Genomic DNA, 72,089 nt, shown 5'->3' on the forward strand with positions numbered 1-72,089 from the left:
AGTCTGTTCCCTGCCATCGCATCTCTCCTGTTCTTGTTCCTGCCCTTGCTGTGTCTCAGTCTGTCCCTAGTTGTTACTCTCCTGGCCTGTTTGGTCCTGTTTGCTCTAAAGCTTTCAGTTCTCTACCCGTGTCTCATTTTTTTTTTAGAGTAGTACCCTAGTTTCCCTTTTATCGTTTTCCGTTACGGTCCTGAGGAGAGGAGTTGGGTTCTTTCTCGGGACGTGCTGGACCGTTTGTGATCTATGATTTCCTCCGTTGCCGCCAGTGTTCCTCCTCGAGAGCGCCAGGAGGCGCTCGGTGAGTGGGGGGTACTGTCATGTTTTGTCTTATATTGTCTTGTCATTATGCTTTCCCTTCTGTTCGTTTCCCCTGCTGGTCTTATTAGGTTCGTTCCTTTTTCTATCCCTCTCTCTCCCTCCCTCTCTCTCCTCTCTCTATCGTTCCGTTCCTGCTCCCAGCTGTTCCTATTCCCCTAATCAATCATTTAGTCTTTCCACACCTGTTCCCTATCTTTTCCCCTGATTAGAGTCCCTATTTCTCCCCTTGTTTTCCGTTTCTGTCCTGTCGGATCCTTGTATATTGTTCACCGTACTGTGTCTTTGTCTCGCCCTGTCGTGTCGTGTTTCCCTCAGATGCTGCGTGGTGAGCAGGTGTCTGAGTCTGCTACGGTCAGTGCCTTCCCGAGGCAACCTACAGTTTATGGTCGAGTCTCCAGTCTGTCCTCGTCATTACGAGTGGAATTGTTTTTTATGCTTTGTTTACCGCTCCGATTTGTCTAGGAGTATTGCATATTTCCTTTACTGGATTAAAGACTCTGTTTTCGCCAAGTCGCTTTTGGGTCCTCATTCACCTGCATAACAGTGAGATCCTATTGGCTTGTTATAGCATGTATTTGCATATATCCTTTAGGGAAAGTCGACTCTGAAGTGCGAATGTTAAATAACTCAATTCACCCTTGCACTCCTAAACAGCTCAATTTAAAAAAAAACTTTGGCAAAGGATCAAGTCTACAGAACTTAGATCATTCCGTCCGTAACAGACTATACACTACATTAGAAGTCGACCGATTATGATTTTTCAAAGCAGATACCGATACCGATTAATCGGACGATATATATATATATATACAGTCTTGGCCAAATGTGTCACGTTCTGACTTTAGTTCCTTTGTTTTGTCTTTGTTTTAGTATGGTCAGGGCGTGAGTTGGGGTGGGCAGTCTATGTTTGTTTTTCTATGTTGGTTTTGAGTTTGGCTTGGTATGGTTCTCAATCAGAGGCAGGTGTCGTTAGTTGTCTCTGATTGAGAATCATACTTAGGTAGCCTTTTTCCATCTGTGTTTCGTGGGTGTTTATTTTCTGTTTTGTGTGTCATCTCTAGACAGGACTGTTTCGTTTGTTCGTTCTTCCTAGTCGTTCTTTTGTTTAGTGTTCCATTTTGATTATATTAATAATCATGAACACTTACCACGCTGCACCTTGGTCCTCACCTTCTTCCACCGATGACGGCCATTACAAAATATTTTGAGAATGACACAAATATTAATTTTCACAAAGTCTGCTGCCTCAGTTTGTGTGATGGCAATTTGCATATACTCCAGAATGTTATGAAGGAACAATCACCCACAAACACACAGTGAAACCCAGGCTACCTAAGTATGATTCTCAATCAGAGACAACTAATGACACCTGCCTCTGATTGAGAACCATACTAGGCCGAAACATAGAAATTCCCAAAACCTAGAAAAACAAACATAGACTGCCCACCCAACTCACGCCCTGACCATACTAACTAAATACAAAACACAGGAAATAAAGGTCAGAATGTGACAGTTTGCATGATGGCAATTTGCATATACTCCAGAATGTTATGAAGAGTGATCATATGAATTGCAAAGTCCCTCTTTGCCATGCAAATGAACTGAATCCATCAAAAACATTTACATTGCATTTCAGCCCTTCCACAAAAGGACAAGCTGACATCATATCAGTGATTCTCTCGTTAACACAGGTGTGAGTGTTGATGAGGACAAGGCTGGAGATCACTCTGTCATGCTGATTGAGTTCGAATAACAGACTGGAAGCTTCAAAAGGAGGGTGGTGCTTGGAATCATTGTTCTTCCTCTGTCAACCATGGTTACATGCAAGGAAACACGTGCCGTCATCATTGCTTTGCACAAAAAGGGCTTCACAGACAAGGATATTGCTGCCAGTAAGATTGCACCTAAATCAACCATTTATCGGATCATCAAGAACTTCAAGGAGAGCGGTTCAATTGTTGTGAAGAAGGCTTCAGGGCGCCCAAGAAAGTCCATTAAGTGCAGGACCGTCTTCTAAAGTTGATTCAGGGATCAGGGCACCACCAGTACAGAGCCTGCTCAGGAATGGCAGCAGGCAGGTGTGAATGCATAGCTCTTGTAATGTAGATCCAGGACGGTTGCCAGCACCAGGCACTTTGTCTCCTCAGCCTTGGAGAACCTCCTTGTCAGACTGTCCAACATGGTCTCCGTAAGGTTTTGATGCCTTGAGTAGAAGAACCCTCCTGCTGCAGCATCAGCTTCAGCACCGACACACTGGGGATGATGCATGCAGCAGTAGAGTTGGAGTGGCTCATCTTCAGTGTCACCTCCTCCATAGGTGAAACTATAAGGTTAGAGACAATAAGGTTAGAGACAATGCCCCACTGTGCAACAGACTAACTGCGGATGTGTCCGTATTCACCTGCATACACTTTCAGTGCACGCCTCTGTTCAAACATCCTCTGCGACATGTTTAGTGTTGAGATCCAGAGAGTTTGAACTGCTTACATGATGCTGTGTTTGGGAAGGCCAAGCTCTTCCTGAATGGCCCTCAGCCTCTGTTTGGCCCGTACAGAGTAGTCAAAATGAGTTGCACAACTCTTCAACAGGGCAATAATGTCTAGCACAGCTCTCTGACTGGATAGGCCATCATTGATTACAAGCTGTAGGGTGTGTGCACTACAGCTGAAGTCTGGAAGCTCTGCCAGGCTCATATCTTTCACCGTGTTTGCCCCACTGTCCCTGAGGACCAGCACTACACGTTCTGTGTGGATTTCCCAGTATTCCAACATAGTCAAAAACATATCTCTTATGTAGTTTCCTGTGTGTGATCCAATCATAGTCTTGACATTCAGCACAACCTGCTTTCTTGGCCAGATATTGTCAATGAAATGTCCAGTAAGGCTCATTAGAGACTCTGTAGTGCCTGACCAGCAGTCAGTTGTGAATGCCATGTGTGGAGTGTTCACTGGTGCCACAAGATTCTTCACTTTCATCACAACTCTTTCATGTGGTTTATCTTGTCATGCAGGTGAACGAGGACCCAAACGCGACTTAACAGAAACAGAGTTTATTAATGTTCAAAACGGAATAACAGAAATCCTCTAGATTGTAGAGGGGAAAACAACTGGAGAAGCGGCCACAGACTGCAGGTCGCTTCGGGTAGGCGCAGGCCGTAGTCGACTGAGACACCTGCTCACACGCAGCGTCTGATGAAGGCACAAAACACGACAGGACAGGGTAATACACAATCACGGCAAAAAACACGACAGGACAGGGCGAAACGCAATCACAGCATGGTGAATACAATGCAAGGAACTGACGGCACAGGAACGGAACACAAAGGAATAAATAGGGACTCTAATCAGGGGAAAGGATCGGGAACAGGTGTGGGAAGACTAAATGATGATTAGGGGAATAGGAACAGCTGGGAGCAGGAACGGAACGATAGAGAGAAGAGAGAGCGAGAGAGTGAGAGAGGGAGGGGGAGAGAGAGGGCTAGAAGGAGGGAAAGAACCAAATAAGACCAGCAGAGGGAAACGAATAGAATGGGAAGCACAGGGACAAGACAAGATAATAAATGACAAACATGACAGTACCCCCCCCACTCACCGAGCGCCTCCTGGCGCTCTCGAGGAGGAACACTGGCGGCAACGGAGGAAATCATAGATCAAACGGTCCAGCACGTCCCGAGAAAGAACCCAACTCCTCTCCTCAGGACCGTAACGAAAAACGATAAAAAGGGAAACTAGGGTACTACTCTAAAAAAAAAAATGAGAACTAGGGACAGACTGAGACACAGCAAGGGCAGGGACAATAACAGGAGAGATGCGATGGCAGGGAACAGACTGAGACCCAGCAAGACCAGGAGCAGAAGCAGAAAAAAAAATTACCAGACTTCTTCTGCGCGCAGTCTGAACACGCAGCCACGAAACGGCGCGTGTCACGCTCCTGAGTCGGCCACCAAAAGCGCTGGCGAATAGACGCAAGAGTGCCTCGAACACCGGGATGACCAGCTAACTTGGCAGAGTGAGCCCACTGAAGAACAGCCAGACGAGTGGAAACAGGAACGAAAAGGAGGTTACTAGGACAAGCGCGCGGCGACGCAGTGTGCGTGAGTGCTTGCTTAACCTGTCTTTCAATTCCCCAGACTGTCAACCCGACAACACGCCCATAAGGAAGAATCCCCTCGGGATCAGTAGAAGCCACAGAAGAACTAAACAGACGGGATAAGGCATCAGGCTTGGTGTTCTTGCTACCCGGACGGTAAGAAATCACAAACTCGAAACGAGCGAAAAACAACGCCCAACGAGCTTGACGGGCATTAAGTCGTTTGGCAGAACGGATGTACTCAAGGTTCTTATGGTCTGTCCAAACGACAAAAGGAACGGTCGCCCCTCCAACCACTGTCGCCATTCGCCTAGGGCTAAGCGGATGGCGAGCAGTTCACGGTTACCCACATCATAGTTGCGCTCAGATGGCGACAGGCGATGAGAAAAATAAGCGCACGGATGAACCTTATCGTCAGACTGGAAGCGCTGGGACAGAATGGCTCCCACGCCTACCTCTGAAGCGTCAACCTCGACAATGAATTGTCTAGTGACGTCAGGAGTAACGAGGATAGGAGCGGACGTAAAACGTTCTTTTAGAAGATCAAAAGCTCCCTGGGCGGAACCGGACCACTTAAAACACGTCTTGACAGAAGTAAGAGCTGTGAGAGGGGCAGCAACTTGACCGAAATTACGAATGAAACGCCGATAGAAATTAGCGAAACCTAAAAAGCGCTGCAACTCGACACGTGACCTTGGAACGGGCCAATCACTGACAGCTTGGACCTTAGCGGAATCCATCTGAATGCCTTCAGCGGAAATAACGGAACCGAGAAAAGTAACGGAGGAGACATGAAAAGAGCACTTCTCAGCCTTTACGTAGAGACAATTCTCTAAAAGGCGCTGTAGAACACGTCGAACGTGCTGAACATGAATCTCGAGTGACGGAGAAAAAATCAGGATATCGTCAAGATAGACAAAAACAAAAATGTTCAGCATGTCTCTCAGAACATCATTAACTAATGCCTGAAAAACAGCTGGCGCATTGGCGAGACCGAACGGCAGAACCCGGTACTCAAAATGCCCTAACGGAGTGTTAAACGCCGTTTTCCACTCGTCCCCCTCTCTGATGCGCACGAGATGGTAAGCGTTACGAAGGTCCAACTTAGTAAAGCACCTGGCTCCCTGCAGAATCTCGAAGGCTGATGACATAAGGGGAAGCGGATAACGATTCTTAACCGTTATGTCATTCAGCCCTCGATAATCCACGCAGGGGCGCAGAGTACCGTCCTTCTTCTTAACAAAAAAGAACCCCGCCCCGGCCGGAGAAGAAGAAGGCACTATGGTACCGGCGTCAAGAGACACAGACAAATAATCCTCGAGAGCCTTACGTTCGGGAGCCGACAGAGAGTATAGTCTACCTCGAGGAGGCGTGGTCCCTGGAAGGAGATCAATACTACAATCATACGACCGGTGAGGAGGAAGGGAGTTGGCTCGGGACCGACTGAAGACCGTGCGCAGATCATGATATTCCTCCGGCACTCCTGTCAAATCGCCAGGTTCCTCCTGAGAAGTAGGGAGAGAAGAAACGGGAGGGATGGCAGACATTAAACACTTCACATGACAAGAAACGTTCCAGGATAGGATAGAATTACTAGACCAATTAATAGAAGGATTATGACATACTAGCCAGGGATGACCCAAAACAACAGGTGTAAACGGTGAACGGAAAATCAAAAAGAAATAGTCTCACTGTGGTTACCAGATACTGTGAGAGTTAAAGGTAGTGTCTCAAATTTGATGCTGGGAAGATGACTACCATCTAAGGCAAACATGGGCGTAGGCTTGTCTAACGGTCTGAAAGGAATGTTATGTTTCCGAACCCATGCTTCGTCCATGAAACAACCCTCAGCCCCAGAGTCAATCAAGGCACTGCATGTAGCACCCGAACCGGTCCAGCGTAGATGGACCGACATAGTAGTACAAGATCTAGATGAAGGGACCTGAGTAGTAGCGCTCACCAGTAGCCCTCCGCTTACTGATGGGCTCTGGCCTCTTACTGGACATGAATTAACAAAATGTCCAGCAACTCCGCAATAGAGGCACAGGCGGTTGGTGATCCTCCGTTCCCTCTCCTTAGTCGAGATGCGAATCCCTCCCAGCTGCATGGGCTCAGTCTCAAAGCCAGAGGAGGGAGATGGTTGCGATGCGGAGCAGGGAAACACCGTTGATGCGAGCTCTCTTCCACGAGCCCGGTGACGAAGATCTACCCGTCGTTCTATGCGGATGGCGAGAGCAATCAAAGAGTCCACATCTGAAGGAACCTCCCGGGAGAGAATCTCATCCTTAACCACTGCGTGGAGTCCCTCCAGAAAACGAGCGAGCAGCGCCGGCTCGTTCCACTCACTAGAGGCAGCAAGAGTGCGAAACTCAATGGAATAATCCGTTATGGACCGTTCACCTTGGCATAAGGAAGCCAGGGCCCTAGAAGCCTCCCCACCAAAAACTGAACGGTCAAAAACCCGAATCATCTCCTCTTTAAAGTTCTGGAATCTGTTAGAGCAATCAGCCCTTGCCTCCCAGATAGCTGTGCCCCATTCTCGAGCCCGGCCAGTAAGGAGTGAAATGACGTAAGCAACCCGAGCTCTCTCTCTAGAGTATGTGTGGGGTTGGAGAGAGAACACAATCTCACACTGCGTGAGAAAGGAGCGGCACTCAGTGGGCTGCCCGGAGTAGCAAGGTGGGTTATTAACCCTGGGTTCTGGAGGCTCGGCAGGCCAGGAAGTAACAGGTGGCACGAGACGTAGACTCTGGAACTGTCCAGAGAGGTCGGAAACCTGAGCGGCCAGGTTCTCCACGGCATGGCGAGCAGCAGACAATTCCTGCTCGTGTCTGCCGAGCATGGCTCCTTGGATCTTGACGGCAGTGTAAACAGCGTCTGAAGTCGCTGGGTCCATTCCTTGGTCAGTTCCTTCTGTCATGCAGGTGAACGAGGACCCAAACGCGACTTAACAGAAACAGAGTTTATTAATGTTCAAAACGGAATAACAGAAATCCTCTAGATTGTAGAGGGGAAAACAACTGGAGAAGCGGCCACAGACTGCAGGTCGCTTCGGGTAGGCGCAGGCCGTAGTCGACTGAGACACCTGCTCACACGCAGCGTCTGATGAAGGCACAAAACACGACAGGACAGGGTAATACACAATCACGGCAAAAAACACGACAGGACAGGGCGAAACGCAATCACAGCATGGTGAATACAATGCAAGGAACTGACGGCACAGGAACGGAACACAAAGGAATAAATAGGGACTCTAATCAGGGGAAAGGATCGGGAACAGGTGTGGGAAGACTAAATGATGATTAGGGGAATAGGAACAGCTGGGAGCAGGAACGGAACGATAGAGAGAAGAGAGAGCGAGAGAGTGAGAGAGGGAGGGGGGAGAGAGAGGGCTAGAAGGAGGGAAAGAACCAAATAAGACCAGCAGAGGGAAACGAATAGAATGGGAAGCACAGGGACAAGACAAGATAATAAATGACAAACATGACATATCTAGCATTTCTGATCAAAATCATTTTTCATCTTTGATCCTGGGTTCAGCAAGAGTAATCAGCCGCTGAAAACCAACATCAGACACCACTGTGAATGGCTGGTTGTCAGTGGCAATCATCTCAATAATTGTTTTATCCATCTTCTTGTCCCTTGGGTCTTTGTCCTGCCATTTTGCTTGTTTAATAAAAAGTTGTATGATTGTAGCCTGCGATGTCTGTGAACTGTCTGTATCACATTTTCCTTGTGAAGAATTTGCGTTTGCTTTTTTCTTCATTGGGCTTTTGGATGGGTGTTCTTATGGTGATTCCACAGTTTAGTGATATTTTTTGATTTAGCCGTTCCCGGCACCGACAGAGATGGCCGCCTCACTTCGCGTTCCTAGGAAACTATGCAGTATTTTGTTTTTTTACGTGTTATTTCTTACATTGGTACCCCAGGTAATCTTTGGTTTCATTACATACATTCGGGAAGAACTACTGAACATAAGAGCAACGTCAACTCACCATCAGTACGACCAGGAATATGACTTTCCCGAAGCGGATCCTGTGTTCTGCCTTCCACCCAGGACAACGGAATGGATCCCAGCCTGCGACCCAAAACAACGACGTCGTAAATGAGGCAAAGGAAGCGGTCTTCTGGTCAGGCTCTGGAGACGGGCACATCGCGCGACACTCCCTAGCATACTACTCGCCAATGTCCAGTCTCTTGACAACAAGGTTGATGAAATCCGAGCAAGGGTAGCATTCCAGAGAGATATCAGAGACTGTAACATTCTTTGCTTCACGGAAACATGGCATACTTGAAAGACGCTAACGGAATCGGTGCAGCCAGCTGGTTTCTTCACGCATCGCGCCGACAGAAACAAACATCTTTCTGGTAAGAAGAAGGGCGGGGGTGTATGCCTTATGATTAACGAGACGTGGTGTGATCACAACAACATACAGGAACTCAAGTCCTTCTGTTCACCTGACTTAGAATTCCTCACAATCAAATGTCGACCGCATTATCTACCAAGGGAATTCTCTTCGATTATAATCACAGCCGTATATATTCCCCCTCAAGCAGACACATCGATGGCCCTGAACAAACTTTATTTGACTCTTTGCAAACTGGAAACCACATATCCTGAGCCTGCATTCATTGTAGCTTGGGATTTTAACAAGGCTAATCTGAAAACAAGACTCCCTAAATTGTATCAGCAAATCGATTGCGCAACCAGAGCTGGTAAAACCTTGGATCATTGCTATTCTAACTTCCGCGACGCATATAAGCCCCTCCCCTGACCTCCTTTCGGAAAAGCTGACCACGACTCCATTTTGTTGCTCCCTGCCTACAGACAGAAACTAAAACAAGAAACTCCCGCGCTCAGGTCTGTTCAACGCTGGTCCGACCTCTCTGATTCCACGCTTCAAGACTGCTTCGGTCACGTGGACTGGGATATGTTCCGCATTGCTTCCAACAACAACATTGACGAATACGCTGATTCGGTGAGCGAGTTCATTAGAAAGTGCATTGACGATGTCGTTCCCATAGCAACAATTAAAACATTCCCAAAATCACAAACCGTGGATTGATGGCAGCATTTGTGAAAAACTGAAATCGTGAACAACTGCTTTTAACCAGGAAAAGATGACCGGAAACATGACCGAATACAAACAGTGTAGCTATTCCCTCCGCAAGGCAATCAAACAAGCTAAGTGTCAGTTTAGAGACAAAGTATAGTCACAATTCAACGGCTCAGACACAAGAGGTATGTGGCAGGGTCTACAGTTAATCACGGATTACAAAAAGAAAACCAGCCCCGTCACAGACCAGGATGTCTTGCTCCCAGACAGACTAAATAACTTTTTTGCCCGCTTTGAGGACAATACAGTGCCACTGACAAGGCCTGCAACCAAAACCTGCGGACTATCCTTCACTGCAGCCGAAAGTAAAACATTTAAACGTGTTAACCCTCGCAAGGCTGCAGGCCCAGACGGCATCCCCAGCCGCGTCCTCAGAGCATGCGCAGACCAGCTCGCTGGTGTGTTTACGGACATATTCAATCAATCCTTATCCCAGTCTGCTGTTCCCACATGCTTCAAGAGGGCCACCATTGTCCATGTTCCCAAGAAAGCTAAGGTAACTGAGCTAAACGACTACCGCCCCGTAGCACTCACTTCCGTCATCATGAAGTGCTTTGAGAGACTTGTCAAGGACCACATCACTTCCACCCTACCTGACACCCTAGACCCACTCCAATTTGCTTAACGCCCAAATAGGTCCAGAGACGATGCAATCTCAACCACACTGCACACTGCCTTAACCCATCTGGACAAGAGGAATACCTATGTGAGAATGTTGTTCATCGACTACAGTTCAGCATTTAACACCATAGTAACCTCAACTAGTCATCAAGCTCGAGACCCCGCCTTGTGCAACTGGGTACTGGACTTCCTGACGGGCCGCTCCCAGGTGGTGAGGGTAGGTATAACAACATCTCCACCCTGCTGATCCTCAACACTGGGGCCCCACAAGGGTGCGTTCTGAGCCCTCTCCTGTACTCCCTGTTCACCCATGACTGCGTAGCCATGCACGCCTCCAACTCAATCATCAAGTTTGCGGACGACACTACAGTGGTAGGCTTGATTACCAACAATGACGAGACGGCCTACAGGAAGGAGGTGAGGGCCATCGGAGTGTGGTGTCAGGAAAATAACCTCACACTCAACGTCAACAAAACAAAGGAGATGATTGTGGACTTCAGGAAGCAACAGAGGGAGCACCCTGCTATCCACAATGATGGGACAGTAGTGGAGAGGGTAGTAAGTTTTAAGTTCCTCGGCGCAGGCATCACGGACAAACTGAATTGGTCCACCCACACAGACAGCGTCGTGAAGAAGGCACAGCAACACCTCTTCAACCTCAGGAGGCTGAAGAAATTAGGCTTGTCACCAAAAGCACTCACAAACCATTCATTCGGGCAGGTAGCATTCTCCTGACATCCGCCAAACCCAGATTCGTCTGTCGGACTGCCAGATGGTGATGCTTAATTTATCACTCCAGGGAACGCGTTTCCACTGCGCCGGAGTCCAATGGCGGCAAGCTTTATATCACTCCAGTCAACACTTGGCATTGCGCATGGTGATCTCAGGCTTGTGTGCGGCTGCTCGGCCACGGAAACCCATTTCATGAAGCTTCTGATGAACAGTTATTGTGCTGACGTTGCTTCCAGCGGCAGTTTGGAACTCAGTAGTGAATGTTGCAACCGAGGATAGACCATTTTAACAAGCTACGTGCTTCAGCACTCACCGGTCCCGTTTTGTGGGCTTGAGCGGCTTATAATTTCGCCGCTGAGCCTTTGTTGCTCCTATATATTTCATCTTCACAATAACAGCACTTGCAGTTGACCAGGGCAGCTCTAGCCGGGCAGAGATTTGTCACACTTCCTTGTTGGAAAGGTGGCATCCTATGACGGTGACACATTGAAAGTCACTGATCTATTCAGTAAGGCCATTCCACTGCCATTCTTTGTCTGTGGAGATTGCATAGATTGCATAGCTGTGTGCTCGATTTTTATACACCTGTCAGTCACGGGTGTGGCAGAAAGAGCAGAATCCACTCATTTGAAGGGGTGTCCACATACTTATATATATATATTGTACTTTATTATTATATTTTATGCTGAACAGTTTGTATGACATATTATAATTAAAATATGCCAATAAACTGAAATAGTTTGATTATATTTTGCATTAATTTATGAGATAAATGAGATCAAATATAAAAATCAAGAAAATCTATGACAATGAAAAAAAAGTATCACTTATTCAATTTCATATGAGACATTAAAGCACATATTACAAATATAAGCATTTCTTAACTAAGCTAACATAAGAAATTGTTTTAAATTGTTATAACATAGATCTTTTGGGTATTAGATTTGGAATTTTATGACCCCTTTAAGTAAAAAAAAAATGTTAAAAAATGATTTGATAAAATATTGAATTTGCCCTTTACTATTGTAGCCCATAGAAACGCATTGAATAACATACTCATAAATGACTAAAAAGACAATCCAACAAAAATCATAAGGAATAAGTTTTTGAAGTGTCTGTCATATATGTAGAAGATCTAAGAAAGCTCAGGAAATGTTTGGACACATATTTAACCCCTTATTTTTGCTGGGGTTAAAGTGTTCTCCGTACTTCCAGTCATTTCTATGGGTTACCTTCAGACGAGTCCCATGAAACTTGTGGGGATCGTAGAGTAAAACGGAGAACACCATCATGTTAGGGAAAGTCTTCCCTTTCCATGGAGTGGAACCGGTAGATGAGATGAGTCCGAGTGTCTTTCCAAAGAGGGGTCATAATAGTTTGTAGGCCAAACAGTTCAGACTCTACGGACGTTTTCGTGAGAAGATTTTCAGGATATCTCATGGTATGACAAACACTGCTGTAGCTCGGTCACCTTCCACTGCAGATGCGCAAGGCCGACATAACAGGTTGCAAACCTGGTCTTAGAGCGCTTCGTATTATTCTGTACTTAAATCCGAGACACTCCAATATGGTATGTTAGGTTTCTCATGATTACATAAGACAGATGGGTAGGTGTATAACACAAATGTCTAACAACCCAAAGGTTGCAAGTTGAAATCTCATCATGGACAATGTTAGCTAGTTAGCAACTTTTCAACTGCTTACTACCTTTTAGCTACTTTGTAACTACTTAGAATGTTAGCTAACCCTTCCCCTAACCCTGACCTTAACCCTTTAAACTAACTCCTAAACTTAACCTTAACCCCTAGCCTAGCTAATGGTATCCACCTAGCCACCTAGCTAGATTTCATAACATATATTATGTTTTGCAAATTTGTAACATATTGTACATATTGTGACTCGTGGGCAGTATTTTCATTTTTGAAGAAAAAAAACCTTCCCGTAGTAAACTGGATATTTTGTCAGGACAAGATGCTAGAATATGCATATAATTGACAGATTGGGATAGAAAACACTCTAAAGTTTCCAAAACTGTAAAAATATTGTCTGTGAGTATAATAGAACTGATGTTGCAGGCGAAAGCCTGAGAAAAATCCAATCCGAAAGTGCCTCATGTTTTGAAAGCGCTGCGTTCCTATCTGTCCCTCATGAGTAGTGAATGGGCTATCAACCAGATTACTCTTTCTCCATATTCCCGAAGGTATCTACAGCATTGTGACGTAGTTTTACACATTGATGTTGAAGAATACCCGTAAGTGGCTACATTGCGCAAGTGGTCACCTGATGCTCCCAGAGAGATTCCCTCGTAAAATACAGAGGTAGCCATTACTCCAATCGGTCCTACTGAAAAACGAATTGTCCTGATGGATATATTATCAAATAGATATTTGAAAAACACCTTGAGGATTGATTATAAAAAACGTTTGCCATGTTTCTGTCGATATTATGGAGCTAATTTGGAATATTTTTCCCCGTTTTCGTGACTGCAATTTCCGGGCGATTTCTCAGCCAAATGTGAAGAACAAACGGAGCTATTTCACCTACAAAAATAATATTTTTGGAAAAAAGGAACATTTGCTATCGAACTGGGAGTCTCGTGAGTGAAAACATCCGAAGCTCATCAAATGTAAACGATTTAATTTGAATGCTTTTCTGATTTCCGTGACCAAGTTACCTGCTGCTAGCTGGACAAAATGCTATGCTAGGCTATCGATAAACTTACAAAAAAAATTGCCTAGCTTTGGCTGTAAAGCATATTTTGAAAATCTGAGATGACAGGGTGATTAACAAAAGGCTAAGCTGTATCTCAATATATTTCATTTGTGATTATCATGAATAGGAATATTTTCTAGGAATATTTATGTCCATTGCGTTATGCTAATTAGTGTCAGGCGATGATTACGCTCCCTCATGCGGGATGGGGAGTCATTAGAGGTTAATACCTTAATATATACCATACAAAACATAACATATCATACTTAATGTGGTCTTTCAGATAAATTTACAGAACAATACGAAATGCTCTGAGACCAGGATTTTTTTATTATGTTACTTAGATTGATGCATTGGTGCGTCAGTACTATTAACGATTTCTTAAAGATGCACTCCAGGATGCAGGGCACAGCAAAATCATAACATACTATTATGATTAATTAGATTCATAACATATCATATCATACAAATGAGTTTAAAACACTTTAGATGACGTGATACACAGGAAACGAGGACCACTTCTGGCTCGTGAGCACCACTTTCAAAACTACTGGCTGAAATTAGACAAAAGTTTGAGAGTGCATCTTCAATATTCTCATGTAAATATACAGAAAAGGTTCAGAGTGTGATGGTTGTTTCAAATCAAGGTTTCACTATCACAGAGCCTCCACCCCAGAGAGGATGGGATTTTCCCCAGCAGAGCCATCCTTGCTCTCTAAAGCCAACCGTAGTTGCTGCCAGAAGACCCCGGTTTGCTCCCCAGCTCTGGGCCAGCTCAGGTATGTGCGTTTCTTCACTAGCTTCCTCATCCGATGGTAGGGTGACAGCTGGTGGGTAGGGATCTCCTCCAGGAACACCAGAATCAGGACGTCCTTCTGCTCATCAAAGAGCCGGAAGCTGGCCATCTGGATCTCCCGGGAGCACCACTCACTCTCCAGGTAGCGGTGGCTGATGACACAGATGGTCTTGCGGCTCCCGTAGATGCCGTCCATAATGTTCTCTATGATGGGTTTGCCTGGCTGGAAGTCCCGGTGGTGGAGACACAGCTTCCAACCCTGCTCTCCCTCCAGCTCTGGCAGAAGCTCCCTCAGGACCCAGGGCTCATCGTGGGCGTTGTAGGAAATGAAGGCATCGTACTGACAGCCATGAGACATGCGTTTATTCCTTTGCTTGGTGTCATAGAGGAAAGCCAGGAAGAGGTAATAGCCGTAAATGACCTGCCATTTCAGGAAGTGGTAGGCAAAAGATGCTACCAGGGTGAGGAGGACCAGACAAGTGGTAGAGATGTAGCAGTAAAGTCCTAAGTCCACTGTACAGAACTGAAGCTCAACATCCAACAGCTTGGTGTCCTTTAGATCGGCAGGATAGTTGCAGGTCAATTCTCCTGCACCAACAACTTGTGTTTGGTTGTCCCTCTCCATCCACTGGACAAACCAAGCATCGCTGCAGCCACAGGTGAAAGGATTATCTTGCATGTCCAGGTATGTCAAGGCAGGGAGAGATTGCAACACTGTCTCATTGACTACTGTTATGTCGTTCTTGCTCACCTGCAAGAAAGTGACTCTACTGAGGTTTGCTCCTACGAGGAAATCTAAGGACTGATGTCGGGCTTTGGACAGGTACAGGCTGTTGAGCCTTGGGATTGGGCGAAACAGCTTTGGAGTGAGGGCTGTGAACTCATTCTTACTGATATCAAGGAACCACAACCGGGGTGTGTGAATAAATGTGTTTGGGTGCAGGTCCTTAATATTAAGACTCCCTGCCTGGAATGACAATAAAGATTTCAGTCCTTCAAGAAAGTTGATAGGTAAATGAGACAGTCCCTTGTGACGCTGACTAAATATCCTGAGGTTCTCCAGAGATGTCAGATGAGAGAGGGGTGGAGGGTCTAATTTATCATCATTTACATATGTGATGTAATTACAGGATATATCAAGAGATCTTAAGAGTGGAAGTCCCGTGAGCACAGTGTTTCTTATACCTATTTGAGTGATCTTATTTGAGTCCAGTTGAAGTTCTGTAAGGTTGACCAATCCCTCAAAGGCTCCATCTTCCATACTGGCAATCTGATTGTCAAATAAAAGTACATTATTGAGTGATGTTAAACTTTTAAACTCACCTTTTCTGATAGAGCTCAGTTTATTGCCTGCCAAATTCAAAGTCTCAAGTTTGTGCAAACCATTCATGAAGGCATCATTCAAGGTCAGGATTTTGTTTGATCCCAGTTTAAGGATCCATAATTCTTTCAAATCCTGGAAAACACATCCTGGAAGGTTGGGGATTTGATTATGGAAAAGAAAGAGTTGTGTGAGTCCTGTAAGATTGGAGAAATCTGAGCAGCCTAGTTTATTGATGATATTGAAGCTGAGATCCAGGATCTTCAGTGTAGGTAGATTTCTTGTGGCCTTTGGCATGGAAGAAAGCCTGTTGTGGCCCAGTTTCAAAGCACTTAATTGCTCTATTGATCAGAATGAAAATTCAGACATCTGAGTAAGACCAGTATTTGATATGTCCACTTCTGTCATGTGTTTACATGACTGGAGAAATTCCTCAGAGAGATTACCTATGTTGTTATATTCTAGTCGGAGCACGCTGAGTGTAGGTATATGTCAGGCAATATCAGTGAGAGCCTTGACCTTTAGCCTTGAGCCGTTGACGAGGTCATGCAATCTCAGATGGAATAATGAGAAGTTGACAGTCTGCAGTACCATACCCATCCTCTCGAAAGACATCTCAATGCCGCTCAGGTTCAGACGTTTGACGTTGCTCAGAAAAGACCTGTTCAGCACATCCCATTCCATGCATCCAAGTTGGCCACAGTAGGCGATGTCTAACACCTCAAGGTAAGGAAGAACATCTGCCGTGATCCTGAAGACTCCCAATGGATTCCGGGATTTCCTGTGACTGGAAAGAGGTGAACCTGTTGCTCCCAATGTACAACTCCTGTAAGTGTGGTAATTGTACGATGGGCTGAACTTCCTTCATATTATAAAGGTTGTTATTGGTTAAATTCACTGTCTTCAAACTGGAGAGAGTCTGAAAGGATGAGGAGCTGATGGCTACAATGAGGTTGTTGTCCAGATGTAGCAGGGAGAGGTTGGCCAGGCCCTGAAACAAATAGTCTGACAGCGTTGTGAGTCTGTTATGAGCCAAACCCAGTTCCTGAAGAGCCTCTAGGTATCCAAGAGCCCCATTGTCCACTTGAGAGATCTGGGTTCTGGGCATATTTAGAATTTTGAGGTTTGATAGGCCTTTAAAATCCAACTTTTCGATCTTGGAAACCTTATTCATGGCCAAGTCTAAATTGCTTACTTTCCGCGGAATAGCTGTAGGTATGACTTCAAGAATCCTGTTATAACAGAGTACTTTCATGTTAAAGTTATCACTGAAATTACACCGGATTGTGCAGTTTTTCAGGAAGTACCCACATGCTGGATCAGCTAGACCCCAGCAATACATCAGGAAACAAAGAAAGAGTCTCAGCTGAGAGAATGTAGAACCACTTTGTTTTCCTGGCATGGTTATCTTGAGTGTCATTGTGTCAGAGGCTTCCCACTGGGTACACACTGGTTGAATCAACGTTATTTCCACCTAATTTCAATGAAATGATGTTGAACCAACGTGGAATGGACTTTGAATTGACGTCTGTGCCCAGTGGATTGACGTCTTCTTCAGTTCTACAGTAAATAACAAAGAAAAATATAGTGACTAACTGTTACATGATTTTGGTGCTGGAAATATTACATAATTAGACAATCTAATTAAATTGCAATAACATTGACAGCTGTTGGTATTCTGGTCCTCAAAATAACTGACAGATTATTATTGATAGGTATTCCAATATATCAACATAGCTCACAAAAGTTTGCTTTACTGATAAAGACAAAGTATAATAGAGGATAAAAGGAGAAGACCACTATCAAATTAGAAATTAGTAGAAAAGGGTAAAAACATTGTCTGAATAAGATAAATCACAAAACATATTGAATCATGTTTTTTAGTAGCTAGACAAGCAAAAGACAATGAAAAACAGGCAAAATACGTGGTAATCAGTTTTACTCATAATTGTCAGAGGACAGTCACAGTGAACGCTAGTGCAGCAGGACTGTGATCACCTGAGCCCTGGTTCTACCACCCTGCTCCAAAGAGCACTTCCCTGCCTTTAAACTTCACTATATTAACCCTTTGTTTAAAAAAGAGTCTTAGTCTTCGATAACTTTTTGACTTGTAAGCACAGATACAGCACAAAGTGACTGGGTAGACGAGATTAAGTTAAAGGGACTTAAACAACCACCCGAGCCACTGCCTGTTCATCCCGCTATCATCCAGAAGGCGAGGTCAGTACAGGTGCATCAAAGCTGGGACCGAGAGACTGAAAAACAGCTTCTATCTCAAGGCCATCAGACTGTTAAACAGCCACCACTAACATTGAGTGGCTGCTGCCAACACACTGACTCAACTCCAGCCACTTTAATAATGGGAATTGATGGAAATTGATGTAAAATATATCACTAGCCACTTTAAACAATGCTACTTAATATAATGTTTACATACCCTACATTACTCATCTCATATGTATATGTATATACTGTACCCTATATCATCTACTGCATCTTTATGTAATACATGTATCACTAGCCACTTTAAACTATGCCACTTTGTCTACATACCATACATTACTCATCTCATATGTATATACTGTACTCGATACCATCTACTGCATCTTGCCTATGCCGTTCTGTACCATCACTCATTCATATATCTTTATGTACATATTATTTATCCCTTTACACTTGTGTGTATAAGGTAGTCGTTTTGGAATTGTTAGGTTAGATTACCCGTTGGTTATTACTGCATCGTCGGAACTAGAAGCACAAGCATTTCGCTACACTCGCGTTAACATCAGCTAACCATGTGTATGTGACAAATAAATTTGATTTGATTTGATTTGGAGAGAGAGAGAGGAAATGTGTCATTCTCCTTTTTGGTTGAGGAACAGACGATTTACCATAAGTGAGGAGGAAGTGAGAAGAAGGTCAATGAGCAAACATCCCAAAATTGGACGTCAGAAGAAAATGCTGTTGCTGATCCCAATAATGAAGTAAACTTAGAATTAAGAAATCATTTCTGAGAACTAAGATATAAAGCACATTCTGATCCAAAATTCTAACTGGTTCTAGCACTTACTAACCTTCCGCTGTTGATGAAATACAAAATGCTTTGATTGCTGCTCATCCAAACCAGTAAATCTCTGAAACATCAAGTTATGTCTTATTGCTTGTCAAGGAAATGTCTAAACCCGTGTTTTTGAAGACACGCTTCTTCGTGTCTCCTTGTTGTAATAACAGTTTATGTCCACTAGATGACGTACTATGCAAAATTGTGTGTTAGTTAAGAAGGCTCAGGATGGCAGGGAATGCAACATGGAATTAGTAACTTTTCAAGAGGCTGGCTATTTAGGCTCACAGCAAATATAGCTTAACAAAACCAACTGATGAAATTTAAACAAAGAGCTTCAGAGAGCTGAACATTATAAGTATTATAAATTGGTACATATTTTGTAACTCTCGTGTTTGAATTCATTGCATGGCCTTGGACGATTATTGAGTGAGGGAGAGTTATTTGTGTGTAGTGGTGTAAAGTACTTATGTTATAAAATACTTTAACGTACTACATAAGTATATTTTTGGGGTATCTGTACTTTACTATATATCTTTGACTACATTTACTTCACTACATTCCTAAAGAAAATATTGTACTTTTTACTCCATACATTTTCCTTGACACCCAAAAGTACTCGTTACATTTTGAATGCTAAGCAGGACAGGAAAATGGTTCAATTCACGCGCGTATAAACCAATAAATCCCTGGTCATCCATGCGGACTCACTCAACACACATGCTTCGTTTGTAAATTATGTCTGAATGTTGGAGTGTGCCTCTGGCTTAATATAAGGAATTTAAAATGAGTATATTTTAAACCAAATAGCTTTAGACTTTTACTCAAGTAGATTTTTCTGGGTTACTTTTACTTGAGTAATTTTCTCAAGTATGATGATTGGGTACTTTTCCCCACCACTATTAGTGTGATATTCTGCGAAAACAAGAACTTCATGTTAAATGGTTCCGTGTTTTACAAAGCAGATATGAGAGAAATATTCACATACATCATAGCAGACATAGTCTTTATTTGTGAGACAAAACTGATGTTCTTTATGATGTAATATAACTAATATAGATACTTTTTCCCTTTGTGCACTGACTTTCCCCTTGTTATTATTCTATTTATCATTCCTACTTCATAGACTATATTTGATCCACAGGTGAACGGAAAGAAAATTGAATAAAGGGAGATAGAAGTACATGTCTTACTCATATCAAGGTGTGTGTGTTCAACCTGGCTTCAGAACAATTCGTAGGATTTGGTATGTTGATTTTCTCCCTCCATTTGGTATGATATATTGTGTGTACACACCAATGAGTGTATACACAACTATGACTATATAGTGTACACCCACTGCCACTGTTAAAATACTCTATTTTAAAGTTGGGGGAGTTCTCATAGCTGCTGCTGAGCAGAGCAGAGCGCGTACCCCCACATATTAAATCAACCACGCCTGGCATCGACTAGTCCGACGGCCATATTGAATGTCTTCACAAATCGCCTTACGGTGGATCTCAATTGCACGGTTTTCTCACTCATGTCCGTTCTAACAAGCTTCACGAGCAAATTGGAGGTGACAAGAGTACATTAAATATATTCGTTTAGTTTACAGCGTGGATAACCTGAAAGCATTGAATACTCCGAATTGTGTCGGTCTTTGAAGCTGTAGTCCTTCACCAGAGGTGAGTTTGTCTCCTTTGAAGAGCTTCTGCAAGATGATGGGAAAAGGGGCGATTTTTGTGTACTCCGCGTGTTGTAAAAGTTGGCTAAGGCAGGCCTTCTTTTCAAACTTAATACTGATACATGTGTGAGAGAAATAAAATGTCTTTATCTCTGAAAAACGTTTTTTGGAAGATAAGCTACTTTTATTATTTGCGCAGTAAGAGTTTGCACTTAGATGAAAGCACAACGTTATGCTATGGGACACGCGGTCACATCTGTCTCGCGAAGATTTCAAAACTTGACTTAACTTATCTTGCTTGCAAAAACGTTTTTGTTAGTGTGACATGCACTGCCTCGTGTTTTTAGAACTGAAACGTAGCCTATAATATCATTCCAGTTTTCCCTAGTCATAGTGCATCATTATTAGCAAGTATAATTTCGTTTCATTCGTTGGGTTAACCTGTTAAAATGTAGCATTGGCGCGTTTTGACGGTTGTCATCTATTGCAATGGGAGGCGGGCGGGTGACTAGTGTAACCAGTGTTGCAATGATTGTAACAATTTTGCTCGACGCGATCACGGTCTATAAATTACAGTCTAGAACAAACCATTCCGTTACTTTCTACAGGCGCCAATACTTTAGTAACGTTACCCCAGTGCCACAAACACCGGTCCTACCCAACGTTTTTTTATGCATGACCATATTTTTGTGATGTACATAAGTGCTTGAACCCTCTATCTTACTAAACTTAACTCAATTTACCATCTACTTGAAACATGTTGAGGGTCATTAACGGTAATGAATATGCACTTGAAATGAATCAAATATTGGGAGTGTTTGCCCATGACTCAATGCATTGCATCAGAGGTGCAAACAATGTTACAACTTATCACTGACAGTCTGATAGGGCTGGGACGATACCAGTATAGTGATATTCGTTATTGTTAGTGTCATTGGCAAGCAAACCAAACATAAAGCAGATTTAACTTCTCTCCATTTTAACCCTCCATTACCCAAAAGGCTCAGGCTTTTCTGTTTACATCTACACGGCCAGCGCCCCTGTCTCAGTGAGCCATAGCTCCAGCTGACCTGCTCTCACATGGGGCCAAAGCTGTCGCTTACATCACAATGGCTAGCTGGGAACTTTAACACATTTCCACAAAGCAACTGTATAGAGTATGCAGAGGTTGTTGATTCTGCTCTTCACAAGTCCCCATTGTCAGCCCTAGCTATGAGAACTCAATTTCCCAGTTGAATAACATCAATATACACTAAGTGTAAGGGCGTTATCACTTCATGCTTAAATTCGACTGGCGCCTACCCGAACTCAGCTGGTTGAACCGAACGAGTGTGCGCGCATAGTCCCTTACAAGACCTTTTCTACAAAAACTAGAAAAAAGCGTCAATAGTACTGTTTGTGCATCTTGAGATGCCGTAGCCAATATATGCTTCCTCAAAATAGTTAGAATTAATCTAAAATTACTCAATTAATTTGTAATTCGTTTTTACTTTTTTTTCCAATGATGTTTGGTGCAGTATTTCTCAAGTGAAAACATTTGCATGAAAACAAGTAGCGTCTTGTTTAATGGCAATACACTTAATTGAATAATCCCTACTGTTGACCAATCACCTACGAAGGGGCCTCGACCTCGGCTGCCTACTTTGGCTTGTTTCGAAAAATGTTTGTGCATGAACAACCCCCCCCCAAACTAACAAAAAGTCACAAAATGTTGTCATAATGTATCCAAGAACTGTTTTTGATGGAATGCATGCAGAAGCCCTAACACTGGTGTTAGTCGAAAAGCAGCACTGGGCAAAAAGGGTCAATATCAGGGGGTGTCTTTATCAGTATTGTCGTGTCTTTACTAATCATTAAATGAAGACTTTTAGTTTTTATCAAAGATTCTCTGTAATTAGTATTACTCAATTAAACTGATTAATCATGTAACTGTAATTAACTAGGAAGTCGGGGCACCAAGGAAAATAATTCAGATTAAAAAGTTATAATTTTCCTAATACAACTTTTCAGAGATTTTCATATCTGATCAATAGTCTTCTGAATGAATGAATTATTTATTTGACCTCCTGTTAGTCTCATTCCAAACATTGTAAATTGTTGGTTATCTGCACAAACCGTCTTCACTATGAGTCATCCATACATCAATTGTCTTAATTCCACTTATTTATTAACTAACTAAACAGTCCAAAATCACATTACACAATTTTACAAACAGTATCATCCTCACTCATTCATCTTATACAACAATTAGATGTAAACCTCATATCTGAGGCTATTATATAAACAGCGTTATGGTAATGTGTCCGTATTGTCTCCCATGAGTTCCACACAATTGTAACAAACGGACCAGTTCGTAGATGGATTCTTCACCGATCTTTTATACCTTCTCCAGAACATACATGTTGTTCGGACCTCAAGTTCTGTGAGGTGGAAGAAATTCCTTTGTTCTCTATGAAACTTCACTCTGTCTCTATACTGTGGCCATGAGGAGATAATCTCCTCCAGGAATTTACGATCTCTCTTTGAGAGGGCAACGTCATGACAGTATATATCCGGATATCTAACATTTCATTAGATATAAGGAGTAGACACGCTCCAGAAACATACGTCCTTCATTTAATATATTGAGATAGGATATTCTCCCTAATGGGACAGTTTCTACAGGCATCCAATCCGGACCTCAGAAATCTCCCTACTACTGTATGACTCCAGGGAGATATCTGGGGTGAGATCCCTTCAAGACATGCCCCTGATGAGCGTGCACCCGCTTGCATATTTGTAGAACATTTTAACTCAGGAAATGGTATGTGTCAACATGCTGACATATCTCAGCCTGTATGCTTAGTCATGAACTAATCCACATACTTTCAGCAATGTATCATATCCGTAGTCATTACCTGATCATTTATGGTTCCGTACTTATCCCCAAATAATTCATTTCAATAGATATCCTTACATGATATGTAATATTCATCCTCATATGTCTGATCGAAAATGGACTAAATCAGACTCATGATCAATGCATCCAAATGATTTGACCTGTTCAGGCACCAAAAATCATTGTGCTTCTTCACATGAAGGGGACATATCTGAGCATACAGCACCATATTCAGTAGTAGGCTTAGGCTACAAGGCACGGAAAAGCAAATGTTGTCAGATTTAATCCAAATCCAAAGAAATATGTTACTTCTGTTTAAAAAAAATGCAGCATAGCAAATCCAGAGCTCCAATCAGAACACCTGTTTTCTGTAAAGATACAAACGTAGGCCAATTTTTGCTAAAAATGTATTTGATTTATTTAACAGAAAATAAGTTGCACACCCTCGATCCCCCTGCCAGCCCTGTTTGTTACGGGCGATAGGTGCAGATTGGGTCGTCAGCGGCGGCCCCTGGCAGCCCAGACCCTACGGTGGTAGTGTTGGTCTGTGATCCACTCCAAACTGTCAATGCATAAATCATTCATCAAAATTGTGTCGATATTGCAAGAAAATATTGTCATTTCGCATAATCATCCAACAAGGTAGCTATGTACCTGCTTCATTCATGACGAGAAAACGAACTGGTACAAACTAGCCAGCCAAGTTGCTGGTTAGCTATCTTATATTAACCAGTAATACAAAACACACCCAAATATATTCAATGAAGAGAAAGAAATGTTATTTGTTAGCTAGCTAGGCTACCAGTTAGCTTTTACTCTCCCACCTAATTAGCTAACCTTCTTGTTGCTAGGCTACCAGTTACAGTGCTTTTAGCTTGCGGTTTTGCGTGTGCCTTTAACGTAGATGGAATAAAAAAAGTTAACCAAGTGTCAAATAATTATATGGATTTAATATTTGTAAAAATATTGAACATGTCCTCAAAATTCAAACTCAAAAAGCATCAGAAATTGTCCTTATTTACCATATCAAAAAGCATATCAGGATACTGATTATGAACCAGCATATGCATTGCTGGTGCTGAGAAAATATACTATGCAGGCCTACTGTCAGTATTTGTCATCATATAGAGAAAATAAGATGTCATCATATAGAGAAAATTAGATGTCCACATAGGCCTATCTCAGGATATATAATGACTCAATATCCGGCCATATCATGTATGATATCCGGAGGGAATCCTAAAATGATTTGTCCATGAAAGAAAAATATGGATTTCATATTTGACAAATTATTGAGCATGTGCAGAAAACTCAGAAATGCATCAGAAATGGTCATTTATTTATTTCTGTCCTTTGGTGACCCTGACACCACAGTGGCAATATCATCGTCACCCTCTCTACCCACTGTCCTAAACTCCCTTTCCTCTCTTTCATCCGTTCCCCTTTGCCCTGGTTTCTCTCTCTCTCATCCATGTGTTGCATCAGCTGTTCTACCTGCATTAGATCTGCTACAATCTCCCCATCACTGAACTGATCTTCTGTCTCCCAGGTCCTGTGAAACAGGGAAGCTGTCCGTCCTGTGAGTTGTCTTCTCAGCTGCCGGGTGAAGGGAGGAGAGGAGACAAACATGCCGAAACCGGTAAGACCTCAGAAACTGAACTATGAACTGAATTCTAATGCAGTGGAAAGGACGAAATAACCCATTCTAAACCATCTGTGGCCTTCATTGGTCAGACTGCTTCCTGTCCAGTCGATGGGAGCTTAGTTTGTACTGCTGGCAACACAAGGGATGTGGTTTGACTTCCTACTTGGGCCACATGCACTGACCTGACTATTGACTGTCTAAGATGCTCTGGGTAAGACTAGTGTCTTGAGTGTACCGGAAGTGCGTATGTGCTTGTACCTCCCACCCTGCGTCACCCTTGCCCTTGATGGTTCCCTTCCAAGACCCATGGTGTGATGTAGTGTAGGCCTGTGTGTATCTCTTCCTCCCAGGCTCTCAGCCCATCTCAGGCACAGACACAGGGCCAGAGGCTCTGCAACACTGCTGCTATTGTTTCCAGCTAATTGGACAGCAAGAATACCAGGGCCCTCTGCTGTACAAGAAACGCCAAAACAAACCGTTCAATGCAGTGCATGGTGTCGGATATCCACTGAACATTCTCACTGTTTCTCCTAGTTCCTCTGTTCATGTCTAAATAAGCAAGTCGGGACATGGAGTTAGAAGATGAGTCATGTGGTTCTGTTGCATAACTCCTGCTTTGATTTAATGCTTAGTTATAAGGGGTTTGGTTTATGGTCCCTGGAGGAAAACTCTGTAGGGGGGGAGCGTTTTGGAAGCCCTGGTAAGGGAACTGTTCTTGCCCTGAGACTGAAGCTAAGGAGGGCTGGTTTTGGCTCTTGTCAAATGATTAAGATGGCAGTTGGCTATACACACTCCTCTCTCCTTGTGGATATATTGGGAATCTGGGGTGGTGGGGGAATGGCAGTGGAGAGAGGCGCAGACATGCACTAATGATGTCGTCATCCTCTGACTCTGTCTCCTGAGTCATCAGTGCACCGTCCCAGCACAGTGCACCGTCCCAGCACAGAGCACCGTCCCAGCACAGAGCACCGTCCCAGCACAGAGCACCGTCCCAGCACAGAGCACCGTCCCAGCACAGAGCACCGTCCCAGCACAGAGCACCGTCCCAGCACAGAGCACCGTCCCAGCACAGAGCACCGTCCCAGCACAGAGCACCGTCCCAGCACAGAGCACCGTCCCAGCACAGAGCACCGTCCCAGCACAGAGACCGTCCCAGCACAGAGCACTGTGCACCGTCCCACCACAGCGCATAACAGGAACAGGCCAGGCATCCTTTTCTATAAGGACAATGTCACTGTCAAAAGCACTAGAAAATAGTATGTCCCCCAGAGTTTGTCAGCCACCCAGGGGCCACTCAACGGCTCTTAAAAACTATCAAGGGTAATTCAGGGTGGCTGAATTCTGATCTGGAATATCCATAGGTTTAATTTATCCATTAATCCTTAGCCTACAATTCCCACACCCCCACGGCAATCTAATTAACATACAGTGCATTTGGAAAGTATTCAGCCTCCTTGACCTTTTTGACATTTTCTTACATTCTAGCATTATTCTAAAAAACATTCTCATTCTACACATAATACCCCATAATGACAGTGAATACAGGTTTCTCGAAATGTTATAAAATGTATTAAAATTAAAATAATTTACGTAAGTATTCAGATTCTTTGCTATGACTTGACATTGAAATAAAGTTCATCCTGTTTCAATTGATCCTTCAGCTGTTTCTACAACTTGATTGGAGTCCACCTGTGGAAAATTCAATTGATTGGACATGATTTGGAAAGGCATACACCTCTCTATATAAGGTCCCACAGTTGGCGGTGCATGTCAGCAAAAACCAAGCCGCTAGGTCGAAGGAATTGTTCGTAAAGCTCTGAGACAGGATTGTGTCGAGGCACAGATCTGGGGACGGGTACCAAAACATTTCTGCAGCGTTGAAGGTCCCCAAGGCCTCATTGTTAAATGGAAGAAGTTTGGAACTACCAAGTCTTTCTAGAGCTGACCCCCCTGCCAAACTGAGCAATTGGGGGAGAAGGGCCTTGGTCAGGGAGGTGACCAAGACCCCGATGGTCACTCTGACAGAGCTCCAGAGGTCCTCTGTGGAGATGGGAGAACCTTCCAGAAGGTCAATCAGCTCTGCAGCACTCCAATAATCAGGCCTTTTATGGTAGTGGCCAGACAGAAGCCACTCCTCAGTAAAAGGCACATGACAGCCCGTTTGGAGTTTGCCAAAAGGCACCTTAAGGACCCTGATCATGAGAAACAAAATTCTCTGGTCTGATGAAACCAAGATTGAAATCTTTGGCCTGAATGCCAAGTGTCACATCTGGAGGAAACCTGGCACCATTCCTATGATGAAACGTGGTGGCAGAGGAATGCTGTGGGGATGTTTTTCAGGGGCAGGGACTGGGAGACTAGTCAGGATCGTGGGAAAGATGAATGGAGCAAAGTACAGAGATCCTTGATGAAAACCTGCTCCATAGCAGGGGTGGGGTGAAGGTTGGGGTGAACCTTCAGACTGGGGTGAAGGTTCACCTTCCAACAGTACAATAACCCTAAGCACACAGCCAAGACAACGCAGGAGTTTTTTCAGTTCAAGTATATGAATGTCCTTGAGTGGCCCAGGCAGAGCCCAGACTTGAAAATAGCTGTGCAGCTACGCTCCCCATCCAACCTGACGGAGCTTGTATTTTTTTGGATACCTTAAGGGGTCTTAAAATTCCAAATCAAATATCTAAATAATTATTGGTTTGACCATCTTAAAACAATTCCATATGTTAGCTTAGAACCCCTCCCCCAGCTTAGAAGGGTCTTAGACTCTGGGTTAACCCAGCTTCAATTCATGATGGGGTCAGTTAACCTGTTTTTAAAATTGCTCTGAGGATGGAACATTTTAATATGTTCAAAATGGCTCATAACTCAGAATGGCATGCTGCTAGGTAGAGCTGAGAGGCCACGTGCTTGTTTTGTACCCCAGGCCAGGCCTGTGTTTTGCTGTGCTGGTAGCGGTAACAGTGTGAGGTTGGGGGGTGTTTGACCCGAAAGACCCCACAGGAAGGGGCCCCTGCAGGGACGTGCCTGTTTAAAAAAATAAATAAATAAAAAACTTGTTTGCTGCAGAAGGGGTTGGGTGTGAATTGGGCCCATATAATTGGGCTGTGTCAACATCCTGTGGAAGAAGGGTAAGGGTCGAAGTAGGGTGAGGGGTTGTAAGTGGGGGATGGCTAGCTTTGTTTTCCGCTCTATTTCTGTCTGCTAGTGAAAGCTCTGCAAGGCCATAGTGAGCTCTGCCATATCACATAGATAAACCAACAACGCCAAGTTGGAGAAGCATCCATTATCCTCACTCCTGCCTGTTGAAGTCCAAACAAACTGACTGGAGTCTAGTTAACGTACTAGCCTGCCCAGCGCTGCACAGTCCAGGGCTGCGTTCAATACAAAAATGTCATCTTTAATTGAACTGAAACGGTGCTGTACCGAACAACAGGTTGAAAAACCGGGAGGGGTTGGATTGTGCGTTCAAAATGCACCGCTGCCCTTTTTAAATATCACTCATTGCTTCAAGCCACACCCACCGAACGGTGCAAACGTATCTGTCCAAGTACATACCAGAACGTTTTGGGAAAATGTGTTGTTCATTACAAACCGTTCCGCAACGTAGCAAACGTTCAAGCGAACTGAACACACCCCTGTTCTATGAGTCTGAGTGGAGTTCCTCCTGATCCTGAGTACATGTGTAGGTGGGGGTCCTCCCCTCTCTCCCCAGTAGGGGGTTAATCAGCCGGACAGACAGCTGCTCAGTGCCCAGCGGGCCAGATTAGCAACTCCTCTCTGACTAAAGGAGAGCAGCCCTGTGTGTGTGTGTGTGTGTGTACGCTTGTGTGAGGCCGCCTCTCCTCTCAGCAAAGCCTTTGTAAACAGCTTATGGACAAACAGCTGCACATTTACTGAGGGGGTTGTCTGAGAGAAGACTCATCCTCTAAACAACATGTAGAGATACCATGACGAGCAACAGGATAAAGATTCTGACTGAAAAGTGTCTCGACTAACTTCTCTAGAACTCTCTCTCATACACAAACTGTGTGGTCCAATAGGCCTTCCCTTTATCACCACTCTATTCATGCAAGGCCTCTGTGGCATTTGGCGGTCCACATTTAGCTCTGCCCTACTGGCTCAGTCACATGGATGGTGGGAAACATGACCACTAGAGGCAAAAGACAGATCCCTTTGACCATGTCCCTCACACACACACCTCTGATCACACTCCCAATCGATTTATATGAGTCCTCCTTAGATTCTTGTGCCGTTTTCTTCTAGACCAGAATCAGAACCGGTGCTATCTCCAAGACCAGAATCAGAACCGGTGCTATCTCCAAGAGAAAGTGCTGCTGTCCTTCTTTTTTTTATAGGTTGAAATCCACCAGTTGTATCACATTGTTGGTTTATGTACTGTATTTTGGGGTGTCATGAGTAACTGGGGCTTGGTTCAGTGGTGTTTTCAGAGGACATGATTAGCTGTGTGGGTGCTGTAGCACGTCTCTCCTCCCCCTTCCTTCTGTCCACACACGGGACAGCCAGGGATTATGGAGAGCCGTCTGTCTGCCTGGCTATAGCTAGACTACTCTCTTCTCCTTCACACCGTGGGCTAGTTGTGTTTTTGGCTCAGATACATATATGCAGGCATACACACACACGCAAGCGCTCGCGCACACACACACATACAGAGATACAGACAGGCAGACGCGCACACACACAGGGTGAAGTCTAACAAAGGTCAGCACTTTCACAGCTGATTGCTGTTGGCAGGCAGCCCCCACACAAACACCAGGAAAGGGACATACAAGACTTCTGTCGGAAACACAAGTTAAGCACTTGACTCCCCATTACAGCTTTGTCACTCTGATACCCAACAAGGCGTCCGTTTGTCCTGCCGACACTGCATGTTGCTACTTCATTATGTAACGAGACAAAGGCATGGTCTGTCCGAGTCAGTTTATCGCTGTTGATTAGTTCTTTAGGAAAGACTTGTTACTTTTAACCCTTTAACGAGTACGATCATGTATTTGTGATTGTTGAGTGGTGCCTGCAGCGTGTGATCACAAATGTGTTTGAAACAGTAGCAACAAATTTCATCTTTTATTGTAAAAGATAAATGCGAACTTCCATCATCCAAACAGCACGGAACACATCCACAGCTAAACTCATTCCATAAACCATGACAAAAAAACTAAACAAAAGTTAACAGCTAGACATTTTTACAATGTACCACAAGGGATAAATGTAATATTGTTTAGAGAAGAGACGCGTGTCAGCTAAACCAAGTTAATATTTTTTAGGCAATAAGCGCAGCCATCTTTGACTTTGTTTATTTGCGTCTTATAGTGAACAGCATTCTGGGATTGGGGAGTTTTCGGCGCATCAAAGAAACAAAAACATGGCCACCATCAAATAATTTAGCGTCTGTTAGTTTAGCCACTTTTCAGCATATTACAAATTGTTGATGTACTTGTTAGTGTATACAAGAACCAGAGCACATGACTTGACAAGTCGTTTACCGTTTTTGACAAATCACGAAGCAAGTAAAATGTTTTCACCTCACAGATCATCACACCAAATACAAGCCTAGTGCCAAGACTAACCGTAGCACGAAAGCTAAACAGGGATTAAACCATTTTAGGGGGGTAAAAATGGGTGAAGGTATCGAGGGGGGTGCAGGAAATAATACTATGATGGGAGATTCATCAATAAATGGGGGGCAAACAGAAGTTTATACACAGAATAAAACTCCTGGAAAAGGTGGGTCTGAGCTGGCAACCCTGAGGTACCAAAGTTACAATCGGTGTTCAAAACAACTGAGAAATCTGACTTGGGTACGTTCAAGACAAATGGGAACTCTGGGGGGGGGAGCTCTGACTGGGGGAAATTGTTTTGCACTGTCATCCAACTCGGAATTTCAACTCGGGAACTCGTTCCTCTTTCTAGAGCTCTGACTTTACATTTACGTTTAAGTCATTTAGCAGACGCTCTTATCCAGAGCGACTTACAAGTCGTGATTTTTATCTAGTATTTGTCAGAGTTCAGTTGTCTTGAAAGCCCCATAAATCAGTCGATTTAACTATCCCTTATTATAACGTCTTTGGTGTGACAGATGCTTACATGACAACCAGAATGCATTGTATGACGTCAAGAAACATAGCCGGCAAATAGCTTAGCATTAGCTCATCATAATCAGTGCAACATTCAATAAAGTATTTTACACACATGTCCATTACAATCTCTGCAATAATTCAGAAAGCAGGATTTGCCACCAGTACTTGAAAACGTGAATAAAACAGTAAATACATTAGGATCGATACATGCATACATGCATACGGTGTGCTACAGCAGAAAGGACAACACGCCATACAGAAATGAGAAACTTACTTTGATAGGAACGCACACATGTCTAAAGTTCAATTTGTAAGGAAAACAACCAATAAAAGTAATGCAGGTGCTGGGGGACTAGATGTGCAATGTCTTCATACATGATCTGGGGAAGTGCTTGGGCTCTCGTTGAAGAGAGAAGTTTGTTCGGCTCAGTAAAGCCTCAAACATAAATTGTCCGCAACGGCGAAATGGGCTGCTACTTATGTGAATTAACGAGGAGGTGGAAAAACTTGTTAGAATATAATTTGAAATTAAGAAGCTGAAACATCTTAAAAGTAATTAGCAGACAGCTTGCCTTGGTTTAAGGGCAGCGCGTGTAACTGTCCTGTTGTGTATCACAACAATCAATTTTGGAACAGTGAGAGCATTCTGACATCATGCACGTGAATAAACTCACGCAGGGGCGACTGTTTGAGATTTTCATCCACCTCTAAATTTAGCTTGCCTGAAGTAGAGTATAATGTGATAAATTGCAGGCCACACTACTTGCCTAGAGTTTTAAACTATACTTTTCGTGGCTGTTTATTTACCACCACAGGCAGATGCTGGCACAATGACCGCACTCAGGCGGCGCTCCTAGTGGCCAATGTGGGGAAAATTTAAATCAGTTCTACCAAATTTCTATCAACATGTTAAATGTGCAACCAGCGGTAAACAAATTGTAGATCACCTGAACTCCACACAGAGACGTGTAAAAAGCTCTCCCTCGCCCTCCATTTGGTACATCCAAAAACAACTCTATCCTCCTGATTCCAGCTTAGAAGCAAAAATTAAGGCAGGAAGCACCAGTGACTCTGTCTATTAAAAAAGTGGTCAGATGAAGCAGATGCTAAACTACAGGACTGTTTTGCTATCACAGACTGGAAAATGTTCCGGGAATCTTCCGATGGCATTGAGGAGTACACCACATCAGTCACTGGCTTTATCAGTAAGTGCATTGAGGATGTCGTCTCCACAGTGACTGTACTTACATACCCCAACCAGAAGCCATGGATTACAGGCAACATTCGCACTGAGCTAAAGGGTAGAGCTGCTGCTTTCAAGGTGCTGGACTCTAACCCGGAAACTTACAAGAAATCCTGCGATGAACCATCAAACAGGCAAAGCGTCAATACAGGGCTAAGATTGAATCATACTACACTGGCTCCAACACTCATCTTATGTGGCAGGGCTTGCAAACTATTAGACTACAAAGGGAAGCACAGCCGCAAGCTGCCCAATGACAAGAGCCTACCAGACGAGCTAAATCACTTCTATGCTCGCTTCGAGGCAAGCAACACTGAGGCATGCATGAGAGCATCAGATGTTCTGATGACTGTGTAATCAGCTCCCCGTTCAACACCATAGTACCCTCAGCTCATCACTAAGCTAAGGATCCTGGGACTAAACACCTCCCTCTGCAACTGTATCCTGGACTTCCTGATGGGCCGCCCCCAGGTGGTGGGATGGGTAGCAACACATCTGCCACGCTGATCCTCATCACTGGAGCTCCCCAGGGGTGCGTGCTCAGTCCCCTCCTGTACTCTCGGTTCACCCACGACTGCATGGCCAGGCACGACTCCAACACCATCATTAAGTTGCAGATGACACAACAATGGTAGGCCTGATCACCGACAACGATGAGACAGCCTATAGGGAGGAGGTCAGAGACCTGGCCGGGTGGTGCCAGAATAACGACCTTTCCCTCAACGTAACCAAGACCAAGCAGGTGATTGTGGACTACAGGAATAGGAGGGCCGAGCATGCCCCTATTCTCAACGATGGGGCTGTAGTGGAGCAGGTTGAGAGCTTCAAGTTCCTTGGTGTCCACATCAACAACAAACTAGAATGGTACAAACACACCAAGACAGTTGTGAAGAGGGCACGGCAAAGCCTATTCCCCCTCAGGAAGCTAAAAAGATTTGGCATGGGTCCTGAGATCCTCAAAAGGTTCTACAGCTGCAACATCGAAAGCATCCTGACTGGTTGCATCACATCCTGGTACGGCAATTGCGTTGCCCCCGACCTCAAGGCACGACAGAGTGTACTGCCCAATACATCACTGGGGCTAAGCTGCCTGCCATCCAGGACCTCTACACCAGGTGGTGTCAGAGGAAGGCCCTAAAAAGTGTTAAAGACCCCTGCCACCCAAGTCATAGACTGTTCTCTCTTCTACCGCATGGCAAGCGGTACCGGAGTGCCAAGTCTAGGACAAAAAGGCTTCTCAACAGTTTTTACCCCCAAGCCATAAGACTCCTGAACAGGTAATCAAATGGCTACCTGGACTGTTTGCGTTGTCCCCCCCCCAACCCCTCTTTTACGATGCTGCCACTCTCTCTTTATCATATATGCATAGTCACTTTAACCATATTTACATGTACATACTACCTCAATCAGCAGCCTGACTAACTGGTGTCTGTATGTAGCCTCGCTACTTTTATTTTTCCCCGTTTTATTTCTTTACTTACCTATTGTTCACCTAATACCTTTTTTTGCACTATTGGTTAGAGCCTGTAAGTAAGCATTTCACTGTAAGGTCTGCATATTCTGTTCGCACGTGAGAAATAAACTTTGATTTGATATTTGGAACTTGTGTGAAAAGGTTAGGAAAGACTTGTTACTTAACGAGGGCCTTGTGGTGGTTGTTTGGTTTATTGGTGTACATAATCCCTTCTAATCACATCCCCTGACTGACAGCTAATTGAGGGAGGGGACCTGACTGGAGTTCCTTAGAGGAAACGCCTCAAGTAACCTTAACCCAGGAGGTCACCCACCATGAGAGGAAGTTGAACTTGCTAGTACTTTTATAGGTTGCTTAGGACAGGCATTAAAGCAGGGATTTGGAAGTCTAAATGCCTTTTATGCTCGCTTCGATGAATATAACACGGTCTTGCATGAATGCCCCTGTTTTTCCGGATGACTGTGTGATCTCACTCTGAGGCTGATGTGAGCAGCAAATCGTTTCAACAGGTTGACAGTCAGACTGAATACCAGGGTGTGTTCTCAAAGCATGCACAGATCAGCTGGAAAGTGTTTTTATGGACATTTTCAATCTCTCCTTGTCCCAACATGTTTCAAGCTGATCACCATTGTCCCTGTTTCCCAAGATCTCCAAGGTAACCTGCCTAAATTATTATTGCCCTGTAGCAACTATGTGAGTGCTGTTTTATAGACTACATCTCAGCGTTCAACACCATAGTCCCCTCCAAGCTCAACACCAAGCTAGGAACACGGGGACTGAACACCTCCCTCTGCAACTGGATCCTGGACTTCCTGGCGGGTTGGGCCCAGGTGGTGAGGGTAGGTAACAACACCAACGCTGCGCTGACCCTCAACACGGGGATAGGCTAACGACACAACGGTGGTAGGACTGATCACCGACGGTGATGAGACAACCTATAGGGAGGACGTCAGAGACTTAGCAGTGTGGTGCCAGGACAACAACCTCTCCCTCAATGTCATTGAGACTAAGGAGCTGATCGTGGACTAGGAGGAAAGAGGAAGTGTTTGTTGCTGAACTGGTATTAAAGGCCCTAACGTGTGTCAGGAAAACATTACTAGGCTACCTGCCGCCCCTGATATCAGCATGACACAACAGGAACTGGGATTCGTCGGACCAGGCAAAGGTTTACAAGTCCCCAGTGTTGGTGAGCTCATGCCCACTTCAGCCACTTTTTTTTCTTAGCTGATGGTAGTGGAGCCTGGTGTGGTCATCTGCTGCAATAGCTCATCTGTGACAAGGATCAATGAGTTGTGCGTTCCGAGATGCCGTTCTGCACACCACTGCTGTACTGCACCGTTATTTGTCTGGTTGTGGCCTGCCTGTTAGCTTGCACGATTCTTGCCATTCTTCAACCTCGTCAATAAGGTGTTTTCGCCCACAGGAATGCCAATTACTGGATACAATTTTTTTTGTTGCGCCATTCTCGGTAAACCCTAGACACTGTTGTGCATAAAAAGCCCAGGAGGGCAGCCGTTTCTGAGATACTGGATCTGGAGTGCCTGGTACTGAGCATACCACGCTCAAAGTCACTTAGGTCACATTTTGCCCATTCTAATGTTCAATTGAACAGTAACTGGATGCCTGTCTGACTGCTTGATATAGAAAGCCACAGCGAAGTGACTCGATCCATTTTTGTGAACGAGGGGTATACTTAATAAACTGTGTACACCGCACACACATACCGACACGACCACAGTGAAGTATGTTGATATGAAAATCAAGCATGTACAGTGACTTCGGAAAGTATTAATTTTCCCATTATGTTACAGCCTTATTCTAAAATAAAATGTAAAACAATATTTAGCAATCTACACACAATACCCCACAATGACAGTGAAAACAGGTTTTTAGACATTTTTGCACATGTATAAAATAGAAAAAAAGACCTTTGCTATGAGACTCGAAATTGAGCTAAGGTGCATCCTGTTTCCATTGATCGTCCTTGAGATGATTCTACAACTTGATTGGAGTCCACCTGTGGTAAATCCAATTTATTTACATTATTTGGAAAGGCACACACCTGTCTATATAAGGTCCCACAATTGACAGTGCATGTCAAGAGCAAGAACCAAGCCATGAGGCCGAAGGAATTGTCCCTTGAGCTTTGAGCCAGGATTGTGTTGAGGCACAGATCTGGGGAAGGGTAACAAAACATTTTCTGCAGCATTGAAGGTCCACAATAACACAGTGGCCTCATCATTCTTAAATGGAAGAAGTTTGGAACCACCAAGACTCTTCCTAGAGCTGACTGCCTGGCCAAACTGAGCAGTCGGGGTAGAAGGGCCTTGGTCAGGGTAGTGACCAAGAACCTAATGGTCCTGCTGGTCACTCTGACAGTGCTCTAGTGTCCCTATGTGGAGATGGGAGAACTTTCCAGAAGCACAACCATCCCTGCAGCACTTCACCAATCAGGCCTTTGGCCACACTACCATAGACGGAAGTCACTCTTCAGTAAAAGGCACATGACAGCCCGCTTTGAGTTTGCTAAAAGGCACCTAAAGACTCTCAGACCATGAGAAACCAGATTCTCTGGTCTGATGATTCAGGCCAAAGATTGAACTCTTCGGCCTGAATTCCAAACATACCTATGATGATAAATTACAGGCCTCATCTTTTTAAGTGGGAGAACTTGCACAATTGGTGGCTGACTAAAGATTTTCTGCCCCACTGTAGCTCCACATTGATCTGGTACTGGTACTCTCTGTATATAGCTCCACATTGAGCTGGTTCTCTCTGGATATATAGCTCCACATTGAGCTGGTTCTCTCTGGATATATAGCTCCATTCTTGTGTATTTTATTGTTACTTGTTTTAGTGGTATTCTTTTTAAACTCTGCAGCATTGAAGGGCTTGTAAGACCATTTCAAGGTAAAGCATACACCAGTTGTATTTGCCGCATGTAATCAATACAATTTGACTTGTTTGTCTGCCCAATATACATCTGTTAGCATGCTTGGTAGATAGGAAGACGTTTCTCATAGTTCTAGCTCTAGTCTACTTGCCATTCCCGTGCTGTACTAGGATGCAGGTGGAGAGGGGCCGCGTGTGCTTTCATAGGAGAATGCTGAATAGTTAGTGGGGCAGAGCGAGCGTACAGGAGGTTTCATGGCTAATTAATGTTAGCGAGACAGAGGCAGATGCACAATCTCTACAGTGTGATTTATGTGAGAGTCACAGTACTGTGCTGGATACTAAAGTTTTCTGGATAATTAATGACGTGTGTGTGCAGCACTGTGTGTTAGGGTAAACCGGGATAGAGAATGTGCGTGTAGTATGCCTGTCCTGAGGTTTCATGGGTAATTCGTGATAACAAGAGGGGAGAGCAAGGGAAGCTGCTTTTCTCAGTGGGCGACTAAGGTACTGAAACTACACAGTAATGTAGTAACACTATCCCGATTGGAGTGCATCTGGCCGCCACTCTGCATCATCTTTCTCTCTTGCCAGCGTGCTGCATCTCTCTTTCTCTCTCTATCGATTTTATTTTCCCCTGTCTCTCCAGTGAGGTGTGTGTCAGTCACTGAGGATGCCCTCGCGGTCAGGCCTGTTCTATCAGCTGTGTGTCAGGTCTGGTGCCAGGCCAGCCTAGTGCAGCTCAAACAGCAACAGCCAATGGCTGGCCTCGCTCCTCTGCTCCGCCTCACAGGGAGGAGGAGGAGGAGGCGGCCGTAGGAAGGGGAGCAGTGCTGAGAAGGCAAAAAGACACACACACACACACACACAGGCATTGCATTAGCCCATGCACACACACACAGACAACGCTCCTTCAGTTCTGTCTTGCTGGAAGGCCTTTTGTTGCTCCCTTGAAGAGGGTTCAGTCTAATGCACTAAAACTGAAATTTAGTTTGTTCATTTCCACCAAAATGGCTGACTCACTGCCATTTTAAATGTGTTAAAGCTGCGTCTGACACTTCCTGAAACGCTGACCATGGCACACAGTGGTGACGGTTTCGCGTGAAAAGTTGACAGCCTGCAGTATAGCAACACAGTGAATGGAAATGTACATGCAAACTTGCAAATAACATGCAAACTTGTTTTGTAGATTAATGTGCGGGTGACCACCATGGATGCAGAGCTGGAGTTTGCCATCCAGCCCAACACCACTGGCAAACAGCTCTTTGACCAGGTAAGCAAGGACCAGGACTCCATACAAACTGAGAATTCACATAACTTAAAACCTAATAGAACTATAGTATGAAACATCTCATGGAAGATCAAGTGGGTGTTCCTGGGTGAGGTCCCATTTCTCCCTTTTGTTGGTATTATCATGGAAGATCAAGTGGGTGTTCCTGGGTGAGGTCCCATTTCTCCCTTTTGTTGGTATTATCATGGAAGATCAAGTGGGTGTTCCTAATATAATATAATAATATATGCCATTTAGCAGACGCTTTTATCCAAAGCGACTTACAGTCATGTGTGCATACATTCTACGTATGGGTGGTCCCGGGGATCGAACCCACTACCCTGGCGTTACAAGCGCCATGCTCTACCAACTGAGCTACAGAAGGACCTGGGTGAGGTCCCATTTCTCCCTTTTGTTGGTATTATCATGGAAGATCAAGTGGGTGTTCCTGGGTGAGGTCCCATTTCTCCCTTTTGTTGGTATTATCATGGAAGATCAGTCTTTTGATATACACAGTCCTGATTGACCTGTAGTCAGTTACTGTTGTCATAGTACCAGTACTGTGTGCCCCCCCCCCCCCCCTGTAGTTTCACAGCTTTTAGGGTGCATTGGAGGTCATTGAAAGACAGACTGTTTTCGGGATCTTTATTGTTGGCTAGATCTTTTCTGCAACTTCTCAGCCTGACACTGGAGGAGGATGATGTAATGTCCTATCCTCATTTCTATCCCTGTTGAGGTTCCTATGTGCCTGTACAGCCACTCTGTAACACATGTTAGCGTTATCGCCTTGACCACAAACAGTACCAGAGCATTTTCTCACAAACAGAAGCTGGAGAGTACGTAGGAGGGCTGAAGAACTGCAATGAATGAGGCCATTGACATGTGCAGGCAGGTGGCGACTGTCCTGGACTGTGTGTCCAGCTGTCTTCTCACACTTCAGTGTGTTTTGTTTTCCCAGTACACACACACACACACACACACACACAGTCCATTTCCAGGGATTCATCAGGGGTTATGGACGTCCGCCTCATTGCCCTCCTCTGCAGTAACAGGCGGAGTGAATCTAAGTAGCTTGTTGCTGCGTGTCAACTGGCTGACCTATTAGTCACCCTCCCAGAGTTTTTAACGGTGAGCCCGAGGCCCATTATGGAGAAGCTATGCCACAGTGGGCTCATCGCTGCCGAGGAGCCTCCAGTCACGCGGAGGCTAAAACACCCCTCTCAATCTCTATTAAACCCGCATTGCAGTATTTATTTACGCAGTAGCATGCGAGCCTAACTTCCATCCTAGTCGCACACAATCTGATAACTTTTGTCATGAAACAAATGGTTGCTAGCATGTTGCGTTCTATGACTTTTCACATGAGAAATGTATGACTTTCTCAGTAATCCCACCCTCCCAACTGTTTAATGGTGGAGTATTGTCTGATGTTGTTAACAGGTGGTGAAGACGGTGGGGCTTCGCGAGGTCTGGTTCTTCGGACTGCAGTACGTGGACAGCAAGGGTTACAGCACGTGGCTGAAGCTTAATAAAAAGGTGAGTTCTCTCTCTCTCTCTGTTTCCAGAGCGGCTGCCAGCAGTCAGTTTGAGCTGGTTATTAGGCTGTCGTCAGGGGGCCTCAGATGTGTACTTTCACAGGCTTCCTGTGAAGACCCTCCGACCCCCAAAAAACTGCTCTGAAGTGCCGTAAAAGACAGCGCGAGAGCAAGTGTGTCAGTGTGTGTGTTGTTGGAACTTGTTCAGTAGTCGTAGAGCAGTGTGGTTCTGTCAGAGTGATCTACAACAGGATTTATTTTAACAGCTGTCTCCAGTGGAAAGTGTTCTGATTCTAGGCCCCGGAGTCTGGGACGTAAGCGGCTGTAAAGAGGGTCCAATCCTATCACTAATTAGGACAAGATTAGATAACAAAGTTTGTTCATACCTTTATGGCTTCATAACCAACTTCTATGATTTACCTTTATAGCCCAGATTATAAAGATTAGATTGTATAGCTTCTGGATCAAAGATGAATGCTTACTTATTAGCCAGCCACGTTTTTGTTTATCAGTGCAGATAAAGGAGAGGAGACAAGGCGATAGAAGGCACTTCAGACTACTGAGACTTGTCTACCTCCTAGTGGTCTTGTTGTCTGCACAGGGCTTTAAAGGTGTTGTCCTTGTCCCCTCTAGGTGACAGCCCAGGACGTAAAGAAGGAGAACCCTCTGCAGTTTAAGTTCCGGGCCAAGTTCTTCCCTGAGGACGTGTCTGAGGAGCTGATCCAGGAGATCACACAGAGACTCTTCTTCCTGCAGGTAACTGACACTAGTTGTGTTCTAATACTCATATTAACCATACAATTTGTGAGGTAAATTGAGAATGTAGTATGCTTATTGGTCATAGTATGGATATATTTAGTATGCCCAAAGTTCCCGGGATGTTGTAGTACATTAGCCAAAATACGAAGTATACAAACAGTGGACACTATTTCTGAGCTTTTAGGGCCCATAATGTAATTCTTCAGAAAATGGGCGCGGCTTCACAACATTTTCAAATTTGGCGTGAAATATGCAGCCAAAGTCTGGCGAGAGCAGATACAATTCATTGCTTTAACTAATTATGACAAATGTAATGAAGTAATTCATTTTTCAAATAAGTTACTGACAATTTGTTAGGTACGCTAGCCTTATAGCATATCATTAAAGCAGTTGCTTGTATGTACTGGTATGTTAGCAATCTACCTAATGTTAATTGGCTACTAATACATCGAACTTGCCAGGATTTTAACTAACTACCCAATGTTTATTGACTTGATTATTCACGGTATGCTAAGTGTATAGTCGTTGTGCATTTTCAATGGACATTGTTAATTAATTCTAGCTAGTAATTAATAACAATCAAGCAAGAAGTTGCAAAGCAACAGCATCAACTTCCGGTGAAGCACTAGTACACTCAACTGAAAGGATACCGTGTGTTTACAGTGTGCTAAAATGAACTAATAGTATGGGTATTCGAACACAGCTTCTGTCAAAACACACTGAGTTCTAAGTCATCAGTATTCGAAGTCTTGACGGTCAAGAACGGACATACTCGTACTATGTTTACTCGTAGTGTCTTAATGCTTCCTAAGTTCAATACTCAGTGGGTGAGGTGAGGTCACATGACCTCCACTTTATTTTTCTCTTTCTGTTTTCCACTCTCCTTTTGGCTTCTCTGACCAGGTGAAGGAGGCCATTTTGAACGATGAGAACTACTGTCCCCCGGAGACTGCCGTGCTGCTGGCATCCTACTCTGTCCAGGCCAAGTACGCCGACTACAACAACGACAGCCACAAGCCTGGCTACCTCACCAACGACAGACTGCTGCCACAGAGGTGAGTGGCCACTGGCCAGAAGCAGGGATGTCCTGGAGTCATGCACCATCCACATACTAACAAGGAATCCTGGAATGTTTTTTAAAATTTGTATTACAATTTCCTCCGGAATGTTCTATGTTGTGTAGAGTCCTGGAGCAGCACAAGCTCACCAAGGAGCAGTGGGAGGACCGGATACAGACCTGGCATGAGGAGCACCGAGGCATGCTCAGGTCTGTGTGGATTTCCTTCTCTTTCTCTGTGTTAGTTTATGAGGGTTATTGGGAGAGGTGTTTTTGTCTCGTAGAGGATGCATTTTTCTGAATGGTTCCCCCACAACGAGACAGTTCAATGTCAGAAACGTAACGCTGACGTGTGTTTCCCCCAGAGAGGACACAATGATGGAGTACCTGAAGATAGCTCAGGACCTGGAGATGTATGGAGTCAACTACTTTGAGATCAAGAACAAGAAGGGGACAGAGCTGTGGCTGGGAGTGGACGCCCTGGGACTCAACATCTACGAACACGAAGACAAGTCAGTCTCACTACTACAGCTGTATCAACCATTGCTGGCCTATTGGAAATCTACTGTTAAACTACGTACTGTAATGATAAGCAGATGATTAATCCGATTTCGCCTAGTTGTGCTACTTTACAAACTGGTTTGAGAGTGTTGGGGTGACTGAAAGATGTCCAAGAAGGAAAGAAAGGGAAGGATGAGTAAATGTTATTTTTAGCAGTAGAGGAGAGAGGGGTGGGGGAAGAGAGTATAAGTGGGGTCTGTTACTCTTCCTGTCTTCCTCCCATTTGTGGATGGGACACGACTGACACAGCTTTGAAATGGTTTCCTGTCCTGCCACTCAGACCCATTCCCTTTCTTTCCCGACAATAATTCAGTGCCCATCTCTTGAGTAGAGACTTGCATTGGCAGGACTGGAGTTTGATCACAGATCAATATAATATACAGCAATCGACATGGATTTGAACGTCTCTGGCATATCAACGCCATCTGCTGGCATCCTTTATAGCACAATATTTTACACCCCAAAGTAAAACTTAATTTTGAGTATTGAAAACTGTCTGTGTGCATCAATGACCAAATATCAACATCCCCCCCCCCCCCCCCAGACTGACACCAAAGATCGGCTTCCCTTGGAGCGAGATCCGAAACATCTCCTTCAACGACAAGAAGTTTGTCATCAAACCCATCGACAAGAAAGCTCCAGTAAGTCTCCCTTTGTCTGATTTTCCTTTAAGATCCTAATGCAACAAGATGTGGAGGCACAGATCCCTTTTCCAGAACACTTTAATAAGTAGTAGTGAATTATACTCTAAAGAGTTCATCATATTCTCTGTTGTCAAACAGAATGACTAGATGGTCCATCTAGTCATCCTAACGGTTTTCCCCTGAACCTGGTCTCCTGTGTTCTTGTAGGACTTTGTGTTCTACGCGCCGCGGTTGCGGATCAACAAGCGGATCCTGGCTCTGTGTATGGGGAACCACGAGCTGTACATGAGGAGGAGGAAGCCTGACACCATCGAGGTGCAGCAGATGAAGGCCCAGGCCAGAGAGGAGAAACACCACAAACAACAGGAGAGGTACAGGAGGAGCACACACACACACATCTTAAGCAAGCACACACACTTTACTTTCATAGTCATAGCTATATGTTGACAGAGATGAAAGCCTATGTAACGATACATTTGTGTTGTATAGTTGTACCTTTCTAACAAACAACCATATCACCTTTTCAGAATATTTTATAAAGTCTATGAATCATCCAGAATGTTGATATTACATGCAGACGTTAGCAGGACATCATGTACGATACATTGCCATGTCAGTTTGATACTTTGAATATTGCAGTACACTTTAATAAGATACAAAATCACCATTGATGTGACGATGAAAAATACACCTATATAGTGCTTTGTTGCAAGGGTTCATTTTCTAGCAGGATAGATGAGATATTCCTTCATCAATTCCTGACAGAGCCCAGCTGGAGAACGAGAAGAAGAAACGAGAGCACGCGGAGAAAGAGAAGGAGAGAATAGAGCGAGAGAAGGACGAGCTGATGGAGAGACTGAGGCTGATCGAAGACCAGACGATGAGGGCCCAGAAAGGTATCAGTCTGCCTCTTCCCACAGCGCCCCTGACCTTCAACCCACTAAAGTTCCTCCTATCTCTGTACTAGTGAAGACACGTTATAAGGCCAGATTAATTCAGCCTTCATGCAAATAAGAGCCTTCTGCTCCTCTTATTTGCCATAGGGAATTAGATATTTACTTTGTGTTTAAAACCTTTATTGTCCCAGGGCAATATCAGGTGCAAATGTTGCACTGTTGCAAATGCTACGTAAACCTGTCTTCACCTGGAGTGTTTTCGTGGTGTTGATATGATGTGGGCTCTACATGGGGCTGTTGGTTGGTCAGTGTCAGTCAGTATGCCAATGGGGCCTGACCCTAACCTTCTAGACTGGTCCTCACTGCACCGCGGTACTAAACTCTCATCTCTTACTTCTTATAGGACTGCTCTCAGCGCCAGGTAAACATTAAGTCCACTCAGAAACACTTCTTTAAACCCTCTCCCTCCCGACCCCTCCACATGACCTTATAGACTTGGGTGGTGTGTTGAAAGAGACATCCATGTTGTGTTCTTTTTGTTCCGTACTTTTTTTACTGTTGTGTGGGTCCTCTCTCACTTTTTATAGGCATTTCTTATTATATCATGTTTCCTTTGTTGTTCTTAAAGTCGATCACATTTGTGAGATCATGGCTGACTGAGCCTCTCATTAGTCACATTGTAAAAATTGTGGGTGCTGCTGGACATAGTTTGGGGAAGAAGAAAATAGTTGTCTTAACGGACTTTGTATATTTTGTTCATGGTCACAGAGTTGGAGGAGCAGACACGCAGGGCCCTGGAGCTGGAGCAGGAGAGGAAGGGAGCCAGGGAGGAGGCGGAGAGACTGGAGAGGGAGAGACAGGCAGCGGAGGAGGCCAAGGCGGAGCTGGCCAGGCAGGCCGCTGACCAGATGAAGAACCAGGAACAACTGGCCGCTGAGCTGGGCGAGTTCACTGCCAAAATAGCCCTGCTGGAGGAAGCCAAGAGAAAAAAGGATGAGGAGGCCACTGAATGGCAGCAGAAGGTAACTGCCTCTCTACATTCTGTGTCCTGGTTACAATATAGAATCAGTCTGTTGTACACAGTAGGTTGTACTGAAATCGTTGCCCCTTCCTGAATAAGTCCCGTGACTCCCCTCTTCTCCTCCATGTCTCACCTTCTCCCCAGGCCATCTCAGCCCAGGACGACCTGGAGAAGACCAAGGAGGAGCTGAAGACGGTGATGACGATCTCATCGACCCCAGCGGGCGGCTCCACTGAGAGCGAGCACGAGGAGCAGGACGAGAACCACGCAGAGGACGCCGCCGAGCTCTCCCTGGAGGGCGTGAGCGCCCTGGACCTGCGCAGCGAGGAGGAGCGCGTCACTGAGGCCCAGAAGAACGAGCGCCTCAAGAAACAGCTGCAGGTCAGCCCCCTCTGACCTCTAACCTTTAACACCACAAGACCCAATGACCTCCCCTTAAAGGGCTTTGTTTAGTTGCTGGATGGCGTTAACTGGCATTGAGGTTTCAATCATCTCTCTCTTCCCCCAGGTGTTGAGCTCGGAGCTGGCTGAAGCCATAGACGATACCATGAAGACCCAGAATGACATGCTTCACGCGGAGAACGTGAAGGCCGGGAGAGACAAGTACAAGACCCTACGTCAGATCCGCCTGGGCAACACCAAGCAGCGCATCGACGAGTTTGAGTCCATGTGATCTGTTCTGGGTTCCCCCATCTGTCCATTGGCGACTCGCTTTTCACCAGAGCAACAGGCGCTGTCCCTCCTACACTCACCCTTTACCCCGTACCCATAACCGCAAAGGTTCCAGAGGGCACGGCCGCCACCGCCTCAAACTTTGCCAAAGCTCTGCCCGCATCTCCATCAGGAATCGCCCAATCGGGCGCAAGCAACGCTTTGCACCGTTCTGAACATGCTATTCTCCTTATATTGCAAAGAATACGTCTGTGCTTTGCTTTCAAATATCTAACATGGAGACACAACAAAAACCAGAATGGGGAAGATTGGATTTTTAAGCGAACAAGGCCATCGGAAGCTTTTTTTTGTTGTTTTTGCCAGTAAGCTAGTATGCAATGCTTTAGTGTTACTGACTCTGTCTTCAGTTGAACTTATTGATGTTGTCTGGTACTTTCAAAACCGTTTTTTGTTCTGATCTATGATTCTGACACGTTTTATTGAAGCCCTGTTTCTTAAGTTCTCTGTGCTCATTGGTCCGAGGCTGGTAGAGGCTTGTGTTAGTTGTGGGATCGATCTATTCAGTTATGTTGTGAACAATTTCAAAACATTGAATTGTTTTAAAACAAATGAGCCTATGGGTAACAGGGTTGACATGTTTATGCTCGACCCAGTCAGTCTCCTACCACAAAATGGCCAGAAAGAGTAGAACCAGCTCTCCTGCTTTTACACTATGATTTGACTATTAGATGTTCAATTTTTCTTTTGGAGAAAAAATATATTTAAAAAGGAATATTTTCAACATATTAAAGTGAGAGTTCAGTTGTCGTAACAGGGTTGACCTTTAAAATGAGAGACCAGGTTTTTTTTTTTGTAACCTTAATGAATCACTAATCACATGAAATAAAGTCTTCAGAAATGTCTTCGTCAAAGCAACAAAATAACTATTGCTGAACAATGATGGTGAAAGCCTGGGGAAATGTTGATAAGTGGGTTAAAGTCTTCCTGGAAGTCGGAGGCACGGAGAGGAATGCTGAATTTTGCCACTGAGTCTTTATTCATATAAAAATCTGACTCATTGAATTTACCGTGGAGTCTATGTTAAAGGGCACTTCATTGAAAAGAACAGGCTTTTAAAATTCTATATTGATGCACCATTTCGTCTTAAAATATCAAAGGGATGCAAAAAGGAAGTTGTGGAACGGCCCTACTATCTAGACTGAGCATCAGTGCAAAGCCACTACACCAGTCTTGAGGAGAGGTGCGAGTCTTGATGAATAAACTGTAGAATATAGTGAGATTTGATTTGGTGCTCAAGGATACATAATGTAGTAAAGCACATTTGGTCGGAGATAAACTGATAGTATGGTGAAGATAAGCTAATTGGTTAGGCGTGTGGGTAGGAAGAGGGTGAAAGCTGTTAGTTTAGCTCCTGTGAACTGACTCCTAGTGTTTCATGTCCAGTCACCATAGATGCTTTTTACAGCCTACCAGCTCACAAAGGCCCAGGAAAGATGGACAGAGATGCTTAAGTGCGGTGAGAGTGCCAGTATGTCTCTGTCTCTGCATCGTAGTAACTTTTGAAGAGGTATACCATGGTCTTTCTGGCTGGAGAGCACATGAAAACGTCAGTACTTGTCGGAGAAGAGATCTCTACCTCAATACTGTAACCACAGTGACTGACCCAATCAAACACTCTGTCTCAATCTCCTCCCACAGATTCTGAGTTTTGACTGTGGCTTGGCTAGTTCAGACTAGGAGGTGATGTTGCTTTATTGGTTAACATTTCAACCAAAATAAGAATGCTATTTTTATGCCAGATGTACTTTCAAGCGGTGACTCATTCAAGTGTCACTAGTGGAGAATTGATCAAAAAATGTTTTACGCGGTGGCCTCTTTGATACATCTACCTTTTTGTTTTGTGTTACTAAAGTTTCTCTGAACTACACCTAAATTATCCAGAAGATCAAATGTCAAGCAATCCAAGCCAATCCAGCACCGAGGACGCGGCTGTGAGTCTGTAGTGGACTGTTCTGATACTGTGCAGTAGTGAGGTTGAGGACATCAGTGACCCAGGCTGTGTAGACATGGTGTCTGTGTCCTGTGGTAGTGGAGCTGGTTTGACTGGTTATTGTTAAGAGCTGTTTGGACTTGGGACCTGCATCTGTCTGCTGACAGCCAACTGGGGCCAGAATAGGACAGTCATGTTTCTCCTCAGCTGCTGGACAGATCTGCTCACCGTTCTCTCTGCCACAGCTGTCAGCAGGATGGATGGAAACCCAATGGCAGAGTGCCACCAATTTAGGACTGTGAAGAGACAGACTGGTGCAGATGTCCGAGGTGAATGTGCCCCCCTATCTATTTGCTGTCATTAGAGGGACCCAAGCTCTTGTGGTCCCCCCCCCCCCTCGATCTTAGAATTCTGCAGATTTAAATGTTATGTTCAGTGGGAATGGAGAACAGGCCAATTTACTTTTTTTCAGACCTTGATCTTTTCTCACCCAACCTTTTTACTCGCTCCAACTAAAAATAACTCCAGTTTTGTGGATAAATGTTACTGATGCGTTTTGAATGAAACGGAGTGTTCAGTTTTTATTTGCAATCAGATGACGTGATTATTTGTTATGCTACACTAGATAGCTGGTTTAAGTTGAGATCTTTAAAGCCAGAGTTTTAATAAAATAAAGCACTTGTTTGGATCCGGAGGACACTGAAGGGGCTTGACCCAAACCTGCCTTTTAGTTAACCCAGTGAGTGTCCAAATATAGGGATTGTATTTGCCATAGCAGGTGAAAAACAAAACTGTGCTTCCAACTTATTTTTTGTAATGTGTTTCCAAGATCAAACTATCTACCAGCATGCATCAGTAGCTCACTGGAGGTGAAAAGAGAACTACTCTACATGCCACCATCCCCCATATTGTTGAGTTGTGCTTTTCCCATTGGCTGAGCCTGTTAGCCTGCTTGTTTGACCACCAATGAGAACCGTGTCAGTGATGCCTCTTTTGGAAACAGCTGTCATGTTTGCAGTTCAGTTTTTCCTTAAGCTTAAAACTAGTGTTTCTGTAAGATGGACACAGATGGACCTCAGTCCATTGGTTTCACAATAAAAGTTAAAAACTATGTTTTTTGTTTTTGTTTATCAATCATTTAAACATACTATATTATATCTCTGACACCAGTAAAATATGTTTTAAGTGATTTTGAATGTCAGTCCTTCTTTAGACATTAACCTCAAACAACACTGTTTATTCATGGTCATAGTTTAATTAATGCAGGGCAGACAATTCCATCTTGATGCTTAGTGATAACATGCAATGAGCAGTTTAATGTACATTTTCAGATCTAAAATTTTCCTCACAAAAAGCAGTGTCATATCTGGTTAACTGCCACAAACATCTGATTACAACAGGAAAGGTCAAGCCAAATGAACCATTTAGTTAACTATAGTAATTGACTTTGATTTGTCGCACATCAAATATTTTGCTCATTGCCATTTTTCAAACTTGTTCTGACAGCTCAACCTCGAGGGAAGAATTAATGGTTGGATTAAACCATAGACATTGTATCTGTCCCATTATGGAGTCTGAGATCACTGGGAGCGCCATTGCGGGCGTCTCCATTTTCAAGTAGTCAATTTTCCTTGAGTTGGCAAACAAATGGAAAGGGTGCATACAGTCACCTAGAGTGTGTTTGAACAGGCATACAGTCACCTAAAGTGTGTTTGAACAGACATACAGTCACCAAGAGTGTGTTTGAACAAAAGTCAAATGTTTGAACAGGCATACAGTCACCTAGAGTGTGTTTGAACAGCCATACAGTCACCTAGTGTTTGAACAGGCATACAGTTTGAACAGGCATACAGTCACCTAGAGTGTGTTTGAACAGACATACAGTCACCTAGAGTGTGTTTGAACAGACATACAGTCACCTAGAGTGTGTTTGAACAGGCATACAGTCACCTAGAGTGTGTTTGAACAGCCATACAGTCACCTAGAGTGTGTTTGAACAGCCATACAGTCACCTAGTGTGTTTGAACAGACATACAGTCAAGGTTGGTGATTTACTGCCACCTGCAGTTATGTAGTGTTTCCTCACACGTATAATTCATTGGTTGACCTGATGACCTGGATGGAATTATGTGATCCTTAATCCATAGGAAGTCCCACCCAGCTGACTACTTCAAAATGGTGAAAGGTCTCAATGGCGCTGCTAAAACAGGCTTTTGCGCACTACAGTCCATCTCTGCATGAAACCATGTCAGTCTGTGGGCAGTGAATACAGGGAAGTCAAATATAAAAGGCTCTGGGGCTGGATAAAGGGTGTGTCACTCAGGGTTGCCAGTTCAAATTAGACTTATTTTCCAACATACTTGAAATGTGATTAGTTAACAGTGCAAATATGTGAAAAAACAAGTGGTGCAGTGCACTGGGACAGGGATCAGGTGGTCACAGGTTCTAATCTTGATGAGGCCGGAGGTTTGAAGCCTGGTGTGTGTTGGATTAAGGTAGATTTTTTTTTAACCCACAACCTAATCACATTTGTCTCTGCCCTCAGAATTAGATGACAGGAAAACTCCAGTCTGTAGTAGAGTAAATGTTATTCTAGTACAACATGAAATTCTCGGTCTGGTGTTCTGGAAATTACAGAGTTACAATGTGATAGTGTAGGACAACTCATCACATTGACTGCAAGACTATGCATTTCCAACGAAACAAGGACACAATGACAACCAATTGTTTATGAAGAATACAAACCAAAACTATATTTAATAGGCATGGAGTTGTCACGCTAATAGAATACAACAGAACTGATAAATCAAGCTCAAAACAAATCTGATAAAATAAGATTGAAAAGACACAAACACTTGGGTAACACTTTAAGGGTCCGTAATAAAGTTCATTATAAACCATTCATAAGGCATTTACAGTACACACCATTTATTAATCATAGTCTATATATTTCCTTAAATATCCTGTTGTCAGTTTATTATTTTACCAAGTACTGCTGATATGTCTACCAATGTCAAGCCCATCTTTTTGGGAGAAATTACATCACTCAATATGTATAAATTATAAATAGCTCTCACTTTAGATTAGGGGCTGAATAAATTACTAATGTTTGGTAAATGATCACACTTTTTAAATGCCTTAAATAGTTTATTACAGACTATTAAAAGTGTTACCAAAACATGGCATAACAGTTTGCTGAACATGGTTCAGAGTATTTCATGTGTCATAAGCACAATGCCGTGTAAAGGCATGACTTTTTGCCCTCACTGACACAGTGCCAGAGAGAAGGTTCTTCGTTACAAAATGAAAAGGTTGTATTGTTTTTTTTAACCAACCCACTGCATATTTCAGGCAGCAGTTTACCCATTTAATTTCACCTAGTTGGCCACTTGGTTTCAACCCAGCCTAAACTATTCTCCATCCCAAAAACGTCAGAATACCTGAGAGGTAGCCAATATTCCTAAACATGTCTAAAAATTATCAAATGTTGCCAGGAATATCTCATACAGTATTATTCAAAATGCACCAGCTATATATAAGCAACTTTTCATGAATCGTTTAAACACCTACAGACATATGTACAGGTGTATATAATCCTAAATTAACAGGCTTGGAGCCAAAACGAGTGGCCAGAGACGTCCCTTACTAAAACTAAAACAACAAGACAGTACTTCCAGACATTCTCTCAACTGAGAAGACTAACTCAGCCACCTACTATCACAACCACAGGCACAAACAGAACACACAGCACTGAAAAACAGAAAACAAATCAATTAGACATACAAATATACACATTTTGCATATCCCCAACAACAAATATTCTGTTGATAAATGGTCATCAATTTGGGGGTGAATATTTACAAATGGAGTAAAAAATATATAGCATAGAAGTAAGATTAGGCATAATCAGATCCCTCAGATTAGATTTCCAAAGTGATTTTAAAAATGTTTCAGATTTGATAAACAGTAGAGGAAAAGTGATTTGTGAATCAATGCACATCCTCACCTGCACATGATCTAAGTTATCCACAAACAAATGTACAGTCAAACAAATTCAAACCCTTATATTGTCAAAACTACAACTAACTGCTGTTATGAATAGGGAGAGAGAGCAGTAGTCTAGCTGGACTCCGTAGCCGGACTGGGACTTCTCAGCCAAGATGGCGGCAGTGAGCTGCTGGGCGTCTGTCACATCGGGGTTCCTCCCCATAACCCGGCCCACCAGCTCAGAGGGGAAGATGTTACACAGGTTGAAGTAGACCTTCCCCCGCACCTGCTCAATGCAGGGGGGCTCCTGGTGCATGTGGCGGGGGGGCATGGACGGGCAGGATGGCTGAGGGGCATGGGATGGGTGAGGGGGCTGAGAGCAGTAGGGTTGGTGAGAGGGGTGGTAAGAGTGTGTGGTCTGTCCCCATGGAGATGTGTGTCCCCAGCCTACATCGTGGGTCTCTGGTAGGTCTCACAGCAGGACTGAGGGGGTTGGCTGCAGTAGGGATCCCAGGAGAAGGCTTTCCTGGGGGGCGGCGTGGAGCGTTCGTCGTGAGTCTGACAGCGTCTCCAGCCGCGTGTTGGCCAGGCAGCGGCCCAGAGGGGAGCCAGCAGGGTAAGGGCCAGACTGGGACACAGAGGGGTAGTCTCCAGGGCAGCTGGAGCGGGCGCCTACAGCCTGGTGCTGGAGGGGAGGGGGTACAGAAGGTGCTTCAGGTTGGGGTCAGGGGCTAGTCGAGGGGGAAGCTGTTGCCCCGTGCCAGGTTCTGGTGATAGCCATAGAGGGCAGAGATGTGCGTGTGTGGGGGGGGTGTTGAGAGTACAGGTGGTTGTGTTGATGGTGCTGATGCTGTTGATGGTGGATGTATTTGTCCAGCAGAGGGCCTGGGCAGCACAGACAGGGGGCTTTCTCTCCGTACGGGTCACAGCCGCCACAGTCTGACGAGCCCAGCAGACGCAGGTCGGTGTCCAGCAGGAAGCCGGACTCCTCCGTGCTGCTAGGCCAAAGTGGGCCAGCGCCACTGAGTAGTAGCTCAGATCTGGAGGGTCACAGCTGGAGGAGTAGGGGTCGGGGTGGGGGGGGCATGGGGGTCATGTAGGGTGTGTCCCTGCCCAGGCTCGGTGGCTGTTCCTGGGGATCGCTGAGGGCAGAGGGGAGTCCTCTAGGGGCAGGGGAAAGAGTAACACTCCCACTACTACTACTGAGGCTGTTGCATTTCTCAGCATGTCTCAGCTTGTCCTCTGCCTCGCCGTAGGACAGCGCCCGGATGCTGGGGTCACACTGTCTTTTGGGGGCAGAACCTCTCTTGGTGCCCATCGCTACATTGTTGGGCACGCTGTGGCTCTTCCCCAGGCTGGCGCTAGTGGAGGTGGCAGAGGTCTTGGCACTGGGCACACCTCTCCGGGTGGTAGTACTTACACTTGTGGCCGTTAAGTGCACCTCTTGCCTAAAGAAAGGGGGAGAAAGGATATGGTACTGGTTAGAACACAGGCTAGTGATGATGTGGCAGCGGTTCACTTAGAAAGTAGCAACCCAATGAATCTTCAGCACCAGTAGCTGGAAGCCATCCAGCTGATGAAGAAATGATTCATTCACATTATAACACTGGGAGAAGTCCTCATCATGAACATGGTCAAGGTGAAGAGATGAACGTACTAAAGAGTTAATAATAATGGTGGGGCCCACCATAAGGACAGGCTGCTTCTTGTGCTCTGTCTGGCATGATGGGATGTTTCCTCAGGAAGTTCTCCAGACTGGGACCATGACGACCTAGAGGGTCATCAGGAGGCATGAACCTGGGAGGAGAGGGAGGAAGTGAGAGAGGAGAGGAGTTTGGAGCGGGAGAGGAGGAAGGAGAGGGAGAGAGATTATTAACATACTTAATCCTATACAGCCAAGCATTAGCATAATGAACATCATACCACTTCTAGGCTAAAGCAGATGGACGCTACGCCGGAGCCGTATCACTCCTGAGCCGAGCTCCCCAGCAGGGCACAGATTGGCTAAGACAAAGAGGGGTGCGTTCCTGGGGGTGCCCCGTCCTAATTAAGAGGGGCCAGCCACAGCGTGCCACCTCCCACCCAGCCCACGTCACACAACACATCCATCTCAGGGGAAACAGAGGCTGCTCTGTTTAAACACAAATAGCCGTTATGTGTTGGGCTAAGGCCAGACTCCCCCCGTGTTTCAGGAGCATATGGTTCCTCCCCCGAGTCACTCGTTTGAACAGTAAAGGAACAGGAAGTAAATCAATAGAAACACTCAATGGTAACAATGGTAAATAAACTGCCATTTTCAAACAGGGGTTTCAATAGATCTCCTGTATTGTGAAATGGATATGAAGACCCCAACCCGGATGGGCACTATAAACAACTGCATATTATAATATCACAAGAAATAACAGTCAGTGTATAGCCCACAGCATCATCATTTAGCCATAACTGTGCAACAATGTGGCTACAAGGCATCATCACGTTGGCAGATACATCTGTTGAGTCTGCAGCCTCTAGCCTTTTAAAGGTTAGGCCTAAAAACCTCATCTAAATGTTTTCATGTCTGCTAAAATGTAACATCCCTTTAAAGGTGTCATGGTGGGGTGGGAGGATGGGAGTGTGTGCATTATATGAAAGAGGGCTGCTTAGCAACATGGCCCAGGGTTGCTAGGCTGCAGCGGTTGAAAGAATGTCCCCTAAAAAATATTTCAAGACAGACCCAGAGCTGGAATAATTGAGTATTTTGTGCACAAAAGGAAGACCTGGGGAAGAGGGGCCGCTCAAGTGTGTCTGACTGACGTTCCCCAACAATACAACTGCCAGTTGCACTCTGGGTCACCTCCGCTGCAGCCATTGTCGGGTTGATGCTCCGAGCGCCCGCCACCTATCCCCAGCCACACACACAGAAGGGGGACTGGGTTGTTGTCGTCTAGGTGACGAGCCTCTTGAAGCAACAGACCTCCTGATGGGATGCAGAACATGCAGTGGAGGGTGTCCGCCCTGCTCCGAGGCCTTAGCTCAGCACCTTTCAACGCGTGTTCTCGCAGGGACTCCACCTAGTTACCTGTTAATAAGGAGAGAGACGGACGGCAGAGATTTGAAAAAGACTTGGGCCACAAAGAGAGCAGGGAGAAAGGGTTTCAGTGTCTCTCTCTCTTTCATCACCCCAGAGGTTCCCTCCCAGGAGCTGCTTCAAACATGCAGATAATCCAATGTCAACAATATATGTTCCCTCCTTGGTTCTAGTGTTGGTGGGGAAGGGGACTGTCTGCAGAGCAGGGGCTAAAATCTGATATCAACTTTGGAGGGGACAATTACATTACATTTTCTCAAGAGCAATTCCTGAGAGGGACACCAAAAGTAGTGCTGTAACACATAGCCTACGTTGTAATGTGTTAAATGTATATTGAGGAACCATAATCACTACTACTGGATAATTGATAGGTACAGTAGTTAACTGAAGGGTTGTCCCAACTTGTTAAAATGTTTAAAACTACTACTAATAATAGTTATAGCAGTGTTCCTTATCAGTTCAATATGCATGCAGGTATTTGTATTTGCAACCAGCAATACCAAGAAAGGCCAGTAGGTGGCAATGGTACTGTACACTGAATGGGTGCAGTTTTCATAAATACAATGAACATGATGTGATCCCATCTAAGACTCTCCATTGAGAACCCTCACAAAGTTGGTCTCCGTATTGAATTGACCTTTTTCTGATGCATTTATATAGTCATTAAATATGTGCCACTTGCCTGAGTCTACTACAATAGCTTTACAAGAACAAAAACCTCAATAAGTACAGTTCTAAAAGTGAATGAACTACTTCAATGAATAACCCAAATAAATCAACCAAAATATCCTTCAAAAAGACTTATTTATTGTTCAGTCAGTGTCTCAACTCTTCAAACAGCAGCTATGGACAAGTATGTCACACAAAGTATGCCATTTTAAATCAAATAACATCAAATAAATCATTAAGTGTACTGTCATGTACTAAAAACTACCAAACAAAAGAACAAATATCATACTATAAACCAGGTGCGTGTCCCCTCGTGTTCCCCCTGGTGTAATCGCAAGGGGTCCGTGAAATAAAAAAGTGTAATGAACGTATTCAGCACACTACTGAACGTATTCACACACTACTGAACGTATTCACACACTACTGAACATATGTTTGCAGGTTTCAATGGATCCAACAAATTGCTGGCAGATATTTTCCCTCAAGACTGTCCAGCCTGTCTTGATGTACTTTACAGACAACTACGGCGTTCCGTCTCTCTTGGCCCATGCTAGCCCGTAGCCAAGTCTTCAACCTGCGGAATGCACTGAAACTACTCTCCGCCTCACATGAAGACATTGGCTCCACAAACAAAATTCTGATCAGCACCTCCATTTGGTCAAACAACCCCCCGCACCTCCACTGGAAGCCTCCTGCTACCTCTGCTGCTACAGGTGTATTTGTTGCAAAAGAGAGGGATCTGCACTGAAAGAGAATCTATGTTCAGCTCAGGGTACTGATCTAGGAGACTCATCCAACTCCCCTGTGAGAAGCGCTCTTTCCAACTTATGCAGGACGTTTAGACTTTCCTGGTAAAAATGCTCAACAAACTGAACCTCCACACCATCCAAAACTTTAGTGATCCACTGCTTTGCCAGCAAAACGTCTCGAGTGTGTCTCAATTGATTCAATCCATGTTGTTGCTTTCTCATACAGTGCAAGGTAGCTTTCGTCATTTCTACTGTTTACCCCACGCGCTGGATAACTGGACACGGAATGGATTTAGCTGGTGTGCTGTTACAGTTACAAAGTGGCGGTGGGTTTGGCAGTTTTGATGTGCTGTGAATTTTTCAATGGCTTTTCTCCAGTTCCTAAATCCTGCACTAATGAAGGCAGCATCTGCTCTTTGGCCAAAAGATGTCTGGCTTGAAAACCCTTGGCTACAGTGAAAACACAACACTCCTTTTACTGATGGATTATAATGTAGCCAGGGGAAATCGAGAAAGCATCTCTTGAAACGTCAACACTCTGTTGGCAAGAGTTTGTGGTTCTACAAATTGTGGGTGTGGCTGATATGGTTTTGTCCCATCACTGAGGTAACTGGACAATGCTGTGCCACTGTCCACTATACTGGTGCTGCTGGCAACAAGGGTGACACCTGGTCCTGCCATGGCTGTGACACTGTCTTCTGAAGTCTCTCTCTCTCCTTGGCTCTTCCCCTTTCACCAACCTCACTGACTCAGTCGGTCTCCGAGAAAATAAATCATGTGTTTGCCATACCTACCAGTACCCAAAACTACACAATTAATCACAACAGCAATATCATTGCCTTAAACCAATATTAGTTCAGTTACCAGTTTAAGTTGAGAGTGGGGGTATCCATGGCATTTTCAAATTATGTCCCTATTTAAGTCTAAAAATGAGAGAACCTTTCATAATGTTGCCAAACAAACTTACCTGAGACTCCCTGTCCCTGCCAATCTGTCCCCAGCTCTGCTGTCTGTGTGCCATCTGTCCCCAGCTCTGCTGTCTGTATGCAATCAGTTACCTGCTCTGCCAATCTGTCCCCAGCTCTGCTGTCTGTGTGCCATCTGTCCCCAGCTCTGCTGTCTGTATGCAATCAGTTACCTGCTCTGCCAATCTGTCGCCAGCTCTGCTGTCTGTGTGCCATCTGTCCCCAGCTCTGCTGTCTGTATGCAATCAGTTACCTGCTCTGCCAGTCTGTCCCCAGCTCTGCTGTCTGTATGCCATCTGTCCCCAGCTCTGCTGTCTGTATGCAATCAGTTACCTGCTCTGCCAGTCTGTCCCCAGCTCTGCTGTCTGTGTGCCATCTGTCCCCAGCTCTGCTGTCTGTATGCAATCAGTTACCTGCTCTGCCAGTCTGTCCCCAGCTCTGCTGTCTGTGTGCAATCAGTTACCTGCTCTGCCAGTCTGTCCCCAGCTCTGCTGTCTGTATGCAATCAGTTACCTGCTCTGCCAGTCTGTCCCCAGCTCTGCTGTCTGTATGCAATCAGTTACCTGCTCTGCCAGTCTGTCCCCAGCTCTGCTGTCTGTATGCAATCAGTTACCTGCTCTGCCAGTCTGTCCCCAGCTCTGCTGTCTGTATGCAATCTGTTGCCTGCTCTGCCAGTCTGTCCCCAGCTCTGCTGTCTGTATGCAATCTGTTGCCTGCTCTGCCAGTCTGTCCCCAGCTCTGCTGTCTGTATGCAATCAGTTACCTGCTCTGCCAGTCTGTCCCCAGCTCTGCTGTCTGTATGCAATCTGTTGCCTGCTCTGCCAGTCTGTCCCCAGCTCTGCTGTCTGTATGACATCAGTTGCCTGCTCTGCTGTCTGTATGACATCTGTTGCCTGCCCTGCATGACATCAGTTGCCTGCTCTGCTGTCTGTATGACATCAGTTGCCTGCTCTGCTGTCTGTATGACATCTGTCCCCAGCTCTGCTGTCTGTATGACATCTGTCCCCAGCTCTGCTGTCTGTATGACATCTGTTGCCTGCTCTGCTGTCTGTATGACATCTGTCCCCAGCTCTGCTGTCTGTATGACATCTGTCCCCAGCTCTGCTGTCTGTATGACATCTGTTGCCTGCTCTACTGTATGTATGACATCTGTTGCCTGCTCTGCCTAATGACAGCATTGTGAAACATTTCCATTAGCATTTCACTTCTTTCTAATGAACATTTTATGAACTTATCTTTGAGATATTAGGCTACTAGGGTTCTTACTTTGCGTTTTGGTGTACTGAAAAATACTCTGATGTCCGCCTTTTTTCTGCCATTTTTCTACCTGGCTGGCTGGCTACACACAGTGTGCAGGTTATTTACAGTAAGAGATGGGTTGACAGTTGGATTAGTTCACAATTTACACATCGTATGCTGCATCCTTCTGTAATTTTAATATAGTTTGTTTCATATTGGCTGGCTTCCAACAATAGCTACATTTGCAGAGCTAGCGAGCACCAATTCCGTTTCTGTGGTGTTTGCTATCGTCTTTGATATCTTCAGTTTATTCCAAGATCGGCACACAGGTACTTCAAAGTGCCCTAGCGACAATGTAGCTTTTGCAACGAGACCATTAAAGATATTTAGAAGAGAGTGTAGTTCTGTACAGTTTATCGCTAACCTTATCACAGGGACTTCGAAGCACTTCAGCTGCATGCTGATCTTGGAATTTATTTTACCAGGTAGGTTGACTGAGAACACGTTCTCATTTGCAGCAACGACCTGGGGAATAGTTACAGGGGAGATGAAAGAGATTATTAGGTGAGCGTGATGGTTTGAGGGCCAGATTGGGATTATAGTCAGGACACCAGGGTTAACACCCCTACTCTTAAAATAAGTGCCATGGGATCTTTAATGACCTCAGAGAGTCAGGACACCCGTTTAACATCCCATCTGAAAGACGGCACCCTACACGGGGCAGTGTCTGTGGGGTATTGGGATAGATATATTTTTTTTTAGACCCGAGTAAAGAGTGCCTCCTACTGGCCCTCCAACACCACTTCCAGCAGCATCTGGGTCTTCCATCCAGGACCAACCCTGCTTATCTTCATAAGCAAGCCAGCAGTGGGATGCAGGGTGGTATGCTGCTGAATTAACTGACGATAGCAAAGATTCCATCTTTGACGACACCACATAGCTCTGCAAATTCAGCTATTGTGTGTGAACCCTGCCAACATAAAACATCGCTATGGTGCGATTGACTGGAGTAACCTCACGTTAGTTACGTGCATTGAGTGCCTTTCAGACGGTAGACACGAACTCTCTGTTACCTCGCCAGCTAAGGAACACTACAACTATAAGGTATTAGCCTCACTACTTGCAAAAAGAATTAAAGAAGTTCTGCATGCAATCATTGATGAAACACAGTCTGGCTTCATGAGGAACAGACATATTTCTAACAATGTCAGACTAGTATTAGACGTACTTGACTACTCAGACCTAATAACTGAGGATAGCTTCATATTATTGTTAGATTTTTATAAAGCATTTGACACAGTAGAGCATCAGTTTCTCTTCCACTCCCTTGAGAGACTTGGCTTTGGGGATTTTTTCTGTAAGGCTATTAAGACTCTCTATGCAAATGGTAACAGCTCTATAAATTGAAATATGGCACCTCACCTAGATTTGCGTTAAAGAGAGGAATTAGGCAAGGTTGTTCTATCTCTCCGTACCTGTTTTTATTAATCACCCAACTTCTTGCAAATTCTTTAAATAATAGTCCTGTACAAGGTATTTCCATAGCTGGTAAAGAAATTATTATAAGCCAGCTGGCTGACGATACCACACTTTTTCTGAAAGCCGTTAACCAAATTCCCATATCGATCAATGTGATACAATCCTTTTCCATTTACATTACATTTACATTTAAGTCATTTAGCAGACGCTCTTATCCAGAGCGACTTACAAATTGGTGCATTCACCTTATGACATCCAGTGGGACAGTCACTTAACAATAGTGCATCTAAAACTTAGGGGGGGTGGGGTGAGAGGGATTACTTAACCTATCCTAGGTATTCCTTAAAGAGGTGGGGTTTCAGGTGTCTCCGGAAGGTGGTGATTGACTCCGCTGTCCTGGCGTCGTGAGGGAGTTTGTTCCACCATTGGGGGGCCAGGGCAGCGAACAGTTTTGACTGGGCTGAGCGGGAGCTGTACTTCCTCAGTGGTAGGGAGGCGAGCAGGCCAGAGGTGGATGAACGCAGTGCCCTTGTTTGGGTGTAGGGCCTGATCAGAGCCTGGAGGTACTGAGGTGCCGTTCCCCTCACAGCTCCGTAGGCAAGCACCATGGTCTTGTAGCGGATGCGAGCTTCAACTGGAAGCCAGTGGAGAGAACGGAGGAGCGGGGTGACGTGAGAGAACTTGGGAAGGTTGAACACCAGACGGGCTGCGGCGTTCTGGATGAGTTGAAGGGGTTTAATGGCACAGGCAGGGAGCCCAGCCAACAGCGAGTTGCAGTAATCCAGACGGGAGATGACAAGTGCCTGGATTAGGACCTGCGCCGCTTCCTGTGTGAGGTTCTTACTCTGCGGATGTTGTAGAGCATGAACCTACAGGAACGGGCCACCGCCTTGATGTTAGTTGAGAACGACAGGGTGTTGTCCAGGATCACGCCAAGGTTCTTGGCGCTCTGGGAGGAGGACACAATGGAGTTGTCAACCGTGATGGCGAGATCATGGAACGGGCAGTCCTTCCCCGGGAGGAAGAGCAGCTCCGTCTTGCCGAGGTTCAGCTTGAGGTGGTGATCCGTCATCCACACTGATATGTCTGCCAGACATGCAGAGATGCTCGCCACCTGGTCATCAGAAGGGGGAAAGGAGAAGATTAATTGTGTGTCGTCTGCATAGCAATGATAAGAGAGACCATGTGAGGTTATGACAGAGCCAAGTGACTTGGTGTATAGCGAGAATAGGAGAGGGCCAAGAACAGAGCCCTGGGGACACCAGTGGTGAGAGCGCGTGGTGAGGAGACAGATTCTCGCCACGCCACCTGGTAGGAGCGACCTGTCAGGTAGGACGCAATCCAAGCGTGGCCGCGCCGGAGATGCCCAAGTCGGAGAGGGTGGAGAGGAGGATCTGATGGTTCACAGTATCGAAGGCAGCCGATAGATCTAGAAGGATGAGAGCAGAGGAGAAGAGTTAGCTTTAGCAGTGCGGAGCGCCTCCGTGATACAGAGGAGAGCAGTCTCAGTTGAATGACTAGTCTTGAAACCTGACTGATTTGGATCAAGAAGGTCATTCAGAGAGAGATAGCGGGAGAGCTGGCCAAGGACGGCACGTTCAAGAGTTTTGGAGAGAAAAGAAAGAAGGGATACTGGTCTGTAATTGTTGACATCGGAGGGATCGAGTGTAGGTTTTTTCAGAAGGGGTGCAACTCTCGCTCTCTTGAAGACGGAAGGGACGTAGCCAACGGTCAGGGATGAGTTGATGAGCGAGGTGAAAGGGAGAAGGTCTCCGGAAATGGTCTGGAGAAGAGAGGAGGGGATAGGGTCAAGCGGGCAGGTTGTTGGGCGGCCGGCCGTCACAAGACGCGAGATTTCATCTGGAGAGAGAGGGGAGAAAGAGGTCAGAGCACAGGGTAGGGCAGTGTGAGCAGAACCAGCGGTGTCGTTTGACTTAGCAAACGAGGATCGGATGTCGTCGACCTTCTTTTCAAAATGGTTCGAAGTCATCTGCAGAGAGGGAGGAGGGGGGGGAGGGGGCGGAGGATTCAGGAGGGAGGAGAAGGTGGCAAAGAGCTTCCTAGGGTTAGAGGCAGATGCTTGGAATTTAGCGTGGTAGAAAGTGGCTTTAGCAGCAGAGACAGAGGAGGAAAATGTAGAGAGGAGGGAGTGAAAGGATGCCAGGTCCGCAGGAGGCTGAGTTTTCCTCCATTTCCGCCGGCTGCCCGGAGCCCTGTTCTGTGAGCTCGCAATGAGTCATCGAGCCACGGAGCGGGAGGGGAGGACCGAGCCGGCCTGGAGGATAGGGGACATAGAGAGTCAAGGGATGCAGAGAGGGAGGAGAGGAGGGTTGAGGAGGCAGAATCAGGAGATAGGTGGGAGAAGGTTTGAGCGGAGGGAAGAGATGATAGGATGGAAGAGGAGAGAGTAGCGGGGGAGAGAGAGCGAAGGTTGGGACGGCGCGATACCATCCGAGTAGGGGCAGTGTGGGAGGTGTTGGATGAGAGCGAGAGGGAAAAGGATACAAGGCAGTGGTCGGAGACTTGGAGGGGAGTTGCAATGAGGTTAGTGGAAGAACAGCATCTAGTAAAGATGAGGTCGAGCGTATTGCCTGCCTTGTGAGTAGGGGGGAAGGTGAGAGGGTGAGGTCAAAAGAGGAGAGGAGTGGAAAGAAGGACGCAGAGAGGAAAGAGTCAAAGGTAGACGTGGGGAGGTTAAAGTCGCCCAGAACTGTGAGAGGTGAGCCGTCCTCAGGAAAGGAGCTTATCAAGGCATCAAGCTCATTGATGAACTCTCCGAGGGAACCTGGAGGGCGATAAATGATAAGGATGTTAAGCTTGAAAGGGCTAGTAACTGTGACAGCATGGAATTCAAAGGAGGCGATAGACAGATGGGTAAGGGGAGAAAGAGAGAATGACCACTTGGGAGAGATGAGGATCCCGGTGCCACCACCCCGCTGACCAGACGCTCTCGGGGTGTGCGAGAACACGTGGGCGGACGAAGAGAGAGCAGTAGGAGTAGCAGTGTTGTCTGTGGTGATCCATGTTTCCGTCAGTGCCAAGAAGTCGAGGGACTGGAGGGAGGCATAGGCTGAGATGAACTCTGCCTTGTTGACCGCAGATTGGCAGTTCCAGAGGCTACCGGAGACCTGGAACTCCACGTGGGTCGTGCGCACTGGGACCACCAGAGTAGGGTGGCCGCGGCCACGCGGTGAGGAGCGTTTGTATGGTCTTGTGACCAGCAGGTGGGACCCCATCCTCAGTGACGCTTTGCCCATTCTGTAAGTGGGAGTGCCCATCGTCAGGATGAAATGTTCCTTCCTCTGATCCAGAGTAGTAGAGTCTGTTGAAGAATTCGATTGGGAATAATTTAATCAACATTCCCAGGACTCCCAGCATGCAGCCTATAACGTCGTGGAGCAAGGAGAGAGTGAGTGAATGGCTCAAAGGTAGGCTATAATTGGCGCTGTTTGTGTTTGGCAGGTGACTTTAATTCGGTTTTCACACCGGGAGCCGTAAATAGAAGCGCCACGAATCATCTTGGCGTCTGGTCTATTTCTTAACATTAAGAAATGTGAACTCATGGCTGTCAAAGATTGTGTGACACCATATTATGGTATTCCAGTAAAAGAAGAACTTACATATTTAGGCATAACCATTACAAAGGATCAGAAGTCTAGAGGCTTACTAAATTTTAACCCTCTTATTAAATAAAACCCAGAAGAAACTAAATCAATGGCTACAGAGGGACTTATCTTTAAAAGGTAGAGTCCTAATAACCAAGGCTGAAGGTATCTCTAGACTAACATATGGTGCTCTATCTTTATATATTGACCGTAAAATAAGCAAGGAGATAGACCAGATGCTTTTCAACTTTCTTTGGAGAAACCGTACCCATTACATTAGGAAAACTGTTGTAATGAACACTTATGAGAATGGTGGACTGAATTTTCTGGATTTTACTACTTTAAATAATACTTTAAAGATCAATTGGATAAAACAATTCCTAAGAAGACCCACTTCTATCTGGAATTTTATTCCTCATCATGTCTTCTCAACTTTTGGTGGCCTTAACTTCATGTTGTTTTTGCAATTATAATATTGACAAAGTTCCAGTGAAACTTTGTTTTTTATCGGCAGGTTCTTGTCATGGTCCTTAATTTATAAACACAATTTTTCTCCACACAGATATTATATATGGAATAATCGGGATATATTGTATAAAAGTACCTCTCTGTTTTTAGAATATTGGTTCAGAAATAATATCCTATTGGTGAGCCAACTGGTAAATGCAGAGGGTCTTTTACTCAGTTATAAAGAATTCTTATCACTTTACAAGGTCCCTGTAACACCTAAAGATTTTGCAATTGTTTTAGATGCCATTCCCTCAGGTGTTGCTATGTTATTCAGGAACATGTCAAGACCTGACCCTCAGAGCCTACCTTCTATTGACCCTGTTGACTCAGTGGGAAAGATTTGTTTCTCTTTTGGTCCATTCAACAACAGAGCAATACGATCCTGTTTCAGCAGGATGTTGTATGCCTTATGTCATGCCTTATTGGAATGGATTTATTGATAATATCTGTTGGAAAAAAGTTTGGATGTTGCCACAAACATACCTACTTGTTAACAAAATTAAGGAAGTTTCCTTTAAAATGATTCATAAATATTATCCTGCCAACCACTATATGAAGAAGTTTAAGGAAAACATCAACTCAAATTGCTCCTTTTGTAATGACCACCCAGAAACAGTTGTGCATCTTTTTTGGCATTGTATGCATGTAAGAAAACTGTGGAAAGACATCAGTGGGTTTATAATTGAACACATTTATGAAGATTTTACACTATTGTGGAGAGACGTACTGTTTGGATTCTTTACATACAATAGAAATAAGCGGAATAATTTTTATGTAATTAATTTCATTATTCTTTTGGCCAAATTTCATATACACGAATGTAAATCTACAAACAGAAAACCACATTTTCGTATCCTACAAAAAGAAATTGAACTGTATTTTAAGACGGTTAAATGCTCTACTAACAAAAAAGCTGTTAGAATTGTAAGTATACGCATGTCCCTTAAGGTCCTTGTGTAAATTGTCCATTGTTTGTAATCTATGTATGCTTGTGTTCCCTCATGTGCTTTATGTATTGATTTGTTGTTAATAAAATAAAATAAAAAAATAAAATATATAAATAAATATAATTAAAAAATACAAAAAATAAAAAAGGAACACTACATTGCATTGCTAGCTTCTCTCATCGACTCAAATTCAAATAGCTGCTAACACTGGTTGATGTTACTGTAGCTAGCTAGCTAACATAGTGACCTTTAATTTAATGCAGCGAAATGAAGACTGGTGACGGTTATAAATGTGTCTTCTTGTATTGTGTGGTAGAAGTAAAGAAATAACTAATATATCCTTTGTTTGAACTACTTACTGGAGGTCAGGTACCAACGACAGTCTCAGATTCCCCACACACGCAGAGTACCTGCATCATGTGTCAGTGCTGAGGGCTGGGAGGCAGTGGATCAAAGCATTGTGAGGTAAAGGGCGGGACGTCTCAATCTTTTGAAACTTAAACACGCCCTATTAATTGACTATAATCAGCACAAGTGCTTTCACTGCATATTATTAATATTATTGGAATTACATAGTTATGTTTACAGTGATATATTGGGGGGGACAAATCATATTTTTCCAGGATGGGGGGGGTCGTGTCCCCCTCCGTCCCCCAGGGATTTCCGCCTCTGCTGCAAAGTTGAATTCTTTCCAAAAAAAGGAAGGGTTGGCCCAGTTCAGCGCTGGTTGGGAGGGGTGGAGAGGGCTGAAGGCTTTGCTGCCATTGGCCAGGGCAACAGATGTCTTCTCGAACCGCAGGGGAACTTCTCCCTCCCTCCGCGTAGCACGCTCAATGGAGCCCGCTGCGTCCGCCCAGCCAGACAGAGTCACGTGATACTAGGATGAGAACCTTTTCTTCATCCTAAAAATAAAAATCACAACATTGTCCATTCCCCATCTCATCACTCATACTCCACCACCCAGCCAGAGAGAATGTTTCTAGTACCTTCATCTCAGTGGGCCAGTTTTTCCAGTCATGCTCGTCCAAAAGTATTTTGAAGCAGAGCAATAAACAAATCATTTACCTTTTAAAACCAAACTATTGTCAAACTGGCCAAGTCTTCAATAGCGTCTTTGAATTCAGAACGAGGCCTAAACCACAGACATGAAGCTTAGTTTGATTCTCATTCACTTTCGGAGAGATTATTCCATCAGAGAAAGTAAGAGGAAACAACTTTACTCCACAATAACCTAATGGACAGAGTGAAGAGAAGGAAGCCTGTTCAGACTAATAACCTAAAACACAAGGCCAAATCTACACAGGAGTAGTTTACCAAGAAGACAGTGAATGTTCCTGAGTGGCCAAGCTACAGTTTTGACTTAAAATCTATTTGAAAATGTATGGCAAGACCTGAAAATGGTTGTCAAACAATGATTACAGAATGAATAGGAAAATGTTGCACAGTCCAGGTGTGGAATGCTGTACGAGAAAGACTCACAGCTGTCATCGCTGCCAAAGGTGCTTCTACAAAGTATTGACTCGGGTGTGAACATTTCGGGAAATTTGATTTCTGTATGTCATTTTCAATAAATGTGCAAACATTTCTAAAAACTGTTTTTCACTTTGTCATTATGGGCAAGAAATTGTTTATATTTCATCCATTTTGAATTCAGGCTGTAACAACAAAATGTGGAATAAGTCAAGGGGTATGAACACTTACTGAAGGCTCAGTATATCTAGGTCAAATTCAGACCTTCCTAATAGATTATTCTTTTCAGTATGAAGTGAAGCATAACTTGCTACAATCTCCTCACGATGTGTTGTTTTTCACTAAACTGTAAAAACAGAATAAACTAAATGTTGAAACAAAAATGTGCAGTCAGTGTCTCATAACATTCACCCTCTCGTGCTAAAAGTCCCTTAAAGAGGCTGTGAAAAGACATTTGCCCCAAAGCCCTGTGCCTGGCTCCACCAATGGGAGTGCAGTGACCTCACATTGAGACACACAAACGCAGACAGGCAGACGCATATGAACCCAGTCTCCTATAGGCACGCACAGACGCATATGAACCCAGTCTCCTATAGGCACGCACAGACTCATATGAACCCAGTCTCCTATAGGCACGCACAGACTCATATGAACCCAGTCTCCTATAGGCACGCACAGACGCATATGAACCCAGTCTCCTATAGGCATGCACAGACGCATATGAACCCAGTCTCCTATAGGCATGCTCAGACGCATATGAACCCAGTCTCCTATAGGCACGCACAGACAGAGAGAGAGACAGACAGACAGACAGCCCCTGTCACTCTGAAAGGGTCTTCCCTTGTGTGAGCAATGAATCAACAAGGTGTACGGCCAATAATAGAAGCAGACAAAGGGAGCCATGCAGGCAGCTGCAACATGAGGCCAGCGCTGCTAGAACACAGGCCTGGGGTGAGGAACACCTGGCTAGCTGGGGAACTGCAGCAGCTCTAACCCCTTTGTATTTGTATTGGTTGGGGTGAGGGTCAGGGTTACACACTTCTACTGGGGTAAATCGTGTTAAAAGCACTGCATGTCCTTACAGAGAATAAAAGAGGGGAGGGGAGAGTCGCAGTGGGGTGAAAGGGGACAGGATGGGCATGTATAGAGTGGGCTGGAATGAGGATGAAAAGGGGGACCTTTTTATTGTTGCGGAAGGCACACTAAGGGAAATTACTTAGAAGCACAAAAAAATTGTTTAGTTCCTCAACTTTAAGTTGGGATAAACACTGCATGTATGTAGGCTAGAGAAAACAAAGGCAAGTTTAAACAGAGTTGGTGGTACTGGACAGAACTTTTTTTTTTATAAACAAAAGTCAAATGCTCCCAACTGTGACTTGTTTATCTGACACTCACATAAGTCACTGTTGGGACTGTGAGCATATCATAGTTGTGTTTTAAGACTCAGTATTACCTTGGGCTGTGTAATAGAACCACAGCAGCTGAGGAGAGCAGAGTAGGCCGGGCAGATGTTTGAGGGCTGGAGGCAAGAGTAAAGCTGACCCACGGTACTATAGAACAGTCTAACAACACAGCAGACCAGGAATCTTCAACTAGATTCAGCTACGGGAAAATTTCTTCTTAAGCAGATGGTCGGGGGCCTGGAACATAATTACAAATAATTTGTAGACTGCAAATGGCCCACGAGAAGTACAAACAAATATATGTTTGACTTTAACAATCATTTCAAACTTTGCTTACAACCAATTTCGGCCATGGGCCACTAGTTGGGAAACGCTGCAGTAGCCCATTAACCGTAAACTGCCAGCCTCCAGGCTTAGAGACCATCTGCCCCCTCGGCTTAAAGTAAACAGGTGTCTTTACAACAACTGCTGGAGGTCCACCAACATACTGTATAACAGTCTAATAACACAGTAGCCCATTGACCATCAGCTACTCTGTTACAGTGGCTTAGAGACCATCTGCCCCCTCGGCTTAAAGTAAACAGGTGTCTTTGCAGCAACAACTGCTGGAAGTCCACCTATGCACCGATTTGCATTCTCAGCCACAAATGAATGGCATTCCTCAAAATGGCAGCAGGTCTTCAACACAGCACCCCAAACAGTTTCAAAGGTTAGACGAAGATGTTGTTTCAAATGTTTTTTCAAATCAGGAATAGGCCTCGGGCAATAGGCCCGAACTACACAAATTAGGATTAAAAAGACAAGTAGTGAAGTAGAGAGTCGGGGACACTTTTACGAGATGACCCTGCGCTACCGGTGTCAAAGGGAGCAGAAGAGGGCCCTATGGCCTCCTTCATAGAATTAGGAATTAGAAAAGCATCTATGGCCACTGTGCTCTCTGACCTTCAATTTGACCCCGCTGGCCTTTCAATTAAAAAAGGGCCACATCACCACTGACCTCCAGCCATCTCAGTCAACATACACTGTCATGTTCAGTAGGCACAAAACAGGAAGAAAGTTCAGGAAATGTTTAGAAAATTATTTATGCACTAATTTAAAAAACTGGTTTAATAATTTTGTCAGTTTAATTACTTTTGACCACTGACCAGTAATGACTACTATTGACAGGCGGCCTCCAGCCTTGGCAGAGGGGGCCAGGTCGGTGAAGAGCAGTAACAGGAGTGTTGTGGTCCATTGGGCCAGGGTGAGGACCTGGAGGCAGGCAGGAGAAAAGGGAGAGACCCTCGTGGGACTTGGCCAGCTGTTGGGCCAAGCCAACTCATTGCCCAGGCCAGACAACTCCCCAGTCAGTCAGCACACCCAATTGTGAATGGTGGCTTCTGTTAAAAAGCAGCAAATCTTTCATGAGGCCTCCATGCTCATGTCTGGGGTGCAGGTGCCCCTCTCTCTTTCAGCTGAATGGACAAGAGGAGACAGTGGTACACGTGCAGGTTGGCCTGGGTAACACACACAGAGCCTGTTATGATCTAGATCGCTAAATGTCTTTCTTAAAATGCAGAAGAAATTCACTCACCAGAGGAAGGTAGGCCCCAGTTAGCAGCACTCATTTGGTGGTCCTGACATGTTCTAGTGGACAGTGACAACAGCTACTGGGCGTGTGGTATTCGGCACAAAGTTGGCTGGCTAAAATTGAAGTCGACAAATGCTAAAATGATACCGTTTGTAGGTTACCTAACTAGTTAGCGTTGACAGGTTCACGGACTGCCTGCAGCATCGCTGCTTCCTTTTTGAAGTTCGACGTGCAATTCATACCAAAATCATGATACAGTCAGAACCACCAGTAACATCGTCCAAAGCTAGCTACATACAAACGGTGAGTCAAATTTATGGCACTTGTGGCCCAAACGTGAACATTTCTTATCATGAAACGAACCTTTGTCATGATGCAGTTCACATGCTGATGCTTGACATAAACATCCGTCTTGAGTTGTCTGGCAGACAGGCGACAGCACAGACAAGCTACAGCACAGACAAGCTACAGCACAGACAAGCTACAGCACAGACAAGCTACAGCACAGACAAGCTACAGCACAGACAAGCTACAGCACAGACAGGCGACGGCAGACAGCACAGACAAGCTACAGCACAGACAGGCGACGGCAGACAGCACAGACAGGACAGAAGATAACTAGACAGACAGGCTAGAGATAACTGACAGAAGATAACTAGACAGGCAGGCTAGAGATAACTGACAGAAGTACAAGGAGTCTTTAATTAAAGGTGTTACAATTTGGAAATGTCACGCAACATTTACTTGAGGTTCTTTTACATGGTTTGTATAAATGGTATCGTATTTGAAACACTTAAAATACAATATCTCCATAATGTTTCTTAGGCTCAGATTAAAAATGACATTCAATTTGTTTACAGCCCCACATTTATTTCACACAATAGAGAAGACTGAATGCTTTATGTTAAAGGGTTCCAAAACTACCTCACACAATTTAGTAAATTACTTAGGATTTTATTCAATGGAAAAAAAGACCTTGAGGAAAATACAATAATTCCCATAATACACAGAGGGCATAAATTAGAGTAGCATGGTAGAAACACTTGTCACCTGGCACCTGGGCAGCAGAGAACCATGTCACAACGTTGCCACAGCCAAGGGCACACTGCTGTGTTATCCAGGAAAATCAGTGATTTAAACTCAGAATCTTGTCATTTTTGAAAAGTGAATGAACAGAGGTCGAGGGTCATTCCTGTACATGAACCTCCAAATGATACAAAAGCTAAAAATAAAAAAGGGAGAATTGCCCTAAAATAAAACATAAATATTTATATTGATGCACATTGGTTTAACAAAACATTGCCTCTGTAAACACTTTCAACATAAATGTGTGCATTCATTTTTAAAAACCACTGCAGTCGCATAATTATAAGGGTAATAAAAATGACAGAAACAAACTAAATCTAGGAGTTAAAAATTTTATCGATACTTTCTGTAGTGGTTTGTAACACTGTTAAAATGTGTGACTTGTGCCATCTTGGCATGGCACCGCGTTTCACAGATTTGCAGAGGAAAAAAAGCATCTCATTTCTATATTCTCACAGGCCTCTTTAGAGGATGTGACAGTCCACTGTAAGAGAGTCAAGCTTTGGAGGGACATGTAACCCTAGAGACATTATGATTTCCATTCTTTTTAAAAACTTGTGTTCATACAAACAATCTAACTGTGGTGCCAGTCTATGTCAGAAGACCAGGACAGTGGAGCTCCTTGCTGCTGCTTCAGACTGGTACCCAGGCTAACCAGGAAACATTAGGACAAACAAGTGCCGTCCGATTTTTCACTAGTTGGATCAAGAGGCGAGAGGAAAACAAATGAAATAACACCAGGAGCTGCTGGGGTTTGGAAAAGCTTCCAGGTTGTTGTCGTGTTGCTTTAATCCATAGCATACTACTGCCTGGACTGGGACAGACTGTACAAAACAAAAATGTCCCCTTCTGCCCTCAGAGTCAAGATACTAAAATAATGCAGACAAGCTGAGGGGGTGAAGCTACCCGACTATGTTAGTCTGTTGGTATTAAAATAGTCCAACATTGAATTACAACGATTTCACAAACGTATCAAAATGGGGACCATGCTGCTTTATAATAGTTTTTACATTTAATAATTCAATCGCACTCAAAATGTCCGATTTTGATACATTTCCTGTAGGACTTCTGAGCAAAACCTAAAGCATTTGTCACAACAGATTGTACAAGTAGCCACAACCGTAAACCTGAATTCAGTGGAGGGGCCCATTAAAATGAAAAACAAACCAATCGAAAGCTGTGGTTGCTGATACATTTGGATATGTTGTGGATTTTAGTGCTTCATCTACAAATCCTTACGGTATATTTAATCTTGACACTTGTTCCATTGAATATCCTGGTCATCATGCTACCAAATGGTGGGTCAAAGTCACAACTCATGACCAAGACCGTTCTCTAGAGTCTACTGTACATATCAACCCATTCACAGTTTGCCCAACACGACCAAGGAGAGGCAATGTGGCACGTTAAAGTTGAGGGTTGGCTGGAAAAGACCCTCAGGAGTATATGGGACTGGAAAGGCCCCTATAAGGTTGCAGTGTCCTATTAAGGGTTAAGTCGACATCTTTGATGAAACTTCTCTCCACACTTTAACCCTGTTTGAACCTTTATCAAGAGGAAGGCCGGAGTGAAAGAGAGACAAAAGTTACATTTTCAACGTCAAGCACGACCCATTTGAAAATGTACCCATGTGGTGGCAACGGCATGTCAGTCCGAGGAACTGATCTAAGAAACTCAACACAAGAGGTTGACCTGAACATGACCTGGACTAAACACAATAACAAACTACTGTATGACCTTTCACCTGTCTGGTGCTATAAGGTCCCCTTTGTTATTTTCCTCCCTTTCCATCCTCTGTCACACACACATAAGCCCCTCACTCTTCTTCCAATAGAGAGACATTAACATCTACCAGTGTTTTGAATAAGTCGGGCTCAGATCCCTACTCCCACTGGTGTAGGAGGTAAGGGGAGGCTCTAGTAGGGTTTGGGGGCGAGAACCCAGAAAAGCTGATGACGTCTTGTCAGAGCAGAGTAGCCAATGGGCATGATGACAGCACTACCAACTGACAAACACACACAGTCCCATCAGCCTATAGAGACCCCGTGGCCTCCCCTTCATGATTTCAGTCCGTTTATCGTGCAATTGTCTTTTCTTATTTGAAACAGGTGATATTTATGTATCGCGCCGCCTCAGAGCTCAGTACTCCAGTTGTACGTCAAGTTCATGATAAATCATTGTCATGAGTCATCACTATGGTGGTAATAAACCGAGGGGTGCGGTCTTCATGCTGCTGGGTGTGTGTGTGTACACTACCAGCTAAGCAGGGAGGTACGGCCCA

At 44.6% G+C, this 72,089-nt stretch overlaps 2 protein-coding genes and 2 pseudogenes across 21 annotated transcripts in view; 1 reads left to right on the plus strand and 3 right to left on the minus strand.

Annotated features, from left to right (window-relative positions):
- Positions 1-1,950: 1,950 nt before the first annotated feature.
- LOC124010699 lies at positions 1,951-8,038 on the minus strand (annotated as a pseudogene).
- Positions 8,039-13,901: 5,863 nt separating this feature from the next.
- On the minus strand, positions 13,902-17,126 carry LOC124011162 (annotated as a pseudogene).
- Positions 17,127-20,175: 3,049 nt separating this feature from the next.
- On the plus strand, positions 20,176-48,252 carry LOC124010844 (radixin-like). Of its 3 annotated transcripts, XM_046323565.1 has the most exons (15): positions 20,176-20,434; positions 24,861-24,950; positions 37,847-37,930; positions 39,368-39,463; positions 40,096-40,218; positions 41,125-41,276; positions 41,405-41,488; positions 41,644-41,790; positions 42,384-42,480; positions 42,691-42,854; positions 43,249-43,379; positions 43,783-43,800; positions 44,148-44,401; positions 44,545-44,781; positions 44,909-48,252. In XM_046323565.1, exons 2-15 carry the CDS (start codon positions 24,939-24,941, stop codon positions 45,071-45,073), a joined length of 1,764 nt encoding a protein of 587 aa, XP_046179521.1. In that variant the 5' UTR covers positions 20,176-20,434; positions 24,861-24,938; the 3' UTR covers positions 45,074-48,252. The 3 variants fall into 3 exon arrangements, with proteins under 3 accessions (XP_046179521.1, XP_046179522.1, XP_046179523.1); XM_046323566.1 differs by lacking the exon at positions 43,783-43,800 and having other exon boundaries at positions 20,177-20,434; XM_046323567.1 differs by lacking the exons at positions 20,176-20,434; positions 24,861-24,950; positions 39,368-39,463; ... (1 more) ...; positions 41,125-41,276; positions 43,783-43,800 and having other exon boundaries at positions 37,872-37,930.
- A 21,319-nt stretch (positions 48,253-69,571) lies between these two features.
- LOC124011044 (mitogen-activated protein kinase kinase kinase kinase 4-like) overlaps positions 69,572-72,089 on the minus strand; it is a 59,909-nt gene continuing 57,391 nt past the window's right edge. For all 18 annotated transcript variants that reach the window (XM_046323999.1, XM_046324005.1, XM_046324004.1 and 15 more), the window contains one exon: positions 69,572-72,089. This exon is cut by the window's right edge and continues 55 nt beyond it. In XM_046323999.1, coding sequence (XP_046179955.1) covers positions 72,061-72,089 — 29 coding nt within the window. In that variant the 3' untranslated portion in view covers positions 69,572-72,060.

The sequence above is a fragment of the Oncorhynchus gorbuscha genome, linkage group LG23 (genome assembly GCF_021184085.1).
Source record: "Oncorhynchus gorbuscha isolate QuinsamMale2020 ecotype Even-year linkage group LG23, OgorEven_v1.0, whole genome shotgun sequence".
NCBI classification, from domain to species: domain Eukaryota; kingdom Metazoa; phylum Chordata; class Actinopteri; order Salmoniformes; family Salmonidae; genus Oncorhynchus; species Oncorhynchus gorbuscha.

What these genes read in the sequence shown, in the direction of transcription:
- LOC124010844 (XM_046323565.1), top strand. An exon ending in GAGCACCGAGGCATGCTCAG is followed by an intron (nt 41,489 to 41,643) that starts GTCTGTGTGGAT and finishes TGTTTCCCCCAG; the next exon opens with AGAGGACACAATGATGGAGT. An exon ending in GCCTCAAGAAACAGCTGCAG is followed by an intron (nt 44,782 to 44,908) that starts GTCAGCCCCCTC and finishes CTCTTCCCCCAG; the next exon opens with GTGTTGAGCTCGGAGCTGGC.